The 72,089-nt window shown below is 38.4% G+C and overlaps 1 protein-coding gene and 1 long non-coding RNA gene across 3 annotated transcripts; both read right to left on the bottom strand.

Annotated features, from left to right (window-relative positions):
• Positions 1-38,544: 38,544 nt before the first annotated feature.
• LOC116787618 lies at positions 38,545-38,920 on the bottom strand. Its single transcript, XR_004357348.1, has 2 exons — positions 38,798-38,920; positions 38,545-38,697 (listed from the first exon to the last, which is right to left on the bottom strand). It is a non-coding gene; the product is annotated as an uncharacterized LOC116787618 (long non-coding RNA).
• Positions 38,921-44,296: 5,376 nt separating this feature from the next.
• Positions 44,297-67,851, bottom strand: SLC13A1 (solute carrier family 13 member 1). 2 transcript variants are annotated; one of them, XM_032689065.1, is made up of 15 exons: positions 67,725-67,851; positions 65,859-65,987; positions 64,964-65,100; positions 60,718-60,905; positions 60,077-60,128; positions 59,922-59,988; positions 59,254-59,414; positions 56,570-56,689; positions 55,302-55,400; positions 55,111-55,212; positions 52,370-52,473; positions 51,378-51,487; positions 50,553-50,714; positions 48,384-48,521; positions 44,297-48,286 (listed from the first exon to the last, which is right to left on the bottom strand). In XM_032689065.1, the coding sequence occupies exons 1-15, from the start codon at positions 67,821-67,823 to the stop codon at positions 48,143-48,145; spliced, it is 1,812 nt and encodes a 603-aa protein (XP_032544956.1). In that variant the 5' UTR covers positions 67,824-67,851; the 3' UTR covers positions 44,297-48,142. The 2 variants fall into 2 exon arrangements, with proteins under 2 accessions (XP_032544956.1, XP_032544955.1); XM_032689064.1 differs by having other exon boundaries at positions 59,254-59,417; positions 67,725-67,849.
• Positions 67,852-72,089: the final 4,238 nt, after the last annotated feature.

Below are 72,089 nucleotides of genomic sequence, written 5' to 3'. Positions count from 1 at the left end.
TTACATTAGGTCTTCTCCAACCCCTGGACAGACAAACTCTATAAAGGAATAAAGAAGTCAAGCACAGACATTAACTTTGCAAAAAGCTGCAATGATTTAAGAAATTCTTAACTCATAGGTGTTTCTTGGAGCCTCTCTTCTAGGGATACTCATTTCCCCAGCTCTTATGCTGAACAGATGGGATCACAGAAATATTCTCTTTGGAACATCTAAAGAGGTGATCTGAGTTAATTTGCCTGATTTTTCAGAAATTGGATGATGAGCAATTCACCTCTTATTTCACCAGAGCTGGAAACCCCATCAGCTCCAGCTGGTGCATCCATGCATGCCTGAAGCTCCAGCTGGCTCTGCAGGGGCAGGTCAGTTCTGGGCTTTAAAGTGCAGTCCAAAAATTCAACCTAAGTCATTAGCAAAACAGAATAAAATCCTGATCTTGTTAATCAGCGATTGTTATCTTGGTTCAAATACTGCAGTGGGAAAGGTCATCATTTAACTGTTGGGTTTGTCCTTTGGGTCTGTCCCTTGAGTTCCTCTGTTTCATACATACAATTGTTTTTCGCATATATAATTGGTTTTGAATCTCCTTCTTAAATGATAGGGAATATTGATTTCCTCTAAGACCATCAGTCATAATAAAATTAGCTCATCTTAAAACCATTAACGCATAAAAAATATATTTTTAATATAACTGTCATTACTTACTGCAGCTTGATTTTAACTCAGGCTCTATAACCACTAAAGCATTTAGCTATTGAGAGCTGGTCCAAAACTACCAGAATAATGTAATATGTAATGCAGTTTAATATGTAAATATGGTGTAGAATTACTTAAACCATTTAAAGATACACTTCGTTACAGATTATTATCCTGCTTGGATTTTACACCAGTCTTCACCGGAGTGTATTGACCTGTAGGCAGCACCTTTTCATACCTGAAGTCTATCTGCCTGATTAAATGTTTTTAATGCACAGTTTTCTTTAAGTACCCTTACAACAAATAAGACCTTCAAAATTATTGAAGAAAAGAATAAAACATATTTCATTCACATAAAAAGATACAAATCTTGGCTTTTCTTTCTTTTGTGTTCATATTGATGATGAAAGCGACTTCAGTCAGGTCTTGGAGTGCTTCAGTAGCCAAGCAAACACGTCTTTGTTTGCAGCTGTGCTAAACAGAACAGTGCCATCTAGTTGCCTGCGAGGCAGCGATTCCTGGTGCCGCTATGTGACCTGTCCAAGAGTGGGCTGTAGTTCCCCAACAGGTCAGTTCATTGCTGTTGTGACTTGGTTTTATGGAGGACTCTTTTTAAACTGCTGTTATATCAGCATCAATGAGGTTGTTTCAGACTAACTTTTCTTTCACTGTTTTTTGAATACCCTGACCACAAGGGAAATAGAGCTGAAAAACTGGTCACGGAGTTTTAAAACGGTGATTCCGCTTATAATCAAGCATCATCATGGATCTACCACTCTGATAACACAAACTAGATTTGCTCCTGTGAGCTTATATAAAAGCTGATTTATCTTTTTTCTCACCTTATTGGATAAATTACATTCCTTTAATTAGCATAGAGCAGTCCCCCATGAAACAATGTATTATCCCAGAACAGAAATTAGGACTACATTACTTAGGGAAGCCTTAAGTCTAAGCCAGTCCTCCTGCTCCATGGCAGAAGTGCTTTTCAGTTTCTTTTGCTTACTCTATCTTGTTTTTATCTTGTAGATTTAATTAAGTCATCCAATATTGAATTTGATGAATACTGTAATAGCTCTTTCCTGGCTAAGTTTTATGGAGTACTATGTGAACCTAACTCTGAAAGGCTGGAGTAGATGTATTTGTGAAAAAGCCCAAAAGTTTTAATCAATCATGTTAACAAGTGCAGATATTTACTTTTTTATTTGGAAGGTGCAATACATCATAACAAAAATTTATATGTAAATTGTAGTGAGGAAATGATCCTGTGATTAAGTTGCAACACTTAATTTTTCATTACCTAAAGATGGACATGGTAGGAAATAAATGGTCCTCGCATGCTGTAAAACCGTATTCAGACTGGAACTATGTATAGAGGTTAATACAAAATCTACAATGCACAAAGTGATTCCTGCTCTCCTTTGATCTGTTTTAAGTTCAGAGAGTCTACTGGGACCACCAAATTCAGCAACAATGGAGTTAGCATCATATCTTGAAGCATTTATATTGCTTCCATCACGATGGTGCCCAGGAGCCTGAAGCCCTGGTTCAGACTTGTTTATCCCAACAAACAGAGCCCATTAAAGGTGGTCTCTCAATTATGACATAAGAAACAGCAGATTTGACACAAGTAGGGCAGTGGCAGTAGCCGGTGCTGACTGCCATCACTGGACATGTCCAATGGGAGCTTTGTGCAAATCTTACGGGGAAACAACCCAAAGGCCTCCTTGAAAAATTAGAAAGTGCATGGTGGAACTTCATATTATGGAAATGGAAGCTTTTAGTTAACTCCTAGCACTGAATAAGAGGTTTAGGTGGAATAGATAGAACCTGTGAGGAATACAAGACATGCGGTGTGTAGGTGGAGAGCAGCAAAACAAGACTCTATGGAGAAATAGAGTGACACTGCCAGAGCCATGATCCAAGAAGGTGCTCTTTGAATAAGAGTTCAGCAAGAAGACACATGTCAAAAACAGCAAAAAATTTGACATAGCAATCAAATACTGGGATCATAAGGATCTGGCCAAATATTTGTCTGCAAGATAGTAAGAAATATAATAACTTAGAAATATTATTTAGAAAAACTGTTGGTGATCTGGAGTTCTTGCCAAAGGTGACAGCTGTGCTGTGGGCTTGACTGATGGGCTTAGGAGGCAGTTTCCATGGTCATGACCAAAGGTGGAGGAGACATAAACACAGATAGGACCAACTGCACACTAGCAAATTAAAGGGCAGATGGAGAGAATCAAGAGCTGATGGGAAGTCAGGCTCATAGATTCAAAGTCATAGAGAGATTGAGCAGAACAAGCTGATGAGCCCAGGATGGGCAGCAGCACCAAGGAGATGCAGGTGATGGAGGAGAATCCAGTCAGAGCAGAGCCCCACTTCCTGGAACAAAGGCAGCTGTGTGGCTGCCATGGCAGCTGGGAAAGTTGTGATCAAAGCCATGGGCTGACTGAGGAGCTGAGGGTAAAGCATTGAGCATGGAGGAGTCAAATTAGAAATAGAAAGCCCTGTCATCACCCAGGTGAATTTGTCAGATTTTTGAAGGGGTTGCAAAACAATATAAAGACTGTTGTAAGCTTGTGAAGTTCAGTGAAAGGTGTAGACTGGTTCTTAATTAAAACAAGGAGAATTTTAATGAACTAGCTGACAATCTATGGTATTCCTTCTAATGGATTGGAAGACACGGTGGGAAGGTCCCTGGGTATCAGGTTGGCAGGCAGGTAGGGCAGAGCACTTAACCGTGGGAAGCAGGTGGGTGAGACTGCACTGACATTTCTGCTCAAGTAGAGATGCTATGGCAGAAAGAATAGAAAAGATTTTAAAAGAATTTTCTACTTAGGCTCCAGAGAGACTGAAGACTCTCCATATGGACATGAAGCTCCTTTGTGAAGGCCTCAGATACAAAAGCAAACAGAATAGTAGCCCTGTTCAGGATTGGTGGGTGGCTAAATTTCATTGACTGCAATAGGGCTTTCTTGGCCAAAGAGCTTTATGGTATATGAAAATGCAAATTTCATAGTAGTAATTTTTCCCTACATGTCTCCAGAAGGTGAGAGCTTCTTAAAGATTAAATGGAAAGGGGAAAAAGAAATAAACTCTGCCTTAGTCCATATGATAACTAAAGAGCAGGGCAAGGAAACAGACAATAATAATAATATCAGTAGTAATGATAAAGTATGGGTATACTAATTGTATACATATATCTCTCCAGCTATCCAGCTATATATAATATACGAATCCTGAGATTATGTAGTCCTATGCTTATAAGGGACCAATTCATCAGTTAGTGCAATTATATTAATATCCATCAAGCAAAATGTAATTGTATGAAGAGTGTATGACTCTTAGATTTTTATTGCTCATCTCGAATTGAGGAATCTATAATCTATTGTTCTTAGCAGGAACTCTCCTTCCACTGGGGAAACCAAGTAAAGAATAGCACTGATAAGTCACTGATATTCATGGAAACTGCCTGTGTGGATTCCCCATTCATAAAACACCTCTTAGCACCAACTCTTTAACTCCTTAGTATTTGTTTCGTAATCCATTTTATTTTGTGGTCTCAAAGTATGTTTTGGTACCAACAGTAGTTCACAGGATCGTTCTAAGCCATAACAACACAGATATGTTACATTCATAATACTCATTTGCATTGAGACAGAAGTTCATTTATTTTACTTTGGGTGTCTTACACTGGGGGAAAAATATTAAAAAATGGTATTTTCAGGTATATAGTTACTTTTTTCTAGTATTTTTTTTCAAATGGTGAAAATATTTCTCACAAAGATTTAGTAACAGATAGAGGTTAAAAACATTCTTAGTTGTGAGATGGGCCAAGCATAATAAAAAGGAGATGTGGTGATATGAGGCTTAGCAGCCATGTATGTACTGTAAGGCTGTAGTGTGGTAGCCATGCCTAGTCTGCTCACCTGCAGACTTTACATCAGGGCAAACCTGATCCACATCACCCTTCTGTGCACCCTGGTTTTCTTGGAAAGGAACAAAAGTGACCAGGCAGGGCTCTCCAGTGGGTCCTTCAGTCTTAGTATCTAAGTACTTGTGCAACAGGGTATAACAGTTCACATGGTAGAGTTCACATGTCCAGCAAGAGAGTAAATTGGCCAATAACTTGTCAACATCCTTTCATCTTACATTGGCCTTAGGTCTAATTAGGTAATGCATCTTGTTCTGCTCTGTAAAAGCAAGTGGTTTCTTGGTCAGACTGTATCTGTGATATACTTTATTGCTTTGTTTTCTTGCTGCCATTTTATTCATGGACATGATCTTACTAGATATAGTGAGTTCAAATGGAAAAATTTAAGGACCACAGACTTGAATGAGGAAAAAGAACTAAAAATTGCATGAGTAGACATATTCTGTACTGAAACAGTTCCCTGACATGGACTTGCCTCTTGGAAATGCTGCCTCTTCAATCATAGATTAAGTTAAAAGTTTACTACTTGCAAAACAGCGCTGTACAAACCTTCTCTGATTTAGTCTGAAAGAGTGTGTATGCCTTTGATTTCAGATATGCAGACTTTAAGGTGAAGACTGATTTTGTGCTAAGATCTGGGGACAAAACAGGCAGTCCTGGTTTCATTTCCTGCCTGTGCCTCAGACTTTCTCAAGATAAGACACTAAGCTCTTTATTCATTATTTCATGCTCCTTTAAACTGGCATGCTAATACTTCCTTTTCCTTTGTATACTCTTTTTCTTACCTAATGAAATATTATACTTTCTTGCTCAGTGTAGCTGGTGTTGCAATTGTGTGCTAAATAAACAAGTACATGAATACAGAACTCTCTTTCTTCATTCTATGTATATTCAGCACTAGCTCATAAATGTAAATTGGTCTTGAGTCTGAGTACATTCACAATCTGCCTGTTCAGCTGGTTGCAGGTATGTTCAGGTCTGGGTGCTGATCCAGAGTTGTTTCCAATAGGACTTGATAAATAATATATCAACTTTTCAGGACTTAGTAGTTCAATCAGAATTAAGCTAGTTTTTCTTTATGTAGTGTTCATTATCAAGTAATAAGTAAGGTTCATTTCACCATATAACTCTATGACTTAGGTTATTTGGTTAGAATCCTTAGAATCTATTTCTTCCAGATTTCTGGTCCATTATACTAGAGGTCCAATAACTTTGGAAATCAAGAGGTTATTTCTACCTCTCTTCTTTCCTGAAAAATCTTAGTTAATAATTCTTTTATGTAACTAACAATCAACTTAACAGGTATTTTCATGACAAACTGTACCAGCTGTGAATGGCCAGACTGCACTTTATGATTTTTCTCAGACAATTCCCTTAGAGCCTTAGAATACTGAGTAAAACATTTATGGTCAATGTTGGTGAAAAGCTCATAAAAATGATCACTATCAATTAGGGTTGATAATGTGATTGAGTTGAGGAATTAAGTAGTGTTATTTACATCTCTTTGCCAAAGCCATCAGAAATGAAAATTTTTATCATGTGTCCTGACTAATCCAAACTTCAGTAAATATATTTATTCTCTGCCCAAAGTCTCCCTGCAGTCTCATTGCTATGACTTTATGTGCTTTAATCCCCAACAGCAATGTAGATATTCATTTGTGCATAAACCAATGCTGTATCCTGGCCTGGACTTAGCTGTAGATAGAGGTATTGATCTCTGATGCAAAGTGTTGCCATTAGGGTTAATGACATCTGTCATCTGTGTCAATGACAACCTCCCACCAAAGGGTGGGAGAGAAACAGGGCTGTGCAATCCCACTGCCTTAATACTGTAGTTTTATTTTGGAGCAAAAATGTGCTTGTTGGCTCTGATCATGAAAACAATGAAAATTTTTCCTGTGGTTAGGATTGGAGACATACTAGTCCATAAAAAAATGTAGTATTTTGTTCTTTTCTTAAGCATGGGCCTGATCTGTTGGTGGCATATTCTAAAAATAAAAATGTCCAAATTTCTCAGCACTCAAGCTTAAGAAATTAAATCGATAGCTGTTGATCTTCTGTATTTCTTGCCCTTAGGATTTATGTATTAGATTTTTATAATTTTATTTGCTTGCATGTTTTAAGGCTTTGTTAATACTTACCTGCTTTATTTGGCAGATACCAAGTAGCAATTAGTGTCATGGAGGCTACTAGTATAGCTTAATTCAAAATGCTTATTGTGTACTGTAAGTATGGTTAAATATTCCCTAGATTCAAAGTGCAGAATGCATCTTGTGGTTTGACATGCAGTAGAACTACAATTCCCTTTGCTTCAGGTGGATGTAGCTTTCTGTTGTATTTTGCTTCTGTCCTGTTCTTCATTGCATTTAGAAACTTAATCAGTCCATGAAAACTGCCAGTATAGGTTTAGATAGTGTTGTTTTCAGTTTCCTGCAGTGCAAGTAACCTCCCTGAACTCAGAGGCCTCCAACAGCAGAACTGTGTTGGGGAGGAGGTAAAGGGCACATCTCTAAGGCACTATAAGAAGAGTTGTCATCCCTCTTGATGCTAGAAAGCACTAGACCAAGGTAATAAGATTATGCCATAGCAGCAGCTTGTGGATCGATCTGACTCTATGCAACTGTTTATGGGGGGGAGCAGTTAAGACATCATATATGAAAAATGGTGATTATCAGATGCTTGATGAGAACCAGTTTTGGGAAGACACCTTCAGCCAAACAGCCAATAAATCAAAACCGCAAAGAAGTCCTTTTCCTCTCAAGTCACAGCTTTGTCTCTTGTAAAACCACATAAAATATAATAATTCTGATTCATTTTAATATTATAACTCAATATATACAAAACATAGCAATGAAATAATACAGGAAATCCCCAAGAGACCCTGTTACCAAAATTAAAAGCAGCTTTTTATATGACTTTCTGGAAAGTTCTTTGGGCTTTTTTTGTCAGGGTCTGGTAAGTGTTCCTTCTTGTATAAAGCAAAAGCATCTCTTTCTGTAGAAAGAGACTTCCTGGACTATACCTCATAACTCTGTATCTCCACTATTCACATAAGTCAACTTTGATATTTGGAGCCCGCCCATTTTGAAGTTACTTATGATAGATGTGTGCTGAATGAGGAATCAGAATTATATTGTCAGTTCTGTTTAGCTTTGTTTTGATGTCCTTTCTGGTAGCCTTACCATCTGCAGGTGTATAAAAGTAACACCTGTTCAATGAATTCAGAATAAGGACATTTTATGGAGGCAACCACACAGAACATTACAGAAACTATCTGGTAACCTGGAATAGTAAAAATAACATCAAGAGATAAAATACTGATCTTATTCAAAACTCCTACACAACTGAAACACAGACAATAGTACTCACGGTTTAGGAAAAAGATTGACCGTGTCCTGGGGTGCATCAGGCAAAGACCAGACAGTCAAGGGAGGTGATTTTCCTGTTCTGCTCTGCATTGGTGTGGCTTCACCTTGAATATTGTGTGCAATTTTGGTCACCACAATATAAGAAAGATATTAAGCTATTAGAGAGCGTCCAAAGGAGGGCAAAAAAGATGGTGAAGGGCCCTGAGGGGAAGCCGTATGAGGAGCAGCTGAGGTCACTTGGTCTGTTCAGCCTGGAGGAGACTGAGGGGAGACCTCATTGCAGTTACAACTTCCTTGTGAGGGGAAGAGGAGGGGCAGACACTGCTGTCTGTCCTGTGGTGACAAGTGACAGGACCTGAGGGAATGGCCTGAAGTTGTGTCAGGGGAGGTTTAGGTTAGATATTATGGTTCTTCACCCAGAGGGTGGTTGGACGGTGGAACAGGCTCCCCAGGGAAGTGGTCACAGCACCAAACCTGCCAAAGTTCAAGAAGTGTTTGGATGATAGTCTCAGGCATATGATGTGACTCCTGGGGATGGTCCTGTGCAGGTATAAGGGTTGGACTCGATGATCCTTGTGGGTCTTTTCCAGCTCAGCATATTTTGTGATTCTGTGATCTTTCCAACAAAGGACAGACATCATTAAAAATGGTAAAATTCTAGACCAGCTTCACTGAAATTGAGGAGTTTCTTTGATTTTGCAGATCAAAGTAAAGTTAGAAATGAGTCTTCAGTTTTTAAGTTTTTTAAATAGTCCAGAGAATGGATGCCTGTACCCTTCTTTACCAGAGGACTTTCTATGTGGTTCACATTTAATTTCTCAATGGATCAGGTTCTTCTTGGAGATACAGAGCTTTGTCTTCTGCTACCCTTTGATTCACTTTGCCGGAAATAAATGTTTGGCCTTTACTTGCCTATTAATCTGGTACTCTAGGACACATCTGTTTTGTGCACTTGAATTCCTTATACCTGTATGTGCTCCCATGTTGAAGCTTGATACTCTAGTATGTCGGTAAACAGTCCTCATACAGTCTTCTAAGACTTCTTTTCTTTAGTTTTTAACACTTTTTAATGCACTGACACACATTGTATGAAGGCCTTTGCCACAGATTCATTACATATGGACAGGCCTGGGTCTCCATTTGTCATGGTGAAGCAGGTCAAATGAATCAGTATGTAGATAAGTGTTTCCTAAGTAGAGTTTATGTTAACCAGGACAACCCTAATGCTGACTGAGTTTTGTCATGCTAAAGCATTATAAAAATTATACAGAAATACAGTCTTCTATCACTTAACTGGCTAATAGCATTATTATTTTGGTTTTGTGGAATAGTTCAATTAAATACAATAAACTAGAAAAATAAAAAAAGTCCAAGGAAGGCTATAGTTCCTCTGCCACTGGATTTTACCACTCCTTTCTGTAACAGGTAGTAGTTGGTTTTTTTTTAATTTTCTGTTGCGGGACTGGAAAAGGCACAGATGACATGCATCATTCAGGGAAAATCTGCCAGAGCCCTTATGATTCTCACTATTGCTTGTTATAGGTTAGAAATTCAGGAGAATTTTTCTTCCCCTGCTCCATTCTAAGAAAACGGAGTGAGTGGAGGGAAGGGAGACAATTAGCTTTACAAAAGATCTAGCCGAATTCCTGGCTAATGGACCATCAGAGAGGCTGGGGGGAGCTGGCCACCCAGACTGAGGACAGAGCAGACTGCGGGGTTGGCTCTCGGAGGGAGACGGGGGTCTGCGTGCAGGCATTTGGGGAGAGGGACTGGGGGATCTGGTTTTTGGCTTCTCATCCTGGTCAGCTTGGACTACTGGCTTCGACTTGCCTGGTTGTCCCGTTCCCCGGATCTGTTGTGTTTCATCAGAGATTTGCGTGCCTGCGGGAGAGAAGGGAGGGGTTTTGAGATGCCGTCACCTGGGACAGCGGTGAGTCCCATGGGAGTGGACTGCTTCCCTTCCATTTTTTTTCCTCCCACTGAGGGAAGGGTCCCCCATTTCCTTCTTGGCTTCTCCCGTGATCCGAGACCACCCCCCCGGACCCCTCTCCCCACGTGGTGACCGCCAGAGCCCAACAGCGCCCCCTGCTGACCACGGTTAGGACTGCGCTAAAGGACAGAGAAGTATTCAGTCAGACCTTTTTTTCGTGTTTTTTTTTTTTCCTAGGACTACTGTCTAGTTTTTTTGTGTTCTGTTACTGGTTTTACCAACATACGTATATCTTTTAATAAAGGGTTGTTATTTCTTCTGGTTTTTTTTCACACTTCCTCGATTAAAGCCCCTTAATTTTGAATTTACAATTGCTGAGAGAGAGGAGTTAGGTCTATCTTATAACTCACCCTCTTTAGCAAACATTCCAGTCTCTTCAGACTGAGACATTCCTGATGTTATTAATCTCAACCTTGAAATGTTCAGCTCCAGCTTAGGAACAGGGTATGGAAGTTAACAGTTTGCTTTTTAAGATGCTGTCCCCTTTGTGTTGGCTCATCTCCATCACTGGACTTTGGCTGTAGGCATGGCAATAAAAAGTAGAGGGTATGATTCCTTTCACACTCACGCCACTGTAAAAGGTAGCCAAAGTAAATGGAGGTAGAGTGATACAAGACTCAGTTGATTTCAAACTCCTGTTACAGTGCTGGGGTTTGACTGTGGTTCTTCATTTCCCCACAAAGAAGGATAGAAATGAAAAATATTGGCCTCTGCTAAAAAGTGTGTAACCACTGGGGAAATACTGGCAGGGCAGCTTACAGTTAGCCACAGCCTTGGTCTTGGGCAATGATCACAGAACTGCAGAGTAATTCAGTGTAGCAGGGACTTGGGAGGTCATCTGGTCCTATAGTCCACTTGCACAAAAACAAAGCACATTTCAGTTGTGCTGCTCTAGTACCTGCTGCCTAAGTTAATAACAGAAAAGAAAAAAAAAGTATTTAAAAGTTATTATCTAAAAGGAAGGATTGATTTTACTTGTGTCATTTTAGTCTAAAATATTAATAACTTGAAGTAAATTTTCTCTTTATGCTCTTTAGATGTGCTAAAATTACATATTAACAAATCTTGGTGACACAGTAGTAAAAGTTAAAAACAGGAGCAAATTCTGACTTTTAAGTCTTTAACTTTCTATATGACTGTAGATGATTGTGATAATACCACAGTCTACAAGAGGAAGATATTCCTAAAGATTTCTCCTTTTTGAAGTTATGCACATGTAATTACTGTATTATGAAACATAATTATGGTACCCTCAGGAATTTTCCATCATCTTTATAAACAACCTGACAAGGAATTGATATATTGCAGGAAATAATCCAATAAAACAATTTGCATCAGTTTTTTCTCACAATATAAATTTAAATACCAATCTATTAAAATATAATAGTAATGCTCTTATAACAAATTATTTTACAATGTGCTTGTTAAGACTACATGTAATAACAAAGACATTTGTTCCTCCCTAGGGAGGGGGTCCTCTAAAGACTCAGAGATCATAGAGCTATCTAGGACAACACTAAATTTTTTTGCTTGGAAATAGTTGTTTTAAAGCTCATCTTTTTTAGGTATATAAATTTATAAGTGCTTATTTTCATCACATCTCTTAAGTTACCTACACTGAATTTCCTCTACTGTTTTTTTAATCCTGGACTACAAGGTGTCTCTGCACCTCTTAATAGTGACAGTTGTCTATATTACCTCTCATACGTTCATTATGTCCAAGATTGTGTCATTATCACTGTCATATATGGATCCCATTACAAAAAGATGTGTATGGGATGATACATGTGGATATTTAAGAACCTATATAGGAGGAAAAAAGAACCATGGTCAAAATCTGCAAAAATGGAGTTCGTACTTAGTGGACCTGGGAAATAGAAAGCTCTTGTCTCTCTTGTGCCCTTCCCCTGTCGTAGTGTGAAGCTGCACTGGGTCACCTGGATTGAGCTGGCTTTGCACAAGTTCTATTGCAGTGTAGATTTGAAATCAAAGAGGTGAGAGGCACATGCATACAGGTGTAGTTCTTGGCTGCAACTGAACCAAACTGCCCATGCTATGCTGATCTGTGAGATCTTTGAGAGGAAGGCTGTGCTTGAGTCTCCTATGGTCCATGTGCTTCTGCAATAAGTGCTGAGTGTCCACAAGTAGATGCTGTAGCCTAAGAGCCAGATTTTCCTCTTTACTTCCTCAGCCACTAAGGCCACAGTGGGTGTAAGGAAGAGACTTTATTACCTGTAGCAACCCCAAGTACTGGTAAGCAAGTACACACCTCTGGTGTGTTGCAGGAGCAATGGTTCACAGAGTGTCTTTATGTGGCTAATGATACTGGAAATGGGGAAAGACAGGAAGTCTTGAGGGGTGCACCTCCTGTGCTAGAGGCATCAGTTGATGCAGTTGATGCCCTTGACAGCTAGAAGACAAACATTGATAAGGTGGGGAGAACCATCTTATTTCCTTCTGCCCCTCACAGTCCCCACAGATGTGTGTTATGTTTTATTCATGAGAGGCTGCTCACTGTGTTTCATTAGAAATCACTGCTGCTGAAAAGACTGCTGATGGCTGATCAGAGCATCAACACCTTACTTTGTGTTCCTTTGTCTATCCCAGCTCCACAAATACTGTTGTTAGTGGTACAAATGCTGTGTGAGCTCATTCAGAAAGCAACCTGGGACCCACAGTGACGAACAAGTGCTTCGTTATTAACAGAGAAAAACAGGCTCACTCCCAGAAACTTGTGCTCATTCTTGCCTTAATCCATCAAAGAGTGTAAGCATGTACTTATTTCAAAGAGCACAAATTACTCTTGAATTTTACTCAGACTACTCACATACTTTCCATTTAACATAGCTTTAAATGTTTTGCTGAATCAGGGCCAGAAGACACTTGTAGGGACTGAACCCATTCCTGCTTCCATTCCTAGTTCTTTGCTCCATATATAACAATATCAAATATTGCACACCTAAAGGAGAACATCTTCATGGTTCAATAATTCAAACTGAAGCATAAGGTGACCTGCAGGTGGATCACCCGTGTGAGAAGTGTGTCATTTTGGCAGGACAGTGCTACCTTCTAAGAGTGACATTTCTCACCTTCAAAATACAGCCAAATTACCAGCTGAGAAAAAATCGGGGCTGAGCCACCATCCTTGTCCTGCTGAAAAGATTACTTCATCCTCTAAGGATGTCATGCAAGCTGCTTTAACAATGAACTAATTTAAATTTATTATGCTTTAGCTAAGATTAGTTCATCTTGTGACATTTAAATTTCATTTGCTCACAGTAATTTTGTTGTGCAGAATGTTGCAGATAACAGAAATGGCAGATTATGTAAATAGCCATTTATAAGCAGCAGCTTTTTTCAATCTATTGTTCTGAACATCCTACCCAAATGGCCTCATTTTAAATATATGTGTCTGTGACTGGACACTTTGCTTCAACAAACTTTTTAAGTTTCACCCATCTCCCAAAAGGTACATCATTTAAAATAAAATTGCTGTTCAAAACCAGTTATTTCATCAAACAATACCAAAACCATTCCTGTGCAAAGGGCAGAAGATACAACCTAGCCATCTGCTACATGCAGCAGCAACAAAATTGAGAAGTGTAAGAGCTGATAATACTTGAAGTGAGATTGCCAAACAATTCACAGAAAACCATATACATACCTTTGTTTTTTTATTATGATATTCAGAAGCCTTTTCTAATTAGGGAAGTGAGGGCTTGAGACAGATAGTTAAGCTAAATATTCATAGAAATCCAGTGCTAAATTCTACATCTTTCCACATGTCTCTGATTCATGTAAAGACAGTGTTGTCATGCGAGCAAGCAGTGCTGTTCAGTAGGGGCTTTGCTGGGGTGGGGAAAGCACTTGCTGCCAAGCACAGGGCTTTGCTAATCCTCCTTGAAAGAAGATCCCAAGGAGGAATTGCTAAGTATACTTTCTGTTTCACTGCTAAGATTCAAAATTAAAAGGTTTAAAAAAAAAAAAAGAGAGAGAAAGAAAGAAGAGGATGGATTTGCTGAAAAGGCGTGATACAAGCTGAAGGCCAAACACAAATCCTTAGTGATAAATGTCAGAGGAAAAACATGAAGTAGTAGTTCCAGTTGTATTCACTGAGGGCAAATAAGGGATGGAATTAAGCCTGGCTTCTCCAGTGATGGTGAGGGTATCTTAAGCGGATGTGACTTGTGTGAATGCTTGATGGATGCCTCCCAGTACCAGCAGGTCATACCAGCCTTGGCAGACATGAAGACTGCTTTCCTCCAGGAGCTGCACCCATATGTTATGCCAGTGGGTTGGGCTTTTGCAAAATTCTGTATTCTCTGTATTGCTCTTCTCTGTGCTTTTCCTTTCTGGACTGGTGACTAGTTTTCAGAAATACCAAGGTTAAAACAAGAGCCAGAAGGAAATAATTTTTATGTGAATGGAATGTTGCTGGCCTCTTTTGGGTCAACTGGTTATATTCAACTTGACTTTGGTTTCTCTGAGTCAGGTCTTTCAATGTCTGACCTAAAGAGTATCAAATGAAAAAGATTTGTAAGGTGCAGAGAAGCAGCTGAAAAGTGTAGTGGAAAAGTTTGTCATAAATCATACATGGTATATATTGCATAAATAAATGGTAAGTAAAAGAAGACAAGGTTGCTTGAAGGGTGAACATGCAATTACAGTGAAGTGATTGAAACCCAGTGGTCACTGATGAATGTATATGTGCAGACAACAATATCTTTTAATTGTGTAATGATGAACTCTTATTGATGTATTCCTATGATATTTATATAATCAGATTTTTAAAATTTATAAATAACTACTATATTAAAAAATACTACAATGTATGTACTTGTTTATCCATTTTTTCAAGATAACATCTGCTACTGTACTCAAATATAAATAAATGGTTTCTAACATGTTTATTAAATTTTGCATAACTACTTTTAAATAAGTTCTTTTACATTTTTGTTTGAGGTAACAGAATTGTACAAACACTGTTTAATGGCAGATGCAGAACAACAATGTTCAATGCTATAAAACTGTAAAGCTCTATTGTACAGCTATATACATAGGATGGACCAGTTAGGGAGTCATCTTATTTTTTGGGAAAAAAAAAAAAAGAAAAAAACAGTAGGTTGTAATCTATAAAATGTGACTATCCTCTTCACATGGATCTGACAAGCATGAACAAACAAGAAAGCATGAACATGAAGAGAGAGGGATGGAAAGAGTTAGTTTGAGAGGCATTTAATTTTCTCTGAGTTCTATTGAGATAAGGATGTGGATGGAGTACACTTCATAGAAGAGAGCATTTGAACAGCGGCAGTAGAACCCTCCTCCATGTTGCATTTATTAGCATGAGAACCAGTTTTTTACTATCACAATTATGAGTTGTGCCTGTTTGAAAACTGTGGTAGTGTTGCAAAAGGTTTTGGTCAAATCCTGGGGCAGCACAGCTCTCAGCACAAATCTCATGAGCTGTTTGGATTCTGCAGTTATTGCAGACAAAGCACAGGGGAGGTTGCCAGCCCCACAGTCTGTCCCTCACACATGGGATAAACACACAGGGGGGAACCTGCCATACACAGTTTCTGGTTTCCATCTCTCCAGCCAGGAAAAAAAGATGATCTTCTTGCCTCAGAGAATACTGGACTGATACAAGGAAGAGTGGAAGTATTTTTTCATGGAAAATATAGTCAAAGTGGGCCAGCAAGGACTAGTAAAAAGGCACTGTACAGTGAGATCTTCTCCCTCTCTTATCTATCAGGAAGGCGGAGATACAAGGATGTTTCAGACACTGCCTAGCTCTCAATCGCACAAATGTGTCTTGAGGGACAGAAGAGAGGGATGAACTCCCAGATGAAGGAGCTTATCTAGTTGCAAAGAAAAAAAATAAAAATTTTGAAGACATTTTCTTAGAGAACGGCCACCCAATGCATTAATGATTACTGTGGAAAGCTTGCATTTATTTTCAGTTGATTGTGTATGCTTTATTTCCAAAGTTAATTTTACTTAAAACGCCCCACATATACAGTATATAAGTCCAACCAATTGCCAACCATTGCTGTTCTATTTAATTATAATATTGTTTAAGTGAACCTGTCACTCCTACACTGTATTATTGTAAGAGATCAGCAGTACAAGCCGGGCAGACATGTCAGTTCCCAAGACAGAGTGGTGTCATAAGTCTTAGGAAAAAAAAAATAAAGGAGAAGTTACTCAAGAGCTTGGGGACAACATTAATAAGCTGTATAGACATATAACAATTCTCTGAAAATTAAAAACTCTTTCAAAGTAGTAGATGTTGCCCACAGCTGCACAAGCATGGAGCCTGCACTAACACCAGAGACCATCCTACCACTACAGTAGGGATGAGGAAGGGTGGTGTGTGTCCCTGTACCTGGTGAGCTGGTGTTTTTCAGCACAGTATGAAAGTACAGCCTAAGTGGCAGCTCCTGATAAGGAACCATGGCTCTGGATTACCCTCTAAGCCTGTGGCCCAAGACCAGTTACTAGGCTGTGGATGTCACCTGCACATTCTTTCTATGCACAGGCTGCTAAGCTCCCTATTCTTTCAAATAACCACTGAAGCAATGACATGGGGGCAAGGTCTTGTCTCTGTGAAGCAAAACAGCACTTTTTTATGCACCTCTGCATAGAAGTAGACCTCTGGACCTTGAGGTCTACTGTTTCCGGCTTAGGTTTCACTAGAAATACATTTTCTGCTAGCTTAATCCAGTGATGAATTTTACTGATGCACAAGCCAACGTGAACTTACATCTATTCTAGTTTATCTGTATAGTCTATCCAAAGGTATTTGCTTGTATGTTCCCTGTCACACAGTGCTGTCAGTAGAAAAAAACAGAGAGCAGAATTTCTTTTACTCTTGGGAACTATACCATAGGATAGCAGAAATCACAATAAAACCTCCCTGATGTTTTCCAAAATGTGCTGGTGTTTCATTGCTGACTAAAGGAATGTTTTTCTCCTGTCCCCTGAGTAAGCAGATGAGACTGAATACTGAGAGAAGTGGATTACTTAGATTTAAAAGAGACTTTAGTGAATAAAAAGGTATTACAGCACAGCTTGATAGAGCTCCAAACTGAAAGGAAAGAGAGCATGTAGTTGTCCTAGGAGTATTTCTGAGTTATATGACCCCTTAGGCAGTGCTAGTAGGGAGGAAAATGGGTAGAGCTCTTTCTCATGTACCCCTTTCAGAATAAGAAATGCAAAGGCAGTGCAGCATATCCCTCATGGCAAAGCCTCGGTGCTGGTTACATGGTTGAGGACAGAAATGCTGTTTCCAGTACTGAGTTATCTAGTCTAAGCTCATGGTGTCTGGTGGTGTGAAGTTTTATTACAGCTGTTAAGACTACAATGACTTCCTTTCCCCTCAGCCTCATTATTGTTTGAAAGAGATGTGGCGGGAGGAAATGTGAACAGAAGCAATCTTGTTTTCATGCTTCTAACTTGACACAAATGCTGTAGCACAAGGTTGCTGGCTGGTGCAAAGATTGGCAACATCTTTAAAAGATGGTTATTTTCTCCAGTATCAGAGGGCAGTGTTTTTCTCTCTCTTGTTCTTTCTCATCACTCATTTTTGAATCGATTTGCCATAGAAGGTAGTAATCCAGGAAGCCTCCCTACTTTCTGATATTGTTTCCAACATCAGTCCTTAGATGTCTCTTTTGTTATGTCAATCTCCATATCAGGTCAGCTGGCTGCTTTTGCTGTGGTTTAATGACAGAAGGAAAAAGCAGCATCTCTTTTCTGCCAGGCATGTGCTGTGGTGATTCTTGACATGCATGTCCCATCAACCCCACAGGGCTGCTCAGCACATCCTCTCCAGCTAAACTGGGGAGCATTTAGTCTCTTTAGGGACTGCAGGCTCAGGCTTCCCTATTGGATGTTTTTCAGGCAGGAGCACAGCAAGGTTTCACTCCACTGAGCTGGAACATGGTTGGTGAGTGCCAGGAGCTCCTGAGCTCCCTGCTCTGCATGTAGTCAAGAAGCCTGTGATCAAATAAGAAGTATGTTTGTCCATTAGAAGACAAGAAAAACTGAGAGGGTTTGGAATTTGTATTTCTCTATCCTATTTTTCTTTGAAACTTTGTTTTTAAATAATTTGTATTGCATAACATGACTCAGTCTTTTCTTTAGTGCAAGATTGGACAATCTGATTATCAAGCTTACTGCTATGTGGGACCCTAGTTCCCCAAGGGTCTTCATCTGCCAATAATCTTAATTGCTATTCTCTGTACTTGACATCTTATCTATTTTCTCTACTTCTTCCCACTTAGAAAATTTAAAATTATGACAAGTTAGCTCTAGTATTTGGTGAATGTAATAATTAAGGAGGAATTGGCAGCCACTTCATTGTCAGAATTTTTAATTTTTAATTAAAACTACATTTAAGCTTTTAGTGAGGCATAAAAATAAAACTTAACCATGACCAGATATAAAGCTATGGCCTCCAATTTACAGCTGATGTAAACAGATGCCAACAGAAGGTAGCTCTTCTCTGCTGGATTACATCAATCAGCTGAAAATGGGATTCATTGATCTTTCCAAAAAATGTCTGGAAAATTATATCCTTCCTCAAAGACTCCAAAGGATTTAAAAAATGAGCCTCTAAATACACTTTGGCCCTGGTCCTGTAGTTTATTTAGATTCTATAGAAATATTTATATTTTGTCTCTTACAATCTCAAATGGATAGATGTCTTTAGTTTAGGTCTAACCTGCAGGCTGATTAAAAAAATGCATTTAGAGGGGAGAACAATGCAGAATAAAATAATTAATTATTAATTATAATTATTTTAATTATACCAATGAAGCTGAGTATTGATACAGTTTTGACAAATACTAATTTATCAAGTTTTGTGTAGTATTATAAAGTTTGTGTGACTGCATTTTTGGTGGAAAAAAAAAAAATAAAGTGGTTGATTGTCCCCTTTCACAAATGTGAAGAAGGGCATAGTGCAAATTCTAATAGCACTTTGAGGCATCGTGGCACACATCCCTCCCCATCTTGGAAAGCTTGTAGTGAAAGAGACCTTTTCCTTCCACCCAAAAGTCCCTATCCAGCGGGTTCTCTCCTGGCTTCTTTTTGAGTCAGGCTGAGCAGCTGTCTGCCCTGATAGAATTTCTCAGGATTTTGGGGCACAAGGTAAAGTAGTAGAACACCTAGGTTTAGTTATGTAGTGGTTTGGATTTTGTTTTCCCCCAGAGGCTAAGAAAAGTGGTAGACCCCAAGGGGTGGAAACCCCTGGAAGTTTTGAAATTCTGCCCAATGGGCACTCCTGCAAAAAAATGTAAACATATCACAAGCACCGGAAGAGACAAGTTGTAGTTTTGGTTGTTAGAAGAAGTAGCCATGTTGTAGAGCCACGAGGAAGGGGGCTCTGAGCCCCTCGGGGCCTCTGGGGCCTCCCAGCCCCTGGCTGGGGGGACTGCAGAGACTTGGAACAGTGTTAGACTGGACTAAGTGTCTGTGGTTATGCTGGGAGATGTTTTCTCTCCATCGTGGGCAGGAGTAGCGGCAGATGCAGCGTCCGGAGACTCTGGCTAAGAGCCAGGACAGGTAAGAACTGAACCGGAGAAGCAGCAGAAGCCAGCAGCAGAGCTACAGAGTTCTGGGGGTAAGAACTGTACCAGACCCTCCAAAACTCCTTTGAGACCTCCTGGAAGAAGGAAGATGATGGACTCTTACTTGAAAGAGCCTTGGAGTGCTACGTGCACTGCAGAGAGGAGCTGAGAAGCTCGGTCGTCCTGAGAGCTGAGCCAGGATGGAGTGTGGGAGGTTGGCCTTGGGGACCCTCCCTTGCTGCAAGCTACAAAGAAGCTCGCAGCCTGAGACAGGGCACAGAGGCCCTGCAAGGAGCTTGAATCTCCTGGAGATACCAGACCGTCACGAAGACCCCCCTGTGTCTCGTGATATGACCGTGATGGAACGACCTTTGTCTGGGGTGACGTAGTCCACGGAGGAAGACCCCTTTGCCTGCGTCAAGGGGCCGAGGGAGCTTGGATACCTCCCTCGTGAGTGCTGGCAGAATCCAGCTATCAGCTGCTGCTGCATGTGGAGAGGACAGATGACTGCTGCTGTAGAAGAGACTCCTACTTCGAGATTGGAAGGGATCTGTCCTTCTTTCCCTCCTGGGCTTTTATTTGGAGGGGAGAAGAGATCTGATCCATTGTAAATACTATATGTCATGGTAGAGATAGTTGTGATTGTGTGTATAATGTGTTATAGTATTTATTTGTACAGTCATTGTAATATATTCCCTTTCCCCCATTCTGAGTCTGGTTGTGTTTTGTCTGGAAAAACCCATCTCACATTGGGTTGAGATGTGGGAGGGGGAATGGAGCTAGGGAATTGGATTTTGGGGTATCTCAAACCATGACAAGTTACTATGCTGAATCAGCAACTTTTGAGATACAAGCCATGGCAGGTTTCTCTGAGGCACCCCTGCTCTCAACCTTTTACCCCTTTTGTTGGATATGTCACTCCAGTAAATCTTCTGTAAGATCCTGGATCCGAATCTCACTGAAATACTGATATGGGTTGGAACCAACTCCCTGTGTGTGTGGGGGGGTAAGGACTGGGCATAGACCTGCAGGTACATGGTAAGGCTGCCTTATCACTTAAGGCCTGCTGAAAGCACATGGCCTGCAGCCAGCACGGCCGGGCCCCTGAGAGCACACGGCAGAGCCAGAAGGCCTGTGGCCAACACGGCAGAGCCCGCGCAGAGCACATGGCAGAGCTGAAGGCCCTGCAGCTGGGCTGTCACTCAAGGCAGAGCTGCCTGGTAGCCCGCCCACACTACACCCCTGCAGCCTGTGACTGGCTACAGCACAACTCACTCTGGCCTGGAAGGCACTGATGGATATCCTGCCTGGGAGGGAAAACTGAACTCTATAAATACATGAGACTCCATGTGAGCTCTCTCTCTTCCTCTATTGCAGCCTGTACCATGTGAATCATCCAGTCTTGGTGGTAACTGTGATAGTTTCAGTCTAAGCCTAACTGGAGACCAACTTGTAACCGGGAAGGAACTAGGGAAGTGACCAAGGAAGTATTCCATGCTATTCCTTTACGTAAACTGATGTATAAATAAGCTGGTCAGAGAGACCTCGCTCTCTTCTGGCGAGATTTGGGAACAGTAAGTTCCTATGTTGGTCTTGCTTATCTGGAGCTGAGGCCTGCAGCGACTGCTGTTCTCTGCCACGCATGAGGTGAGAGTGCTGGGCTGGGTCTGGCTGTCCTGCTTTTCTCAAGGGAGGTGGTAGTGGTGAGATTTTGCTGGTTACTGGATTTTTCAGTTGTACATACCTGTTTTATTTTTGTCCCTTTTTGTCCCTTTTTTCCCTTTTCCTTTCCCCTTTCCCTTTTGAGAGCGATTTGGGGTTCCTGTGTTCATATGTACATAGTACCTTAATTGTGTATCTGTGATATATGTAATATATATATATATTATATAGCTTTTGCTATTCAATTTTTTTTTCTTTCTTTTGGGAGGTTTTCTGCTGTAGTCTGTGGGGTTTGGTGGGAAGCCAACTACAACCGGCTGCGCTGTTTTTCTTTCTTCTCTCTCCTTCTTTTTTCTTTCTTTCTTTACTCTTTTAATCTATTTTCTTCTTTTACTGTTTTTCTTCTCCTGTGGGTAACTTAAAACCAATGAATTGTGTTTTACTAAAGCCTGTATATTGGTTGTTTGTGGTGCATGTTTTCTGTGGAATGGGTCTCTGTGCTGGGCGTTTTAGTAAGACCCTTTTCTTCAGTTATATGTTACTTGATGTATGTTATATGTAAAACCTTTTGCCAAAATGTCTTATTTTTCTCACCAAATTAAAAGAATTTCTCTTAGAGAAAAATGTGTAGTTTATCTCCAGACGTGAATTTGAGGTTATGGCGAACCAAAAGGCATTTAAAAAGTCCTAAATAAAATGTAACCGCTCTGGGCAGCTTATGGCTTAAAATCTGGAGTGTAACACCTTCTTTCACAGATAAATATTTATGCTATTTCTAAACTCTGTAGTCTAGATAAAAAAAGTGTATAACACTTTATTCTTCTGTGAATTTTAGTTGATTTAGCTCTTAAATTAATGACACCTTAGTTGTGGCAGCCTCTGCTCAGTTGAACCTTTGTGCCAATCATTTGGAGCAGCATGCTGGCTATTGATTTATCACTCCTCTTTGCTTCACTGTGAATTCGCACACAGTAGCACTGAAGATATAGTCCAGAAAATACACTTTGAAATTGTGTGGTAGAGATATATACAAGGTCAAATGAAAGGAAGAGGTACTTCACCCTGTGCCTAGTTAGACCAGAACTCCTTGCTCTGGAATATTTGGAAGTTTGGTAAGTGTTCAAGGTGAGCCCGTGTTGGTTCATGGTAGAAAAGTACAGTAAGAGTTATTAGACATAGAGAAGTTGCCTTTAGTGATCTACAGAAAATCTCCATTTCCTCTAATGAAATTTGGCAAGATAATATATACTTTTTGCCAGACTTTTGCTTTCAGGTACTCTTGCAGGTTCCTCAAGCCCTGATCATTCCCTGTGGAGTTAGCGATAGTCCAGAAAAAAATAAAGATGATGACTGGGAATGATCAGGAAAATAGCATTCTGTTAGAGGGCTTTGTCAAGAAGTCCTGATAGATCACTGCACCAAACTAACTTTGAGGTTTTATGTGGTAATTTACACTTATGTTACAGCAAGAGATAAAATCCCACAGATGACTCAAGGAGAGGATTGCAAATAAGGAATACACTTATGGGGACAGGGGAATAAAGAGGAAGGTGATCCAGAAGCAGCCAAATTCTGATGTTATCCTGAGAAGGGATGGGCTTTGCTCCCTTCCTGAGAAGAAAGGGTTGCTTTTCTTCATAGGGGCAACTTGTGCTTAAGGGAAGCTTAAGTTTAATCCATAAGCATGCCTTTGTACCATAGAAAGGAATAACTGGGAATCAGAAAAGAGATCTGTACTGCCTCATGGTGGTTCATGCAGTAGAGGTGCTTGTGTGTGTGTTTGTGTATTTACATTTATTGCATATCTACTGTGACTGTATATGCATATATATAGATACATGTATGTTTGTGTATGCACTGTATTGCACTTGATATAGGAAATCAAATGACATGAGAAAATATCCAAGGTGGACTGGATCTGAGGTCATCTCTGATGTGAGCTATGCAACAGGCTTGAGAGAAAGGCCGAGGCACAGTGTGTTGGCAGGAAGAGGATCATATTCCTTCCATCATGTGAAGGCCTGTCAATCTGCTGAAAAACAGAGTGGCTAAGCCTTCAGCGATGAAGTTTAACATCCCTTCTTACAAATCTGTTTTTTGTGATGACATATCTGTGTATTACTGCAAATAATGCTTACTATGTATTTAAATGCTTTGTTCTGCAATCTGATTCAGAGATGCTTTCAAGTGTGCGGCTTGATGAGACTGGCAAAATGAGAAGGGAGGGTCAGAGAGATAGGGCACAACAGTCTTTTAAAATGGGAAAATTCTTGCTAGTTTCTACAGATGAAAAACAGTGGCTCTGTAACCATAGAAACATGATGGGCCAAGGATGATGTTGAACTTGTGATGAATTTCTTTTGTTTAGAACAAAATGCAGTTTGGAGGAAGAGATATAGTGTAGATAGGGTGAATTAATAACAGTGCTTTGTGTTCTGTACTTCCTTCCCTCTTAGATTTTGGAATACTTTATATACTTATTATTATTCCATTTTACAGGAAAGGAAAGAGAGACCCAGGGAAACAAAACTGAGTTCCCTGAAGTCACAATGCAGAAACAGGAATAAAGCCCAACTCTTCTCAAGTTGAGGATGAATTAACAGTAATAACTAAAGTGCTTGCAGACAGCTTTTTGAGGGATCCAGTAAAATTTACATGAGATATGACATGATTTCCTGCAAGAAAGACAGTATACTCAGCCTTGCTCTTTGGTTACATCTATACAATGGGAGATGTGTTATACACCTCTGAACTAGCAGCTCTGATATAGCCAAACTCTGGGCAACTGCTTTGATTTCTTGCCTAAGTATAGGCTTCACTTTCTGCCTCAATGACTTCTTTGCTTTTGATATCCCACATATATAGATATACCTGGGCTAATTTGGTGCCCTACCCTGCTTCAGTCACACCATTAACAGCATGGAGATGTAGCTTGAAACTTTTACTCTGTCCATGACAACAAAAGACAGGCTATAATCCAACTTTCCAATAGTGTTCGGGGTAGTAACTCCTAAATACTCACTGAGGATTTAGGATAATACTCCACTCTTCCATACAAATAATAAACTCTATTTACTTTTTTTTGTGTGTGAATGCGAACCAAATTTGTCAATAGAAAATTGACAAGATAACAGGAACACAGTGAGCTAGTCTGAGCAAGGAGATTTGTAGAAAGCTGCCCAGTTTTGCTGACTGTCAGTTGTCTTACAAGTTGATGTGAAGCAATATCTTATCAACATAAAAAAATAGATGGCAGTCTTAGTGAGCACTGGAGATCATACACTGCAGTTGCAGAAAATAAATGGAACACTGTGTTGCTTGGAATTATTTGCCAGGAATTTGATCTGTATCCAGTTTCTGAAAATACCAGCAATGCAAAGGCATTTGTTTTCTAAAACCGTAATAATTGCACTTAATCCGTGTAAGAAATTCCTTCTGTGAAAGAAAATGTTGATCAATGTAAGACTGTAAACAGCCCCTCTCCTGAGATGAAAGAATATGTACGTATGCATAAATATTAAGGGTACTCACCAAGCATCCACAGATATGACATATGATAAGATACAACAATTACAGAAATAAACAACAAGCTTAGATCCTACAGTAAGTAGCCTTTCAGTCAGTGAAGGAAATAATTTTTCATGCCTTCAGGTTAAAAAGGAGACTTTTTTTCTTTGGAACTGTGCCTACTTTAAAGAGTAGCAGTGGATGGTATTTTCTGTTCTTGTCAAGTTGTAGCACCCTCTCAGCACCCTCTTGGACATTAGTTCTTGCAAGGCAGCATACCTTTCCTGGCTGCCTGGCAGATGGGTGCCTCAATGTCCCTTAGCAGAGGGTCACACAGTGCAAACACTCCACATTAAGATAAGAGTCAGGTGACAAAGGCAAGACTTTCCGAGCCAAAATAGAAGCACCTGATGAATTTTAGATTCAGCTGCAGCTCACTTTGGATCATTTGATCTTAAGTACTGGATTGAGCCTTATGGCCACTTTAAACACTGTCCTAGAAGAGTGTGGAGTTTTTTATCTCATAGTTAACCTCTGTGGTTTTGTTACTGCTTTATGAGATTCTCTTGAAGTGTTATGGTTGCTAAAAGAATTAATAGCTAAATAATCAGATAGAATTTCAAGTATTTTTGTCATATCCAGACTTACGGTAGAGATCAGGGATATCAGCCCATTTGGATTAAATGCAGTACACTGCTTTCCTTTTGGGTCTTAATTTCAAACAACTGGATGCTGCATCTGGGAAGAAATAGATTTATCATTTTTTAAAAACTACACGTGCCTGTCACACTCTCTTTGAAATGCTAACGGCAATAGAATTGAGAACTCATTTTCTATTCTGACAGGCAAATGATTAAATTGGCCTGTCTATCCCTTTCCAGCCTCTCTTTGAGCTGTCCAGTAGCTACGATGCTCTGGCAATGAAATATGATTTTAGAGGAGACAACTGATCATGGGGGAGCTTCCCTTTGTGCAGACACACATGTGAATCATTATATAGCAAAGAGAATTGGCTCTGGGATACTGCATGTAGCAAGCTAAGAGGCTGATAAGGTCTTTTATGATCAAAGAGTTAAAATTCTGTAAATAAAATGTTATTTATTTTCTGTCAGGCATGAAAATATCACTCTGTCTTTTCTTTATCAGGTCTGTGAACATGTATTTCCCAGTGTACATCAGATGTCCACTCTGACCCAGCATTTTGACTCAAAGGTTATATTTCCTCAGGATAGTGAAACTTTTCTACTGTTTTCTAAGAGGCTTTCCTTGCTTTTGTATAATGTCCAGAGTTTTGGCAGCAGTTCTTGAAAACAAATTCATCTTTTAATGAGGAACATAGGTAGCTGATGCCAAATTTCAGACGGAGTATTGAAAAATAAACTGTTTTAATAACTGTTTCACCTATGGAGTGCCACATGAGACCATTTAAATTCTGAGCATAACTGCAGAACTGGACCTTGAATTGTGCAGAGCAGGAAATTCCCTTTGCTCTGAAGATGCTGTAAGGGTAAAAAATGAGCTTGTTTGAAAAACTGTCTCAGTAATAAGAGTAACTAACGCCCTTTGAAAATGTAAATTAATTTAAGGTAGTTGCTATGAGTTTAGAAAAGATCAGCAACAAGATGTGTGTGTCAGTACATATGTGTAGGAGGCAGGCAGAAAGAGGGCAACAAGGTGTAATTCATACTCAGAAATGTAGGTCTGGAGGGGGCCCGTTAGACTAATGACTCTCACTCATCTTTACCTCATCTTACTCAGTGCAAGCACACAAAAATAGATTTAAGACTTCTGATATAAAAGATAAAAAATCTGAAAAATGTTAACTGTGCCAGGGAAAGAGTGCAAGGGAGCTCAAGTAAGTTTCCACTGTCATGGCGTAGCATCCTTTCATCTCTGTTTACTTGGCATATATCTGTCGGAAATACAAGTAGCTGTAGTTTAAATATGTTTGATTTTGGGTTTCGTTTTTTAAATTCTGTTTTAAAGTATAGACCAGTAAGCATTTCTGTACATTTCCTGCAGATTAACATCGTGCAGATTAACATCCTGCAAATTAACATCTACAAAAAGCCATGTTTTATTTATAAGTTTATAGGATTAATCTTGGCCGTGGCACTGATAATTTTCTATGGAAAATTTTTGCAGGAGGTCTTTTGGCCGACTGACTTATTTTTCATGAATTTTTAAATGCTTGAAATTTCTGTTCAGTTGTCTCCTTACAGCTTGCAAACATACAAAGTGTTATGTCTGGACTATTCACCAACTGATGCATAGTGTTTTCTCCAGCCCATCAGTGCTTTCATATTCCAGTGCATTGGCTAGTTTCACGTAACTTTTCCCAGTAAAAGGGAAACCCATTACAAATGTTTTTATTTTTTGTAGCAGACTCTGCCACATGGTTTCATCAGCCTTGATAATTTTGTCCACCTTATTAATCCAATCAGGATGTGGCCATTTTTTTCTCCTGTTTTCTCCCTTAACTGTGAATATCAGTAAGGAGAGTGTATTTAGTTAGTTCAGTTTTGCTCTGAAATTCTTAAACTCAAAAAAATATTTATGTAAAGTTGATCTGTTGTAACTCTACTTTTGATTTCAGATCTTGGCATTTAGAATCAATTTGATGTGTAATGCTTTTAAAAAGAGCAAATGTTTTCAATGTTTTCAAAGAGAACAGTATTATGAAGCAAGGCAATGGCTTCAAAGCTATTATGACAGCATCCATAATCCAGGGGCAATTTCAGTTTGCTTGTATTGGAAGCATTTTAGCACATTGGAAATTCTAAAAAACTCTTGCATTTGTTATTAATCATATCTAGACCCACATGAAGATCTAATAATTTCTGCAGAGAAGAGTAAGTAGCATACACAGCTGTGTTTAACCAGTACCATGGGTAAAGCATGTACATAAGACAGGGACACTTTGAACCATCATAACAATCTGAGAAAGACATCATCATCTTGGTCATATCTGTTCTCAGAATAAAACAAACACACTTGAGAAATCATCTGTTTTTACTTAGGTGACAAAACCTTAGACTTCCAAGTGTAAGCTAGTTATCCTATGCTGCCTTAACGATCTACACAGCAAACATGCAACCAGAGCAATTCAGCTTATTCTGAGATACATCTTTAGTATCAACCTCATAAATCATCAACAGGAGGTGCATCTTTTTATCCCTCAATTAGAAACAAAGCACAACATCAGTAAAGGCTGAGGCATCTAACATAGAGATGTCACAAATAAATGAAATAAACCTTACCCCTAGTGAACAGATTTATGAAAACTGCTTTTTACTTCTAGGTCTCTGATATACAGTGCATCCTTCAAATCTAGATCTTCAAAGGGTCTTCTGAAGATCACCAAGGGAATTCATCTTTAGTGTCTTAGTCTATGAGTGGTTTAAATCACTGTCTATCAGAATATGTGTCTAAATGTAGAACTGATAAAGTCTTAAATTGTAGAGGTATTAGTGATCTATCTGACATTCCTATTCTTAGTCTGTTTGTCCTTTGTCTTATTTTTGAGAAAAAAATGTGGCCAGGCTTTTCTTTCAACTTTTCCAGGAAGTAAGCTTTTTCATGCCAAGAAAGTTGTTATGCTATTAAAAGAATTTCTTTTCCAAGTTCAGGGTAGACTTTTGACATCTTGACTGTTTCTGGCACAATAATGATTGTATTTGTGTTTGTTTGTTTGCATCAATCAAGATACACTGTTGCAATTGACTTTGAATGGTTTTACATATTAGTTCATTTTTAATATCTGTCTTGTTATCTGTCTTAAATTATGAAGCTAAATGTAATTTCAAACTGGGAAACTGGAATTTGTATTTTTGTAAAAGAAATTGGATCAAAAAGTGTCAATACTGCTCATTTTCTATGTTTCGATTTCAATAAATTGTTATTTTTCTGACAACAAAGCACATCATTCCCAAAATACCCAACCAGTTTCACTGAATATCTTGTTTTCCAGCATGCAGGTGTGTGATGTCCTCTTCTGAGCAACAGATAATAAGAAAGCTCTGTCCTACTGCCCTGTCTTTGACAATCCAAACAATGACTATGTGACAGGAACAGACACCATCTCTTTATATGACGTCAGTGTACCCTGAGAGGATGTACTGCCTGCTAATGAAGGGCAGAAAGGAAAAATAGACAAGAAAACAACTATAAAAGTTCTCACTGGATGCGGAAATGGAATCACACAGCAGATATGTGCAGAGATCAAGGATCTTACAATCAGATAGAAAATCTTACTTTCATAACTGCTGGTTATTACTTCTGCCATTATCAAACAGGCAGATATGCAAAAGAAACTTAGAGGAGCCATACATAAAGGATAAATCTAAACAAATCTAGCTGGCCTTCATTAGATAAGCAAGGAGACAGATTATTTTATAGTCTCTGATTTCCTGAGGTTTTTATAGGCAAAAACTATTCAGGCAGTAACATGCACTCATGGCATTGGTAGCTGTGGACTGAACTGTGGTCTCATGGATATCTGGAATGCATTTTCATGGCCTGACACTTGTACCTGACTGTACAACCTTAGGTTATCTAATAGCCTGACCCTCAGAGAGAAATGGATTTGATCCCTTATATCCCTTATATCCCACTCTGTGGGAAGTTTGCAAGAAATTTAGCAAAACACAGTGATAAAGGCCTTATAAATGAAGTTAGAGATATGTAGATGAGATAGACTGGGTTTAACTGTAACCGATGCCATAAGAGATTTTCAAGGGCCAAAATAATATTTTTTTAAGCAATATCTGTGATCATCTATGCTGAGAGAAAAAGTATCAAGACTTGATGGGGAATATAGTCTGTGAAGACACATCATAATTGACTCTCAACAGTCAAAGCAAAAGGTATGCTCAGTGTCTTTACAGTGAGTCTACAGATGAGTAGGTGACATGGGCCCCTACCCCAAAGCTAGCTTGGTACGTTCAGGTTCAGGTCTCATTTCAGGGTGAGTATCATTCAGGGGAAAACAAAAGTCTTCAGAACACAAGCATCACTTGGTAGTATTTCACAGGGGAACAGCACCTTCTTTAATTCAGTGATCTGGGTAATTCCTCACTCTTATCTCTTTACAAAATTTTAGAAGAGCAAAACGTGTAAAAAACCTGGAAAACTCCCAAAACAAAAAAACGTCTACAAAACTCCTTTGCTACTTGTTTCCTGGCTTGTGTAATTTTTGTGGTTTGTTAATCATTAGCAAAGGTTAAGTATGTTTTTGTTACTTAGCAACCATGATTGGTTTTTAAAAGTTTTATTTCAAAATTTATATTGTATTTATCCATGTTTTTATCTGCTCCTTTTCTCCTCATAGTAATTCAAACTCAATAAAATTTGAATACAGCCACACATCTGGACTCATGATGTTTATTTTGCAATAAACATGCAAAATAAGAACTAAAAAACAAACTGGAGCAAGAGAGCCATTGCTATCCATTCTACGTGAGGATCTATTCTTAGCTGGTTTTCAATTTGCTCTGTGATGGCTTAGGCAAATAACCTAGAGCAAATGACAAGGGTATTTTTGGTCTTTCTCCTATTTATTTTCCTTTTCAGTGTTTTTGTTGTGGTGGAACTTTGTGGTTTATCAACTTCAACCTAAAAATTGTAGCCTAAAATTAATTCTGAAAAGTGTTAATAATTTGGGAATTAGTTGAAATATTAGCCCTACTATGTTTAGATTCTGTTCATGCATATTTTAACTTCAGAAGAATATTTAACCTCGTGCAATATCATTATAAAGCTTATGAGCCCAAAGACTTACGAGTTTTTTTCCAAGTATGTCAGTTACTGCAACAAAAGATGTTACTTGTCTCTAAAACGTTTGCTTTGCTTCCACATTTTGTAATATTAAGTTGATCTCCTAGCTTAGCTAAAATCAATGGAAACTTTTCTATTGAGTTTCCTGGGGTCAAAATTTCACTCTGTGAGTGAAAAACTAAGGACAATTGAGAAAAAAAAAATCACACCCTGAGGATATGAAATACTAAAGTAGCCAGCTATCACAGCTGCTAAGCTCTTGTTTCTCCCTAGGAGCTGTGAAGCACAGCAGGCAAGTGAACTGCACGCTGCCAAACTCTCCAGCTGCTCAGGAGGTCCATTCTTGGGAGCAGGTAGGGTAGAAGCTACCTGGATATCTCAGGCAGCCAACATAGAGGTGGATTCCACTTATCATGGCAAACAGCCTGCACATATGTGGAAAGCTTTGGAACAGTGAGTTTGTTATATTCACAAGATAAGGAATGTAAAAAGGGTAGAACTAGAAGGATCAGAGGAACTGTTTCCAAACTCTTTCTATTTCTCGCTCTCTGGGAGAAGGTTTCTGTTCTTCGTCAATCTCCTATAAGCAAGAAGGGCAACTGCCTGAGGCTGATGTAATTGGAAGCAATGGTGGAAGTCAACAAATGTTGGTGTGGGCAGAAAGGATGTCTGAGCCTTTACCTAAGGCTTGAAAGAGCCTAATTTGGGCCCAATGATTGTGTCTTCAATCCTCCCACCCTAGAAAGGGCTTTGAACTCTCCACTCCGACTTGGTTGAGAGCAAAGGTTGTGTGATTGCTCTTCAAAGGGAAAGATTCTAGGTGAAACTCAGTGCATAGCAGTGTACAGAGAAGCAGCAGCAGCAGCCTCCAGGGCAGTAGCCGGCAGCGTCATGGCTAACATGGAAGCCTTTCTGCTTCACAGAGATGCTTACTCCTCACTGCGTGCTCTTGAAGACCGGCTGCTGCCTTCCATCTCTTCTCAAAACCTGGGAAGCTTCAGGCAGGTGTCCACTCTTCTCATTCCTCCATAAATAGGACTTCACCTCCAGGAAAACAGAGAAATGTCTGAGAGAGGTTCTTTCTTAATTCCAGGAGTGTTCTACTATGTTCCCTTGTCGGAACAAACCTGCAGCATAAGGCACCCTGATTTGTCCATCAGTGTTTTTATCCTGGTATTAATTGCATAGTCTTTGGGTTATTCAGACCCAGAAAACTGACTTCATACTTTTAATGTGCTCATGTTTTTCTTCTACACAAAAAATAATGACATTTTTTAGATTTAAACACCAGATTAAGTGCATTTTCCAGAGTTTCCCAAATTTACTTTCAGAAACAGCAACTGATATTTTCTTAAAAAAATAATAAGGGGGGAGGAGAAAGAAAACCATCCCTGAACTGACAGAATGCAACAGTAGGAGGGAAGCATTCAGCTGGCAGTTACTTACTTCCTGGCATGCAATTTTAATTAAGAAGTCAGCATGTCTGCTACACAAGCCCACAGGAGGCAGTAACTAAAAATGACTAGGAAAATGTCCATGGATAAAAAGGTAGGAGAATTAAATAATGACACTGTATTTCAGGAAGCTAATTGAATATGTTCATTCTTACTTTTCTCTAGATAAGACCTATTACTAAAGGAAAAGCAACCACAAATTGCTGTATCACGGTATACACAGATGTACCTATTTTGCAATGTTTCGCAATGTCAGAGATTCACTATTGATCTAAGATAAATCAAAGACTGCATCTTTTTTTTTCTTCTCCGAAGTCATATTCTGAGAGATCAATTCATATTTTTAAACTGGGCCAGAAATCCTTCATTCCCTAGACCATAGCTGTAGTGATTACCTAGATATGTCAGCCAGCAAGTAGATTGCTTTAAATCACTTCCAGTAATTTATCATAAATACATTTTTATCTCCTGGTATGATCATTTTTTCTTTTTCTCACAGACCCCATCATTAGGACATAGAGGCTGATTCATATCCTGTGCTTTCAACAATCATTATTAATTATCTTTCCAAAGAAGTACTGTGAAATCCTGCACTGAAATTTTGTTGTTGGCTCTTACTTTCTCCACTGGTAAATATTCAAATGAAATGCTAAGGCATAAAAAGCTCATGCATCTGCCTTGTTTTATATATGTACTGATCAATCTGAATGGTCTGGGACTAAAAATGAATTCGGAAGGAAAAGCAAAGTAATATGGCATGACTTAAAATTAGAATTACAGGTTCTGTTGAGAAAAAAACTGGTCAGCTAGTCTCAGTCTTTCTACCATTCTGTCACATTCACTTATTAAGAGCTCCTCGGTGGGCTGGTACATAATTTGTGCTCATGGCTAAATAAATTGCTGTATAAGTATTACAGAATACAATTAGGTCAGATAACAGAATCAAAGAAGCTTTCAAACTTTTTTAAAATTTTTATAAATGCCATTTAATGGGCTCATTATCATAGAGTCAGAGAATGGCTGGAGTTGGAAAGGGCATTAAAGATTATGTAGTTCCAATCCCCCTGCCATGGGCCGGGGATGCCACCCGCTAGATCAGAGTGCCCAGGGCTGCATCTAACCTGGATTAGAATGCTTCCAGGAATGGGACATCCTCAACTTCTTTGGGCAGCCTGGTCCAGTGTGTCATCACCCTCACAGTGAAGTATTTCTTCCTTATGTTCAATCTAAATTTACCCTTCTTCATGATAACTGTTACCCCTGTTGTCCTGTCAACTACAGACCTCGACAAATAGTTTCTCTCCATCTTTCTTAGAAACCTCCTTTACATATTGAAATGCCGCAGTTTCTCAAATATGACGGATATTTGCTTAGCCACTTCCTCCGCCAGTTCCCTCAGGACTCATAGATGCATCTCATCAGGTCCCATGGACTTGGGTACCTTCAGGTTCCTTAGATGGTCTCAAATCTGATCTTGTCCTACAGTGGAAGCTTCTTTGTTTTCCCAGTCTCTGCCTTTACTTTCTGTGATGTGGGCTGGAGCATTTGCCAGTGAAGAGAGAGGCAAAAGTCTTCCCTTTATCACCAATGTGCCTATAGAAGCTTTTCTTGTTGCCCATATCATCCATAGTCAGTTTTAATTATGTCAGGGCTTTAACTTTTCGAACCTGATCCCTGGCTGCTCAGACAATCCCTTTGTAGTCCTCCCAGGCTATCTGACATTGCTTCAACCCCCTGTGGGCTTCCTTTTTGTGTTTGTGTTTGACCAGGAACTCATTGTTCATCTATGCAGGCCACTTGGTGTTTTTACCCAACTTCCTCTTTGCTGGGATGCATCATTCCTGAGTTTAGAGGAGGTGATCCTTGAATATCAGCCAGTTTTCTTGGGCTCTTCATCCCTCCAGGGCTTTATCACGTGTTATTCTACCAAGAAGATCCCTGAAGAGGTGCAAGTCTGCTCTCCTGAAGTCCAGGGTAGTGAGCTTGCTGTGCTCACTCCCAGCTGCCCTAAGGATCTTAGGATAAATCTCCACCATTTCGTGGCCACTGCAGCCCAGACTGCCCTTAAGCTTCACATTCCCCATCAGCCTCTCCTTGTTGGTGAGAACAAGGTCCAGCATAGCACCTCTCCTCATAGGGTCCTGTATCACTTGGAAAAGGAAGTTATCATTAATGCATTCCAGGAAGCTCCTGGATTGCTTATGTCCTGCTTTGTGGTCTCTCCAACAGATATGGGGTGATTGAAGTCCCCCATGAGGACCAGGGCTTATGGCTGCAGGGCCACACCTGTCTGTCTATAGAGGGCCTCATCCACTTGGTTTTCCTGATCGGGCAGCCTGTAGCCTGCAGCAGACTCCCACCATAATGTCACCTGTCCCTTTTAATCCTCACCCAAAACTTGTCAATCATCTCTTCTATCCCCATAGCCCCAGGCACTCCAGCTGCTCACTGACATAAAGGGCAACACCACCCACTCATTTCCCCTGCCTGTCCTTCCTAAAGAGTCTCTATCCTTCCATTCAACACTACAGTTATAGGAGTCATCGCACCACATCTCCATGGTGCCAATAATGTCATAACCCTGCTGTGGGTTAAAAAATTACTTCTGAGAGAATGCATTTTGAGATGAAACACTGAAGAATCGGTAATGACTTTTAGCCTTCTTCTGTTGGGCTGCCTTTGTGAATCAGGATTGATGGGATAGTGTTTGGAGCAAGCTGAGTGTGAGTTGTTTGAGGCTGTATACATCTCTGTCTGTTCTGTTTCTTAATGATTCTAACATCATTACTTAAATTTTTGATGTTTTGCTCATATGAACAAGATTAGTAACAAAGTCTTTTTGCCTTTATTCCTTTTCTTTTTTGTCTTAAGCTAATCTACAGGGAGAAATTTTCCTTTGCTTTTGCTGAGCAGAGGAGAAAATATCCTCTTTTTTTTTCTCATAACCCCAAGAAATCCAGACGCTGACAGAATAGCCTGAAGATTTCTGTAATTTGAATCTACTGACAATGATCACTTCAGGAGTCACAGGCTCCCTGAAAATTGCCAGAGTTTACTGACTGTCAGTTGCTTCTCCTACCTGTCTTAAGGTACAAAATGCCCTAAAGAAATTGTAGAAAGGGATGAATAAAGACCCAGTAATAAGTTGTGTATCACTTTGACATTCTCAGGAGAGTACTTAGAGCCAAAAAATTGAGAAGACAAGAACCAGCAGGTCTAGAGTTACTCAGTTTTGCTCCAAAAAGACAGCTGTATCTGTTAGTATTGAGGGGTTGGGGTCTGCACAGCCCAGCCATCCTCTGCACCTGCCAGCACCTGTGGGGAACTTTGGGTTGATGACATCGGCCTGGTTAAACCTGCCAGGTTTAACCAATTGATGTTTTTTGGATGCTTGTGATAAATAGCTTGAGGCACTAGTTTGAATGAGGTTAAACTTTTAGTTATTTTGCTGTTAAACATCTTGTCTGAAGCATTCTCTGGAGGGTCTCTCTCCCTTGCCTCTAGAAGCAGTCATTTAAGAGAGCAGAAGCTGTGCTCTGTAAGATATCTGCTAAGTAAAATGAATCTTCTAGAGGCATCTCTCTCTCTTTCCCTCACAACTGTAAGGGAACTCCACGCAAGAGGATTAATTGAAAAACCTCTACTGTAGATGGCTAAAATGTAGGGCTAAAGATTTGATGCAGAGAAAATATCACTCCATTTCAATAGCAGACTTTTAAATGTCTCTGCTCCTATTTCAGTTTGTACATTGGCTTGGTGAATCAGATTTTAATTTCCTTTGAGCAGCAACTTTAAAGGTGAATTACTTACCTTGTACCTGTAAAGAAGGGGCCAATGTCCAAATGACGCTGCAAAACTGCTTTTAATAAACTCAGTTAAAACCAATAGCATGCCTGTAATCTCCTTCTATCATTTTATATGAAGACATTAAATAGTTCTTTAGATGAAATAAAGCTGCCTTCAGGCAGTTTTAATTTGCAACAGAACTGATTCAACTAATCACTATATTGCTGACAGCATGGTTCCTGGCTGCATGGTAGGGATAATATTTTTATATGGATAAACTGTTCTTGATTAATTTATTTGTGATAGAAAGCTCAGGTAGGCCTTTATAACATCAGAGAGTGGTTACACTGTGATGGTCTAAACAAGTACTCACATACCCGTTCATTTATTATATTTAATTGGTAGCAGATCACAGACAATGCTTCCTCCTGCCAACACAAAAGCTGAGTGCTCTCTCCAAGGCCACATTAGGAGACTGGGAAAGCCTGGGAGCAGGAGGGCTGTCCCATTAAATGCATCACTGCTAATAGACATCCAGCGGGGCTTGGAGATGACTTATCAGTAGTCTGTATACATTGTTTTTTTTCTTTAAGGCAAATCAGCAGTAATAATGAACTTGTACTCCTTGGTAAACATTAGTGGTCTTTTGAACTTTTCTAATGGAAAACAATTTGGATTTTTAAATTTATAAAATTTAAATTAAACGTGCAAGAGCTATTTGTTTCTATTCCAATTCTGGTATCGCCCTTATCTACAATTTGACTCTGCCAGAACATCCTTTTCAAGAATATTCCATGATATTACAAAAACTCCCCTTCTTATTTCAAATTTCTCTCTCAAACTCCCTACCAGGAAATGTATTATTTTGGGGGGCATATAGCAGGAACTCATATGTGCCTCTGGACCCCGGTCATTAAATATTTAAATATTAATTCAGGTTATTTTTGTTTTCGTGCATTGTCTACATGAAGTGTGTAAGCAGTCCAGAGGCTGGCCAAGAGCCTAAAAAATCAAAAGACACACGAGGGACGGAGAGTCAAAGAAAAGGGAAAACAGGAGAATAATTGCCTTTGGCATAATTTTATCTATAGTTTTTTAGATAAGTTTTGAAAAAAATATTGCCTCATTTTCCCTGTCGCTTATGTAACTGTACTCTCTGTGATTGTGAAGAAATTAAAAAAAAAAACCAAGAAAAAAACCCCCTTGAGTTAGATGGTCTTGGAGCTTAAAAATGTCAACAGTACTACTAAAAGAGAATATCTTTTTTTACAGGTATTTAGGCTTGTCATTTTTGAAACACTCATCCTATCAGGCAGCTGGATCCCCTACAGGACAGGTGGAATATGAAGAAATGAATATTCAGGTCTTCAGAGGAAATCTATTCATAATAGATAGAAAAAAACCCACTTTGAGCAAGTTCCTAAATATGATGAACAAATTAAGATAATCTTGGGTATATCCAATCTGTATTATCTGTAAATTTTATCTGTACAAATGCAACATAAAAAGCTCAATGGACTCTATCTTGTCTGGTATCATTGGCCACTATCCAGTAAAGCACTTACACATTGCTAATTTTAGGGATACAGTGCCCTGATTTGAAGACAGAATACCCAGCAGCATATTGGAACAAGATAGGGGGAAGGAGTTTGACAAGCCTTGCAACAAATACTATCCTGCTGCTTCTTAAAGATACCTGTATGTAGTTGATTCAAATGTATTGTTTTACCAATATGTATTGAAGATACAGGTAGATTATGCTTTTCTCCCCATTTTTTTCAGTGCTAAACAAAGACAGCAAAATTGTTGCTCTCCCTGTAGTCTAACATCCAGATAAATAATAATTCACTTCTGAATATATATTTGATAAAGAGAACAGAACAGAAGGGAATGCTAATGTGCATTTCTGTTATGTTAATTTTTTCATTGATACTGTTGCTGAAATGTAGACATGGTTTGCCAGAATAGGATTTCTGGAGATGCTGTCTATGAATATATGTTTAGTTCTTCCACCTTGTTAGGAACATGTTAATAGATTTTCACATCTGTCATTTGCTTATCATAAATGCCAGCAGTTGCTTCCCTCCCCCCCCAGTTATTTTTGAAGTAAAAAGATACTTTTCTCATTCATCTTCAACCCAAATGACTAGAATAACAAGAAGAATACACCCTACCAGAGGATTTTCATTTATTCCCAGTAAAACTCACAATTTAGAGTATCTTTCCTTTGGTGAACAGAGAACAATGAAAGAGCCATGTTCTTTCCACCCACCATCTAACCTATGGATGATAAGGGTTGTTGGTATTAAGTGTATTAAAGGGCAAAACCATATGTCTAGAATCTTTAAGGGCAGACAAGACAGACTGATCAGAAGTCACCTTTAGGCTTTAAGTTCTGTAAGTCACATTAATAGTACTTCCATTCAGTGGCTGAAAAATAGCACAGTCTTAAACTCCCAGAGAGCAGTGATTCTTAATATGGTAAAAAGAGACTGATTTGTCACAAAATGGGACTATTACATTAAACTATGTTCTTTGAATAAACTGTACTTTTTCACAGAAATCTGGCAGTTGGCCATGCATGAGACCCTTTCAGATGTTTTTCATTACAATGGCCTGGTTCTCTTGGTGCTGTATCTTCAAGGGATGTTTCAAGAAGACAGTGTCTTAAATAGTCATAGCTCTCTCTTTTGATCTCCACATGCTAGCACATGTGTGAGGGATTTGCCCTGATGCCATCTGGCAAAAGAGAAGTAATGGTAACTGAATAAACAGTCATTAGGACTCCTAGAAATTTGGGATTTGTTTGCTATGTAGCACTTTTATTCAACAAAACATTCCTATTGTTTTGTGGGCATCTGTACAAGATCAGGTGAAACCTAATCCAGTCTCTTGAGGGCTCTCTAGGCAATTGCCTCCTCTTCGTGCATGTGCTTGAACATTTTCTCTGGATAAAAGGAGAGTGACAAAACAGAGGAGAAGATAGTTTTTATAAAAAGTAGCTGAAAACTGAACTCCTAGGAAAGACAGCCAGCTACTAGGGAAACTTGCAAAATTCCTTGGTTTAGACACTGAAAGGGATTTGAGGTTTTCTTTCTTTAAACTGTGAGGTCTAGGGATCATGTCTGGTTTCACTGGCCTCTACTGTCTCAGAAAGAGGCTCTCTCACCTGTGGGTAGATCTCAGTCTGGGGGACAGTTAACCTTAGCTGACTTTGATATTGGTACACTGGGTAATACATGGTATTATGACATCAGCCTCAACGTAAGTATGCGTAGATTTAACAAAAGAATATGGTGACAATTTCAACACACATTTTCTCTGGTTTTCACCTTGATGCGATGAAAATATTAATTCTAACTTGAATATTACATAATACTGAGCAACTTCTTTTGAATGTCAGCAATCTCCTAGAAGAATGTGAGAGTTTTTTTATTCCATAATCTTCAATAGTGGTAGTACTGCCAGAAAAAATAAAAAAAAACACATGAAGGTTGAGCCCCCATCTCCTACCTTATGATCCTCTCTTAGCATTACACTGGAAGTCTGTACACAAACTCTTTCCTAGTGAAAGCTGAGTGATGATTTTTATATTGCTGCATGAATATAATTTATTATTTTGTCATAGATCCATTGAACAGCTTCCGATGCAAATATATTTATAGCTGAATATGTAATGTTGCATATTAGCTTCACTTCATTGTAATTAGCTGAGGCAATTAAAATTAACAAAAGTGTGTGTATGATTATTTAGTATTATCTTCCTTGTGTTCATCTAACTGCTAGCTATAGTCTAAATAGCGACATAAGCCATTAATAAATTCAAGGTCAAATTATATTACCTTTCTTAAAAATAAGAAGGAAATGAGCTAGAGGAATTGGAAATAACAGCAAGGCAAAGTTCACGGACCCTAACAGATTTAGTGACCTTTATTCTTGAAATGGATTAGTATTCATCATAGTGCTGTGAATGTTTCCGTAAATAATTTCAATACCATTGCTTGTTTCTTAGAAGCACTTCATCAAGGTTCTGTGAAGTCAGCAAAGTATGGATAAATACAGACACTTATTAGAAATAAAATAAACAAAATTGCTGCTCCATTACACCCTAGGTAGATACCTTTAAGTTTCTGCTCAGTTGTTGAAAGAAATTCCAACATGCTCCTGAATATTTAGTTCAATAATTTTGTGCATCCTGAAGCAGAAAAACATGAAATGACAAAAAGCCCATTTAGATGTCTCTTCACACTGAGAATATTTATTCTATTTCCATTTTAGCAAGATTCCTTTATCATAGGTGGCCCAATAAGAAAGAAAGCAGATAAAGAAAAGCCATAGCCTGTACCACATGGTTGTCATATGTGAAGCAAAAACAAAACCACAGAACTTAATGTAAAATATTAAACGTTAATAAATTCAGGGATTCGTTTCTTTTTTTTCACAGGTGAATTGAATGTAAGTACCTCATCTGAATGAAGTTCTCTTTTCTAACTAGCTATTTCTTTCTAGCTGGAGTAGTATCTCCTGAAGTTAATAAAAGTATTATCACCTGCAAATGCTAATATGTTAACCAAATTCAAATCATTGAATTATTTTACCATGCTTTTTGCATTTACAAGTATGGTTAATACAAGTTCCTTACTTTCTTGGCTATAATCAAAATTACAAAAAGTATTTCCCCTTTGAATGTGTAGTAATAAGTAACTACAGAAATATTTTGCTATTGCTAGTCTTAGAGGTATTGGTAGCCACAGGAAAATATGAAAAAGCCCAAACCAGTTCCTCATTGCAATCAGTCTTTAGCTATTTTCATAATTAAGATAGAATTCAATATAATGTTGGCAATTTATTGCTTGGTCTTGCTGGGAGGCATCCTTTTACCCTGGGGGAGCACATATCTTGGGAAACAGTTCTATTAATTTGCAACCATAATCAAGTGATGTGATTTTATTTATGTATGAATTTTATTTACAAATGGATTTCAGCAGGATGTGGCTCACAGCCTTGGATAATCACGCTGCAAGGGCTTACAACTATTCTTATGAGTAAAATGACTGGGATTTTCTATGGCACTCATCCACTGCTAAATAGCTCAAAACTTCCGTTATTGTTGCCGGTCACTAGTTTCTGAAAAGGTTTTTTACTTTCACTTGCTTTGCTAACCTGAAAGAGACTCACAATTTTACTACACAATACAGTAGCTAGCAGTAATTAGTACTATTGTTTTCTTTTGGCATTTTTTGCTTTTCTGTTAATACTGTTTACTTGTCAGGAAAACACCCCAGTGGTTTTGAATCAGAAGTAGCTTGACATCTCCCACATGTGGACAAAGAAGAAGACCCAAGATGTGCTGAGAGGATAGTCATTCTGGAGGTTGTAGTAGAAGCTGAACCAAGTTGAGGATGCCTCCTTGGACTGCAAGCTGCTTGTACTTGTGTGTGCTGTCAGAAGACAACCTCCAGAGCAATCCCAAGAGCTGTGCTCCCACGTGTCAGTGCAAGACAAAAGACTTGTTTGGCTGGACCAAGATTAGCTGTCCACTGCTGTGCTTTACTGCCTTTGAAGGAGAATCAGAACAGATGGAAGTTTCCATCTTTGATTAGCTAGGAGGGGATTTAGATTTCCTGTGATTTAATCCAATCACATATGCCTAGCAGAAGCAGAAAAGGTTTTTCCATGTAGTCTGTGAAATCATTCTGGAAGTGCAATGCAACTGAAGAATAAAGGGATAAGTGACTGCAAGAGGGCACTGGAAGTTCAGCTTTAATTATAAAGCCTTAGTCATATTCCACTATTACATAAAGGCTCCTCCACACCTAAGAATTTCAAAAGTGGTGTTCAAAATTATCACCCGTGAGATACTAAGACATGTATTCAATAATTGCTACACTGAAAATATGCAGTGTAATCAGGAAAGGGTTAAAGGCTCATTCAAATTGAAGAATTGTTCTTAATGGGTGCAAAACTCCATCTGCTTTCAGTGTGAATGGGGAAAATTATGGTACTATCTATGCCATCCATTTCCTTCTCCTCTGATGCATTATAATAGCATCTAAAGAAAGAACTAGGCACCACATGATTTTCTGTATTATGCAAACTGAACTTTTCAAATCCTTGAAGAATGTCATTAGAAGTTGTCAGGTTTGTACGTGGATCTTTACCAGTTTTGAAAGGTGAGACTTAGAACTGCAGATTGCGGGTTAGCTTGTCTCTCTCTCTCTCTCTTTCCCTTCCTCTATCCCTTCCTTTCCTTCTTCCCTGCTCCCTTGCCCTTATCATTTATTTTCTTATTCCTTTTATTTCTTTGCAATAAGAGGCAGAACTTTTCAAGACAACATAAAGGGACAATTATTCAGAGAAATCATCTAGAAGAGCAGAAAATGCTTTTCCCATTTGTTATGCATTTGAGCAAGTGCTACAAGAAACAAGAGACTTTAACACTGTTTACTTCTGCTGAGCCAAATAGTCAAAACTATCAAATGCTTGTGGCTTAGTTATTCCAGGCTTACTTAACCTGGAATGCTTATGTCGTGTAGCTTTAGTACATATGTTTGCTTTGCTATCTACGCTCATGATACGCACACGTGAAGATGGACATCATATAGCATGAATTACAATGTCCGGGGTGAAGAACAACTTAGTGATGCTCTGTGTACTGTAAAGGTTAAGCCTCTTAGCCTGTTGAATCACAGTGAACATTGTTTTAAATCCCACTTTTAATAGAAGGATTTTGTTTTCCTTTTAAAGAAAACAACCTGGCCTGAAGGTCCAGCATCTGAATTTTAACATAGGCTTTTGAACTCTTTTTCATGATTATTTACCTAAAGAGCTAAATTCAAAGAAAAATCTGACTGCCTGCTTAGTTCTGGAAATATTAAATTACTCTCCCAGATTGTTCAGATTGATTCCCATTTTAGGGATCTCTGAATGTCACTGTGCTTATATGTCTCTATGGGGTATGAGACCACAATCCAGCTACAGCAAGAGATTCTCACCCTCAGATTCCCAGGGTGACAGTCTCTCCCCATACCTTGGAGGGGGTCCCACTGTGAGAGGGCAAATGTGTGACTGTGGTCTCAGCTGCCAGCCCCAGAGCTTCCCCTCACAGCTAACTGCCCATTCTATGTGCTTAAAACTGTCTTTTTGGGGCTCAGGGATTTTTATCTGTTGGCTATACAGTCTGTCAGGAAGAGAAGGCATCTTAGAGCCTGATACCATTGGTCTCTTTTATGATGTAAAAGCTGTGGGTTCAAATTATTCAGCATTTGAGGAAGGATGGTTTGGGTGCATCAGCTTGCTGGTTCTTCAGCCCTCTCATGGTACCTAGTTTTATCCCACTCTGGGAATTTTTAGAATTTAGGACAGCAATCTGAAATTTGCACCCAAGTTTCCACATTTGCCACAACTGAAGATGACAGAATCTGAGGCCTTCCACCAAAAGACTAAATTAAATGCCTGGAAGTGACTCTTCCAGCCATCCATGTGGGTCTGCTCCAGTATCCTTGACCTAAAATGATTACTTCTGAATAAGAAACCAGGAACCGAGGAACTATTTTGCATAGGTATATACATTGCTTTCTGATTTTCTAATTTCTAATGAAGCACCAAACAGTTTGAGACTGCAATGTATTTATTCTGTGTTTGTAGAGGAACCTACCAGACAGCAGAATTTTTACTATAACTGCCTTTTTAAAGCTAAAAGATCTTCTCCTTTTTAAATTATTTTAAAAGTGGGGTTTTTTAATATCCAGCCTGTTTAAAATATCCTCAGCGGATACTCTTCACTGCCATGTGTATCAGGTGTTGAGATATAAAAATAAACAAGGTTTAAGAAATCTTGGGCACTTTTATTGACAAATAAGTTTGCTTCGCAGACCACAATTTTTAATTTACCACTAATATATGTCGGACTGTACAGCATCTGGAAAATGTTTGTTTTAAAATTAGTAGATTGGTATTGTAAAGGAAAGTTGGACAGAAACTGAACATTGTGCAAGTAAAATAACATACATCAGCTTCCAAAAACAAAAGGCAAAAATATTAAGGAATGACACTGACAAAAGTTCAGTGATTGTTAAAACCACAAATCATCAAATCAACTTTGCAGAGATAAAGAGGTAAGATGATAAGCAAAATTATTATTTATGACTAATAGCTGCAAAACAATCTAATATATATGCAGACCTGACCACTGGGGAATATCCTCAGCCCCAGGTGCTCTTGCCCCATCAAGGCAAGCAACATCCTGCTGTGGGCTATCAAGGGTAGAGCAAGAAAGGGGGCATGATTAGACTTTTGGACATCTAAGGGATCACCAGAAGCCTTCCAGTCCTGCCAGCAGCTGCACGTAACATGCAACTTCTTTTGACTGTTCCTATTATTATGCAAAGTGGATTGGTATCTAGACATAACTAAAAAGTTGCAAGATCCAGGGTATAAAGTGGGGTTTTTTTGCTTCACTCTTCCTGAGCTGCTGTGCTGTGTTGCTCCTCAGCCAGCCCTCAAGCTATTGGCTAGTTGATTTTAAACAAGCAAGACCCTTGCAGTAAACAAACACAGTCATTTCATTTTAAATGTTCATAGGGGGATTTACACTGCAGGACTGATCTGACCATCTGATAGCAACAATAGGAAATTCAAGAAGCTTTTTCCAGGGTTCACGTGGTTTGTGGTTTCTGGTAAGCTAAATGTACATCTTCCAAAAGTGAAGTGAAAATATATTAAATATAGCATGGCCATAGAAAAGGAGAACAAAGACCTGGCACACCTCTCTAATGAAGTGCATGGCAAAGGCTCCTTTTAATTCAACAGGAATGGACCACAAATAAATAGTAAGTCATAAATATTACTCATGTATTAATACAGTAGACTAATTAGACTCATCTGAGACAAAGAAAAACCACATCATTTTATATGGAAATTACGCACAAAGCAATTTACAAATAGTTTATGTCATTATATATTAATCAACTCTTAAAATAATTGTAGGTGCATTTCCACCATTTGTCATAATACAAATTCTGGTCAGAGCAAGGAATACAATAGCAACATATGTAGAGTGTATTTCTGCTGGCAGTCAGCATAGTGCTCTGTGCCTGCAGTCAGAGCCAAATCCACCTGTTGCATACCCAGAGAGCCACACTCTGAAATTCTCTTTTTCCTCCATTTCAATGTTCTCGGGTGAGAAAGTTTTAGCAATATTAATCCCTACACTGCAGCATTGTTAATTTTTACTTAAAAGGTTCCCAAAAGTTTTAAAAATAAGTTAGCAATAATAACAAAATATTTCAAAGATTGTATCTGACCCATTCCTTAAACTTCTGGCTAAACAAGTTAAAAATCCTGGTGAGACCCTACACTCTCACTACTACAAACTTGTTTATTTACAGCTGGCTTACTTACAGGATGCAATCTCCAAAGACCTCATGCTTGATCATTTAATTTTTGTCACTAATTTGGTACATTATGACACAATGAAATACTGGTCACTGAAAGTCAGTTTATATATAATTCTGCATTTCATTTAGACAAATTATAAACACATGGCCCAACAGATGACTGACTTTCTTTACAAATCTCTCCCTTCTCTCTTTGCATATTTTTCACTGTATACACCAACGGTAGTGAAAACAGTTTTTAAAAAAGCATCCTTCATTAAAAATATTGACTCTCTTCTTGTTTACTACGATACTTAACCATGCTTTCTGTCCTGAAAAAAAGTAATTTAGGGAAATTCTATGGTCTGAATTATGTGAGGCTTCAGACATGATGGGCTTTTTTGTCATATTATTTATGATTCTATGAATAAACCAAAAAGTAAATAAAATGAACATCTGAAAATCATCTGGCACAAACTGAGCTTCAGCTCATACTGAAAACTGTATCACTTAGTACAGCTGACAACTTCTGAAGAGTTCTCTTAAACAGTGCAAAATGTTTATTTTCTTCCATGAAGATGTGTAACTTGAAGAAGGAATACCAGTGTCAAAGCCTGATTTCATGGTGTAGTGCACTCATGGACCTCTGTAGACCTTGCCATATTCAAGGCTAAGGTTACAACAGCCAATTCTGTATTGGGAACATTAATAAAACTCGGGAACAGTTCAGGAACAGTTAATAAATTTCCTTTGGCTGAAAAACAATTGCCACATGATTATAATACTGCAGAGCAGATCTGTGGAGACCGAAAGTATCACATCCATTGGGACTGGTGAACATAAGGCCACAAAGAGGACTGTCTTCTCTTTTTCATATTTCATTAAAAAAGAAAAAGACAGTTTTACAAACAGAAAAGAATCCATCTCAAATAAAAGGGACAATAATGAATCTATTAGCCTAAAATGAATATGTTTGTTTAAAAACAAAATATTTCACCGCAAGGACAGTAAAACACTGGAGAACATTAGCCAGGGAAGTTGTGCAGTTTACATCTTGGAGAGTTTCGAGATGTGACTAGAAAAATCCCTAAACAACCTGGTCTGAATTCAGTGTTAATCTTCTTCGAGAGAGTCTTCTGAGATCCCCTCCACTTGAAATACTCTGTGATTCACTGTTTCTGCTGCTCTTGAATAATCTGGAAATTACTGACAGAATTAGAAGGTCATACCTGGGAACCTTAAAGTAAGAGCATTCTCTTAGCTGTTTGTCCTCTCTGTGCCTGCAGGCCTGTACAAGCCAGGAGCTCCTGCACTGCACATTCTTCTGGGAGAACACCATGTAGTATAATCCAAGGTTTGTATCTTGGATTAGTTACTTGCATAAGCATTTCCCACTGGTACCTGACTTCATTTAGCCAAATGTTGCATATCTGTAATCATAATCATTGCTGCAGGGGATCAGTTATCGCTATTTGTATAGTGGCAGCTCCTGATAGGGCTAGTGATGGCCATAGCCTTATTTTGCCACTGCATTAAAAAAAGTGGGGTTGCCATCCTAAAGAGATAGAAGCCTCAGTCAGGCTTAAAAGAGTGGTGGCATGCACAGACAGCAACTACTTACACAAAACCATCATCGTTAAGAAAAAGTGCTTCTTTAATAATTCACTGCAGCTGAATCTGCAACTAGTAGCTAAAGGAAGCATACTACATATACAACAACACGCTGTATTCTGGCATTATAGAAGTCATGACTGACATCTCTAAATGTGCACTATCAAAAATAAATGTAAACTATGTAATCAAAAAATGAGCATTTTTTGGTTGTTGTTGTTTTTAGGAAAAATGGATAATTTACACTATCTATAAAAGACAGATTAAGGTTTACAACTATCATGCAGGTGTCCCAAGGCATGATCCAAGCTAAATACATGCAGCTTTCATTCAGACTACTAGCTACACGCTCTTTACAAATTATCACCGGTTTTCCCAACAGGTAAGGTGATAGTCCTTTTGGTGAAAAACACGTAACAACCAAATAGAACATCATTATTTGAAGATATCTTTGAACTCCAACTTCCATTCTGACTACATTGCACTTTTTTGTGTTTAGAACATTACGACATTAACACCGTTTAGTAACCTTAAACTGCCACCTGTCCTGTAGAGATCATGAGCCTGCAGGCGAAGATGAACTTGATTGACAGTTTGAGTGTCAAATCTTCAGCACTCTGTCTTATGGTTTCATTCATCAAGGGGATTTATCTCTACTTTTGGCAGAGAGATATGATGATCATTTAGTCTCCATTTATATAGATCAACTCAGATCTATCAATACATGTCGATCCAGAGAAATATTAATTTTTTTTACTCTTGTTTTCACAGCAGTAACGATATGTTTCAGTGAGGTCTTGGGAGCAGTTAGACTAAACATATGCTTAAATATGTATTCTCCTTCCAGGTTACAAGGTGTTTAATAGATAAAGTGCTGTTTAAGTGGTCATGCTGCTATTCTCCATTTTTCTGTGCATTTCTGACAGGTCTGTAAACTATGTGTTCAAGAGAGTCCCCTGCCTGATCTTTTGTTTATGATCAACACTGTTTCAAACAGAGTTTGAATCTAGAAAACAGAAAACTAATATGTTCTCTGACAACCCGCAAATAAAAAATAGCAAGAACACATATTTGAAATAATAAAATATACATTTCATTATTCTGCTACCCTGAGAATGGGGGCAAACTGCCAGTGATAATGGCTGTGCACATTTATTTTTTTTCCTTCACAACATGAAGATATTAAAATTCAGACTAGCTGAACTAGATTAGAAACCTGATCTAACTGTGATATTTAGAAAGTCTAGCACTCTTCCTGATTAGACTCTCAGACTGGATCATCAGTCTCTGGGACTGTGAAATATGGCATTTATAGTAATGTAAGTCCTTATCATTGTGGTGACAAAAAGCATTTTAAGTGACTCACCACATGTGAGAAAAGAAACAAGACTTTTTTTTTTTTTTTTACAGCCCAGTGTCATTTGTAGATGGAATGTTTGGTATCCAGCTTGGGTAAGTATAGAGATCGAATATAGGCACTATCCATGTCATAATTGCAAGCATAACTACAGCAACTCCGATGATGTTAATGCCCAAACCAGCTTTCACCTGAAAAAGAGGGAAAAGAAAGCAGAAACATCAAGATACTGAAGAAAATTTTTTAAATGTTTAAAATCCCCGTTAGGGACTTTTGTTTAAAACTCACCATGTCCATAACAGTTAAATGACCATATGAAAATACGATGGCATTGGATGGGTTTGATACAGGAAGCAGGAATGCGAAGGAAGTACACAAGGTAGCAGGTATCAAAATGAAAAGTGGATTCACATGAATGGCTTCAGCCTATTGAAAAATAAGAGAGTACAGCTGTCAAGGGATGCATTGCCAAATTAAATACATAAATACAAACTTCTTATATTACCACAGGTGAACTGTAGATAGAACTGCTAGTCTAAATAGTGAGAAATATCTTTTTTGGTAACTCATTTTTTGAGATTATATCTGAGAATGCTTCAGAGGAGAAAAGATAGTTCTTTAAATTCATGCCTGATGTTTTCTGATTGTAGTTGAGTCCATAAAATAAGGCTATTGCAAAGGCTGCTCACATTTCACAGGCACGAGAAGCAAAAACACTGCAAGAAAGATGATGAAGTTGTGTTTGTATGCAATTCGTAAGAGGAATTCAATGAGGGGTTCAGTTCTGTTTGATATCTTTATTGGTGATCTGAATAAGGGGATCAAGTGTACCCTCAGTGAAGCTGCAGATGACACTAAGTTGGGTGGGAGTGTTAATCTGCTGGAGGGTAGGAAGGCTCTGCAGAGGGATATGGACAGGCTGGATCAATGGACTGAGGCCAATTGTAGGAGGTTCAACAAGGCAAAGTGCTGAGTCCTCTACTTGGGTCACAACAACCCCATCCAGCACTACAGGCTTGAAGCAGAGTGGTTGGAAAGTGGCCCAGCTGAAAAGGACCTTGGGGCTGACAGTCAGCTGAACATGAGCCAGCAGTGTGCCCAGGTGGCCAAGAAGACCAAAGGGATCCTGGGCTGTATCAGAAATAGTGTGGCCAGCAGGACCAGGGCAGTGATCATCTGCCTGTACTCAGCACTGGTGAGGTCCCACCTCGAGTACTGTGTCCAGTTCTGGGTCCCTCACAACAAGAAAGACATTGAGGTGCTGGAGTGAGTCCAGAGAAGGGCAAGCAAGCTGGTGAAAGGTCTAACGGGTAAGTCCTATGAAGAGAGGCTGAGGGAGCTAGGGTTGTTTAGTCTGAAGAGAAGGAGGCTCAGAGGAAAATCGACAGACTAGAAGACAATCAGTAAGTTTTGAAGAAGAAAAAATCAGATGTTTTGATAAAAATGATGAGAAGAAAGGACAGAATTGAGCTAAGGACAGAAGAAATGAGAATTATGTGTAAAGCACATCTATTAGCCCTCTCTTTGCTGACAACCTGCAGTGTTAACCATTTTTGCTAAAGATGCGGTCCTAAAGAAACTGTAAGAGAGCTGTCTTTTTTAAGAGCTTCAGATCTTCACAGATACTAATAACAACATTAATTTTCATGTGTTGAACTGTGCTGAATTTTGCTGGGGTAGAGTTAATTTTCTTCACAGTTGCTCGTATGTTTTAGATTTGTGCTGAACACAGTGTTGATAATATAGAGATGTTTTTTCCTCCTGCTGAGCAGTGCTTACACAGAGCAAAGGCCTTTTCTACTTTTCTTACTGCCACACTGGCAGGGAAGTTGGGGGTGAGTGGGAAATTGCTAGGAGACACAGCTGGGACAGGTGACCCAAACTGACTCAAGGGATATTCCTTATTATATGACCACATGCTCAGTATATAGAGTGGGGGGAAGAAGGAGGAAGCAGGAGGATGTTTGGATGGTTGGCATTTGTTTTCCCAAGTAACTGCTATGTGCGATGGGGCCCTGCTCTGCTGGAGATGGTTGAACACCCACCTGCCCATGGGAAGCAGTGAATTAATTCCTTGTTTTGCTTTGCTCGCCTGTTCGTTCAGTTTTTGCTTTCTGAGTTAAACTGTTTTATCTCAACACATAACTTTCTAGCTTTTACCCTTTCAATTCTCTCCCCAGTCATGCTGGTCAGGGAGTGAGCAAGCAGCTGTGTGGTACTTGGTTGCTGACTGGATTTAGACCACGACATGAACTTTTATCTAATTTTACTAAATTTTCCACATCCCTTGTAAGAAATACTTTAAACCACCAAGTATCCAATGCACAATACAGAACAGGAAAATAAACTGCATGAAGTATTTTATGGAGACTTTTAAAAACTGCTTCTTTAAGCAGCTGTATTATTATATGGATGATAGAGCATATTCTGATTAAAAATAACATTTGTTATACTCACCAAAGGAGATAGTATGGGCAAAAATATTGTAATGGTAGCTGCATTGCTGGCTACTTCTGTTACTGAAGTGACAATAAGACAGGATATCAGGATAACCAACCACAGTGGTAATGATCCTATAGGGGTCAATTTACTTGCTACCCAGTCAGAAAGTTTTGAAACCTGCATAAGGAATATGGTAATATGATTATGTTTAGCAAGTCATTGTAAGAAAAATTTTAAAAATGGTGTAGAAGAGACTTTACTCATCTGCTACTTGCAAAATATTTATGTAAAAGAGAAAAACACTGGAAATATTTTCCATATTCCTCCCACATATTTTTAAGCCCATTTTTCTAATTCAATTGTGCCCTATAGAAGCCCATGCAAACTATATTCCATTTATTTATATTTGTACCTCTGAGATGGTTAGTGGAGTCTTATCAGAAAATGGTAATATGCATATATCAGGCTCCATCATCAAAGTCTGGGTCCAAACCTGCTTGATTTACTTGAGTAACCACCATTGTTCACATAAGAGGTACTTCAGTGACATTTGACATTAACCCTAAGGCTTTGGAAACAGTGTGTCTTCACAACTCCTACCACCATCAGGTTTAAATTACATAAGAAACAGTAGTCATCAGTTTTCTTGGAAGACAAAGGAAGCTTCTTTTTTTGTAAACCTGCTTTGTGAATATCTTGAATATTCATCACATTTATCATGTTCAATATTGCTACAGAATAACTTGCTAAAACAAGATAATAACTGAATTCACTGCATGTCTGAGTTGCTCCTGATGTGGGTCATGCTATTTGTTCAGTAGCTTCTATAAATTGCATTACCTCACAGCCGTCTGCCAGTGCAAACCCACCACCAACGAGAATAGCTATTTCCCAGGGCATGCATGACTGAAATTCCTTCCAAGTAATGAGTGGAGTGTAACCAAAAACAGCTAGAGAAAAAAAAACAAAACAAAAAAAAAACCAAAAAAACAAATCCCCAAACAACATTTAAAAACATATTGACAAGCTCTTGAAATAATCTCTCTGAGGAAGTACTTGGGAAAAATTCAAAGGCAGTCATTATAACATGAAGAAAGCCTCTGATGGAATCAACCTTCACTTCCGGGGACAGATCTTTACTGGGGAAAACTGTCACAGCTTGGAGACATAAGAGCTGTAATGGTTTCCACCAGTGGAATATTGGCCCCTTTCCCCTCCTTCCCTATGTGGAAGATGGCTGTGGGATATCAGTGAGTTTAATTTACTCAATAAGGCTGCACTATTCACAGATTGCTGTGCAAAGGCTATTTCACTTAAGCTCATTTAGGTTATGGTCTTGCATTCTCTATGAACCCCCAGATCTCATTGATTTCAGCAGCACAATTGAATGCATAAGGAGGACAAGGTAGAAGTACACTTTAGGGAACATTTCATTTTGAAGAGGAAAAATTGCATGATAATGAACTCATGTACTATTTTGAATTTTATAGGATACCTTAATTAAGCAGTAAAATTTTCCAAAAATAAGCCCAGCCCTGCCCATTCAGTCCCATTTCAAAGCCCATTGCAGTCAATGGAAAGGTTTCCACCTGCAGTGATGAGCTGCAGGCAGCAGGTTCCTGCACAGCACTAGCTCCTGCTGTTAACATTGCATAATTGTTGGCACTGACTTCCAGGCCATGGATGCTTTATATCCCAGTAAGATTTTATCCTGTATTAAGATTTTAGCATTATTACTTAACAACATTCCTCTAACCAGTGCAATAAGTTCTATTTATAGTAGCATCTTAGGTACCTTATTGTAGTGAAATCTATATCAAAATATACTCAACTGTTTTCGCCATTTGAAGTCCTAGACAATGTTTTTACTGGAATAATAAAGAACAGGACGCCTATCGCTAAGGCAGCTGTTGAATCCATAATATAGCTTTTATACCTGAGGAGAAGTTAAAAAGAAAAAAACCACATAAATATACATATTCAGGAGGAGAAGAGGAAAAAGATTGAGGAGGAGAATAGAGTAGCAGAGAAGAGCTACTGTAGACCTGACTAGAACCCTCTATTCCCCATCCTTTACACCACTTGATGTGGTGGAAATAGGCAGAGGTGAGCCTGGAAAAAAAGAGGGTGGGTGAAAGGTGTTTAAGTTTTTGGTTTTGTTTCTCACCTTCCAACTCTATTTTTATTTGGTAATTAAATTAATTTCTCCCATATCAAGTCTGTTTTGCCCAATGATTGAAACTGATAAGCAGTATCCCTGTCTTTATCTTGACCCACAAGCTTTTTGACCTTATTTTCTCCCCTGTCCTGATGAGAAGCAGCAGTGAGAGGGCAACTGGGTGGGCACCTGGCAGACAGTCACAGTCAACTCATCACCTCTGTAGAAATATTTTGTGCAGTCCCTCTAAATTCATAAATAAACATCTTGAGTAAGTATGTGTTGTTTTGCCACACAGAAAGGGTGATGTTTTTGTAGCTAAGAAAAGGCAGCATAGCTTAATCTTCATCCTGCTATGGCTGTCATTACTAGGATCATAGTCACAAGGGTCATATTTGTTTTGGTCACTTCCAGGCTACCTCATGCAAGTTATGACATGATTCAGCCTAATATGACATGACATGTGATTGCATTCCCTTCCAAGGAAAACTTTAGAGGGCATCGACAAAGTAATGTCCCTGTGAAGAACCTGTAACCATGCTTATTCTGAGAATGTTCTGTATTTCCCTGCCAGTGAAAAAAAATCCTCAGACAATGGTAGCTAGGTTCAAATATGAATATGTGGCTCTCTGGATTGAAAAAAATAATTTGAGCTGTAAGTCCCATATTTGAAAGGTTGTTTACAATGCTTGTTTTTCAGTATCAGATGTAGCTCTTTAAACAGTGCTCAATGAGCACTGAATTTTAATATGAAGCAGAAAGAGAAGCCAAGCCAGCCTGATTGCTTAGCTAGCTGATTGATTGCTTGATTAGGTCAACACTCCAAAACCCCTTCAAGAATACAGTGTTTCATACAAGACAATGATCATTAGCTCTGCTGTTGTTATGGGAGGGGTAGTAAATGTTCTTTTGCAATTTTTTTTGATAATTAAAAGTAAATAATTTTTAAACAATCTTAGTTTTTAATATGCTTTATAATGACAATTTTTGCAGAAAATAATTTTGCTTCACGCTTTAAATCTTCGAAGTGCTACAATTATTCCTGGTAACATCCACTCCCAGACTTTCTGGAAGAGCCCTGGGGAAGGTGTATAAATGCATGAATGATGAAAATATATTTAAAGAGAGAAAGCATGATGGATACAGGTTCAATTTCATTTCTGACAAATGCCCAGGAAAACAAAATTGGAAATTACATCCTAGTCCAGCACTGGCCTTTGGGCCATCCAATAATAAGTGTTAAATCCATAAGGACCTAAACAGCACTAAGTCCTGCTCATCCCAATCCTGCAACTACTTCCCACCACTCCAGAGCAAAGCTCAGACCTTTATCGCAGAAAAAGAGAACTGAAATTACAGGAAGTACAGCAAGAGTAAAGGAGATATCACAGTAAAGTTCCTGTAAGACTGACTGATTACTCAGGAAAAAAAATCCAGGTGATCCTGTGGGACCTGAAACAAAAAGCAAAACAATGCAATAGTTCTTCGCTTTTTTGTCATTAGTTGAACTGTGATGTTGAGGGAGTTATGTATGAACAGAAAGTAATTTATAGCATTAATTTGAGCTGCCAAAGCAGGGTATGTGGGCCTGTATGCATACTAGTGTGGCTGTCACTAAGTGCAGGAGATCAAAAAATTCTAATCAAAGATTCATTATTGAAATTTCATGTTTGATGAGGAAGTGGGATACTGTGACATTAATCATTATGTGTTCTTCCTCACCGGATCAAGTCTAAAACCTAGGCATAATCCTTCTTAGGAGGCATTTACCATAGAATCATAGAATCAGCGGGGTTGGAAGGGACCTGAGATCCTCAAGTCCAACCTTTGATCCAACACTGCCGTGGTTACCAGACCATGGCACCAAGTGCCACATCCAGTCTCATCTTAAAAACCTCCAGGGATGGAGAATCCACCACTTCCCTGGGCAGCCCATTCCAATACCTGACCACCGTCTCCATAAGGAATTTCCTCCTAATATCCAATCAAAACCTCCCCTGGCAGAGCTTAAAACCATGCCCTCTTGTCTTACTGGTAGCTGCCTGGGAGAAGAGACTGACGCCCACCTGGCTACAGCCTCCTTTCAGGGAGTTGTAGAGAGTGATGAGGTCTCCTCCGAGCCTCCTCCCCTCCAGGATAAACAACCCCAGCTCCCTCAGCCTCTCCTCATAGGACTTGTGCTCTAGTCCCTTGATTTTATCCTGTAATGGGTTTAACACATTTCAGTTATTGCACACATGCATATGTGAAATCTCTAGAGTTTATCTATACTGTATACACTACAAAGATTTGCATCAACCTGGAATATTTCTGAAATATTGAAAATATTTTCATTTTTTAAAACTGAAAAGAAAGGAAGGTATGTAGTTAAGACACAGTACAGTTCTTGCTGCTGTATCAAAAGGGACAACTTACTCTGGGAAAAGTGAAGACCACCCTGGGATGAAGCCAGGATCTCTGGTGAACCACAGAATGGTCATTAGAATGAATAGGACAAGTGTAACAGTTTCTGGGTAGCTACAACAGAAACAGAATGAGTTATCAATTTTCTTAAATTCACACTTGTATTTAATTGCTCTTGTTTGCAGATTTATAGTTTGGGATACCTCATTGGTCCAAGTTTCTTATACTCTTCCTGAATCACCCGTGATGAGGCCTCTTCTCTAGCTGTTTTCTTCTTGCTGCACTTGAACATGTTTTTAAAACTGGAATGTAAAGCAGTAGTATTGCTGAGTGTGTATTAGTGTATACAGAAGAAAAACAAAAAGTCTAACTTTTCTCATATCAGTTACCAATAGCACTTTACAAAAGGAAAAATGTCACTTTACAGTGCAGTATCTCCGATTTAATTATCACAAACTGAGCATATTGGAATTAACTGAAAAAGTCCAGTGGGAGATTGACAGAGGCTGCAACAAAATGTGTCCTGTTCTTGACTAGTTCATTTGCCCAGGAAACATGAAACTTTTATCATGGAAACTAATTGAAACAATCAAATATATAACCTAGCTATTTAATGTAAGTCATCTATGACTTTGCTTTACTTTGTTTTAGAGTGAAAAAGTTTGTATCACATGAGTAGCCTGCAGAGTATTTGCTACAAGCTAGGTTTTCATTCTTGGCTAAGACTCTTACACAGTGTTAAAAAGAACACTACAAATCAAGAAAAATGACCATCAAGAAAAAGAAAACAATATATGTTCACATATAAAGTGGTAAGCATGCGATGACTCTATCTGCTTAAAAATAGTCTCACTTTTCATCTCTTGCACTGTAAGTAGCCATGTAATTGTGGAAAATTGCTGTCCCACTTATCTCTCCAGATGTTAGTGAACTTATGGAGAGCAAGGCTTTGAAGAATCAGCCCAAAAGAAGTATGTCCTCTCCAAAACCATAAAAGCCCAAGCTCTGTGGAAAGACAAAACCCCTACCATACCACCACACATGAACTTAGAAGAAGCAGAAGTTTTTTACTTCAGATTTACAAATATAGTCAGTTTATACATCAGATATTGTTAAAGTATTAAAAACAATCCCTGACTCCACAAAAGGGCATACTCCTGACTGTGAATCTTCCAGTCAGACCAAAATGTATAAGATTTCAGTATTCGTCTGTCTTGTAAGCATGCATTATTTAATGATGACTCATTTTTGTTATGGACTTTTTACGCTGAGCTAAATAGTCAAGGATCCCTATTTTAGAAAATTCTTGTTCCATCCAGAGATTAAGTCATACTAATCAAGGACAGAAAATCACTGTTGCTGCATTTTCTTCCTATTGAACCTGTTAAACCTAGATGCGGTATTTACTCCTGGTGCAAATTATCTTTTATACCAGTTACCTTTAGTTTTATTTATTATACCATTTACTTACTCAAACCCAAGGAAAAGCCACTGGAGCCAGACCCAGGACAGCAGCAGAATAATAACTCCAATGGGGAAGGCAAGCATAAACCAGGATCCAAAATTGATGCACTGGCAACCTGGGTAACGTCTGGATGAAAGTAAAAAACATGTTCAGTTGAGCTTTGCAAAGGAATGAAGACTTGTGAGAAGTGCCAGAATGTACTGCTGCAAGACAGTGCTTCTGGCTGGCAGCATGAGGTGTCCTCTGGTATCCTCTTCCCTCACCCTCCCATCCTTATCTTCATGATCACTACAGGAACAAGCTGTGCCAGTTATTCGATCACTGGATCAGCAACAGATCTGACGATCTGACATGGACTGAGATGTGTCTAACCTTAGTTCAGTAGGCAAGGGGGGGTCCACTCATTAATTAGCATTAAGGGCCATTAGGACTACAAGGAAACAGAAGTTGAAAGAAAACAGTTATATGAGATGAGACTTTAGCACAAGAAAATATATGAAAAAGCTTCCAATGAACATAGAAGACAACAGTGGAGATTTGTATTTTTAAAACTTCCGTAAGCAATTCAAAACTGATTAAAATCAAAATTATTATTACTAATTTCCATGAATGTTCATTTGCTAGGTGGATTTTCTCTCCAGTCACCTTGTCTCTTTGAGTCTGTCTTAACCTACTGTTACAGATGTAGGCCATCCAGCCAGAGCTCTCCCTGCCATGTGATTTTACAAAAAAAGGAGAAAGGGGCTCTGGTTTTCTGAAAGAAATTATTTTGTTCTTGAATGTGAAAGATGCTAGAGAATCAAAAGAGCAGTGTAATGAAAGCCTGTTTTACAATTTAAATTATTTTGCTCTTGAATGTGAAAGATACCAGAGAGTCAAAAGGGCAGCGTAATGAAAGCCTGTTTTACAATTTACTTTGTGAATAGAAATTACTCTTCTTCCTTTGAGCTCCTTCAACTCTACTGAGTGAGCTTTTAATTCTAAAGTGAGAAAATTCTAGTCTCCTTAAACAGCTTCCTCCTTGATGCAAAAAAATCAGGTAGAATGGAAATAAAATGTCCAGAGAGAGTCTCTAATGACTGTTTCTGATTATTAGCCAATCTTTTGTATGTCATGTCTTGCTAGAAGGAAAATAATTCTGATGGTTACATAGGTTTTTGAAGCTGTAAATGCTTATCATAAATGCTCTCTCAAGCGCCTTTTAGGTTTGATCTGTACTTACTATGATGCTTAGATATATTGCAAGTAAAGTGCTAACAGGGACAAAACCAAAAGTCCTATCGTCTTCTTGAGGTGATGCTCTAAGTTGCAACTGTACATAATGATGAGACAATGAAACTAGAACAATTAAAAGCATTGTGCTGTTACATTATTTATTGATTACAGGGCTATGTACTTTTTATTACATGATTAGCCATATCAATTTTTGAATTTAAAAATTGCAAGATAGGAAAAATGTGACATAACTGTAACAATTTAGCATTCCATCATTTGCTAAAGTGTTTATGGTCTTTCCTGAAGCAAGTCTGATAATTTCTTATTGAGCAATAAAACAAGCTCTTAAAAACTTTATGCTAAAAATTCAATTCCATCATAATATGTAAATTTATTGTGTTTAGATTCCACAGTAGGTTTGTACAGGGCTGAATATTTGTGTATTTCTGCTAATCTGAATGTTGCAGTTAGGTATTCTTCAACTCCCGACCAAATATTCCTCAGGTAAACAGAACAATCAGTTTAAATGATTTTTCAAAATGATCTATTACATAATACTGGTTGGATTACCTGCTGTTGGATTATCTACTACAGGTCTTGCCTGAGGCAAGGATGGACAGGACACACTGAACTATTTATTTTCTAGACCTATTCCCTCTGGAAAATGAAAACACTACAAATGCAATCAATAACTGGTCTTTACCATTTTGCTATGTGCAATACAAAATAGTGGGCAGAGGGTAACCAAAGGATAGTACTTTATTCTACTCTATTTCAAAATTAGAGTATGCATACTTCTGAAAGTAAATAGTTTGCAGAAAAAAAAAGTTCAGCAAGAACTATTGGTTTATCGAGAGCTTTGGAATTAAATCTTCCATTTTCTTTTCAAAGCAGTTCTACTTAAATATGAGAAGGAATATTAAAAAATGCTTTGGAAAACCTCAAAACAAGGTGTTCCACTGAATGCAGGTTTCAGACTTGCTTGAAATTATTTTCTTTTTCATTTATTAATGGACCTAAATTCCTCATTTCAACAATGCTTAGCCTCTTGTAAGTCTCTTCTGATGGTCTTTGCTAAGCAGACCCAGACTTAACCCCTTCTTCACTTAGAAATGAATAACAGCTCTTTACAACCTAATAGTGCCTATCTTATTCATACTAAGTAGCGCCTTCCTTCTCAGACAAGCCCATCTTTTTCCATGCAGTTACTCAAATAGTAAAGTACTACTTAACCAAAGAATGATCATCTTCTTGCATATGTTGGCAGATCATTTATAGCTTTTCTCTGTGTAAAGCAAATACAACCATGCAATTTCATTTTCTGTCTTTAAAAAATAATTTAAAAAAGCAATAGAATCAAGTAATATCAAATCAAAGGGTAAAGTTTCTAATGCATTTTAGGGAAACCATGTGAGAGCTCAAGAATAATGTTAGAAGTCTGGATTAAAATGAATATAAATAATATAGTCTCTTACGAATTGAAGTGCTCAGTAAAAATCAGATTAGTCGATGTTCCTGCGATTGTGGTCAGCCCTCCAATGGTAGCAGAATAAGCAATACATAAGCACATCACTTTGAGAATCCCACTGTATTTGTCCTTTCTGCCTTTTCTCTCTGCTTCAGCAGGTGGTAGGTTCTGCTTAGAAAGTATATACACCAATTAATATATATGAAGGGCTCATCATGAGGCACAAAAATAGGATTCAAGGATGCCTTAGAAGAGCAAGACAATTTGCTGGTAATACAGCTGTAAGCAGTGTGGTTTGGTTTGTTGTTATAGTGGTACTGCAATTATTCATGCAAAGGAAAAATAGGAATAGTCAAATTCTGAAGTCCTTTTCCTGATCTGTCTTTACTGAGACAAGAACTTCCTTTATATATACTGATATATATATACACACTGTAGATATCAACTTTGTACTCTGGTGAGGTTGGTTTAACTTGTGTAAAATACACTGGGAGCACAAAACCACTAATGACATGATTATGTAAGCAAACTGTGTGTATATGTGTGACTACACATATATCTCTTATTCACGTGAAACTAGAATAATTGCTACTTGTGCCGTGTTAGGTGTTGCATAGAAGTGAGATTTAGGTTAAAACTAAGTTACACTATGTAATAAAAAGACACCTTAAGTACCTGTTCATTTCCTTTTTCGTTTTCATTTTCAACTGTGCACACAGTACTTGCCACACTGTTGTTATATCTGGAAAACAAAGGCATGTATTGTAATAAACAGATATTCTATTTAGAAGAATTCTTAGAGCAGAATTTAGTAAATTAATAACAATTACCCATTAATTTGCTTTTCTTTCCACTCAGCATTTTCACATTCTCCTATGTGTTCTGTAAGACAGTGATGCAAAGACAAATAAGCATTTAAAGGAGCAAAACTGGAAAGGCTTCATCAGCATGTCCCATTCCATGCAACCACTTCACATAGTCCCATGAATACATTTGTGAGTGCCGGTCTGAGAAACAGTTGAGTTGTTCCCTATTCCTTCATGACTCCTATTCCCAGAATCTGAATCCTTTAATGAGGAGAAATCTTTCTAACTTATAATCGAACTGTGTAGGAAACCAGTTTAGATTCATTTGTTCTCCTAGCATTACCCTAGACCTTAAAGAGCTCTTTTCTTGTGCTAACATTTAATACTCAGTGTATCTATAGCCTGCAGTCATATTTCAGACATTCCACTGGACTGATAAGCCAGCCTCTCCCCTTCTCTCCTCCTCTCATGAAACTACCATCTTCTGCACCTGTACAGTTTTAATCTATCTTTGTGAACATGAGAGAGCTCACATATGGTATTCCAAGAGAAGTGTCACAATGAAGCGTGTAATGACAATAGTACTTCTCCAACCATTTAATTGTATTTCATGTGTTTTTTACTGCCGAGGGCGGGCAAGGACCGAAGCTGCAGCGTGTGCCTACCGTCCAGCTCCAGTGCTGGGTTGACGGAGCCATTAGAGCAAGACATCTCCAGTGCATCAGCTTCTGCTTCAGCTCTGATGATCTGCTGAGCTACAGCCTCTACAATTGGCATCACCATGGCAGCAGCAGAGGTGTTGCTGAGCCACATCGACAAGAAAGCACAGCTAACCATGAAACCCAGCATAAGCCTGGAATAGGAGAGATGAGTCTGTGACTGCTACAGTAACATCTCCTATCACCAGTCTATTTAATATAAATGGAAAATGTTTTCAACAGAAAGCTTGAAACACTAAAAATTTAAAGTCTGTAATTGATTTTTGAGGAAGTTTATGAATTAAAATTGATCAAAGACACTGAAATTACCATATTTTAGTGTTAAAGGTTCAAATATGTTGTCAATTGAAGTAGAAGCAATAATGTTTATTTACAGAATTATACTATATTTGAGCCATCTTTGAAGAAAGAACACCGTACACGTCATGAATTCAAATGAGAGTTAAAATGGCTATACTGCTAATGCTATTAATCTTGCATTATACAATCCAGGTCAAACCCCTGGAGTTATCTCATAGGCTGTAAGTCCTCTAGATACCAGTCCAGTTGTTATGGGAAGAAATATTAACAATTTGGTAAATGGTATTTAGTTCTTAATCAGAACACCAAGCCAGGCACAGGGATTATTGGGGCTTCAATAAACATCTTCTTTGATATTAAAAAGGAAAGGGAAGGTCATTAGAATGCCTTAGTCTGGTCTTGGCACAACTTTTTCAAGTTTACTACAAATAGGAATTGCATCTGTGCAATTCCTGATTGCACTGATGCAATACACTGAATTGTATCAATGACTGAAAAATCAAATATTCCATATTGTATCTGGTGAAGTTGGACTGTAAATTTAGAATACAGGCCACAACGTCATTTTACTGCATTTCTTGGAGTTGTGAATGCGAACAGTCCTCTTGACTTCCTGTTCCAAGGTGCTGTCATTGCCATTAAACACCTGCCATGCATCACCACAGTGAGAGACCAACTGAGTAGAGGGATGGTGGTGGTTCAGCATTTTCTCAGAAGTCATCTGTGCAATTTGTAAAGCTTGATCAAGAGCTCCACAAAGAAATGGAAGGTCTACTTAGAACATGAAGCCAATATAAAAATTTTATAAAAATCGCGTGAACATTATTTTATTATGTAAAAATACTGTTCAAAATGTCTCTCATAGCCTTTCGTTTCAGCCGTTACAGCAACATTTCAAACTAGATTTTTTCTCAGCAGGGGTACCTTGTTTTTTCTCTGTGCGCTTTTAATTGCATAATGATAAAATGATCTGTAGACTTGCAAGATGTGGACCAGATTTAACAGAAATTGTTGTCAATAAACCCCAGTAATTCAGGTAGTTTTCGGTTAGGTTGTCAGACAGAGGCTGTAGAAGAATTGTGTTTTTGGGACAAATTCTTATGTAGAAATTACTGGTCAGGATAAGCACACTGAATATGAATTTTCAAGCTGTAGAAAAATGCCATTTTAGTAGAACTTGCAGGGGACGTTAAAAATCAAAGCAAATTAAGGAATTCACTACCATGTTTCAAAACTGTTCATCATAAATTTCCAGCATTTGATGGATTGATGATCATGCGACCATTTTGTACAACGTAGTTGACTTTAATGAGGAACTCTGAAAGTGATGACAAAATAGTAAAATATATGCTATCCTGTTCAGCCTCTGCATTCAGTTTTTCTGCATTATTTTCCCGGTGGTATTGTTAAAAAAATATTTTGCATGGAACCTTGGATGATAATTTCATTTACATTTAACTATAAAGTCACTCTTGGCTATGTAGTACACAATCAATGTTTTATTACCCATTCTAGTCCTTGCAGGCTGCATAGACATATTCACCTTTCTCTGTTAGTTGCAGACCAGACTGTGTGGTGCAAATGACAGGAGGTCTTTACAGACTCATAGAATCATTTAGGTTGTAATAGACCCTTAAGACCATAAAGTCCAGCCCTAAACCTAACATTGCCAAGTCCATCACTAAACTATATTCTTAAATGCCACATCTACACATATTTTAATTGTCCCCAGGGATGGTGACTCAATCACTTCCCTGGTCATCCTGTTCCAATGCCTGACCAACTCTTCACAGAAGAAATTTTTCCTACTATCAAATCTAAACCTCCCATGGTCCAACTTGAGGCCATGTCTTCTTGTCCTATCACTTTTTACCTGGGAGAAGAAATTGACCCCCACCTGGTTACAACCTCCTTTCAGGTACTTGTAGAGAGTCTCTCCTGAGCCACCTTTTCTCCAGGCTAAACAACCCATCTCCCTCAGCCGCTCCTCATAAGACTTGTGCTTCAGCCCCTTCACCAGCTTTGTTGTCCTTCTCTGGACATGCTCCAGCATCCCAATGTCTGTCTTGCAGTGAGGGGCTCGAAACTGAACATGGGATTTGAGGTTTGGCCTCACCAGTGCCGAGTACAGGGGGACAATCACTGCCCTGGTCCTGCTGGCCACATTATGTCTGATATATATTTGTTTCTCCAGAAGAATGCATAATGAAAAATCCAGAAGTCTCCTGCTATTCTACTTTCACTGCTGCACCCCCTCATGACCTCTAATGCAGAAATCTCCTCCAGTGATATCTCTGCCTTGGGCAGGATGAGTCTCCAATGTACACAGGCTGGCTGGAGACTGCTGCGAGCAGCAGAGGACAGCTGGTGCAGAGAACAGCACCATCACTGCTGTGGGCACCGCTAATGAGCAGCAGATGCTGAGAGATGGGTAGATCCTCTCCTTCACCAATTGTCTTATCATAATCTTATTATCCCTTTGTCATGATCAGGAAATGTGATGAGCTAGTTATGAAGGATACTGCTTCCTCAGGGTTACAACGCTGTCTGTGGAGTTTCACAGCATATTCTGAGTTGGAAGGGACCCACAAGGATCATCAAGTCCAACTCAAGTGAATGGCCCATACAGGGATCAAACCCAGGGCCGTGGCATTATTAGCACCATGCTCTAACCAACTGAGCTAATCTCAGGAGTTACTCTAGGTCTCCTCAGCAGCTGGCTGCAGGTTGAATTGCCCACAGCAAGTTCCCCAGCAATGTTCAGCTTAGCATGGTACACCATCCACTTGTGTTCTCCCTTTAAAGATTTTGGCCAAAAGGTGAGAAGTGAGCTTTAGGAGTGACCAACCAAATAGAAGTTGAAACAATTAAATCTACATAGCTCAAGAATACAGCCAAAGATAATGGAAGGCAGTAGAAGAAGATTGTAAGGAGTATTTTGTCAAAACAGAAAGCTACCAGCTATCAAAACATGCAGAACCTAAGCAAAATACCTGTGATATTTATAATTAGGTCAGACAAATCACTGAGGAATAGAAATAATCCAGCATTTCCATGAGGTGCTATTAGTTAGACCATCTCGTTTTTTAGACCTGGGGTTTCTGATTTTCTGACCTTTTGCTTCCTGTCAGTCTGTTTCCTGGCAAGGAGTCATGAATATGATATATTCTGGGAAGCCAAACTTGCTCTACAAATCTTATCTGCAGCCTTACTGGTGTGCTGACAGGTGCATCTCTGGGCCTAAACCTTTTCTGCAAGTTTGTAAAGCAAGCAAAGAGTTTTCACTTCATAAGATATATGATGATAGTGAGTAAGCAGAGAGTGTGATTTCATTTCCCTCATCACCTCATCCATCTGGGGAAGTTCTTCTCTTTTGATAGTTTTTTCATATGTAGACAAAGGAAAAAAATGTAAGTAAAGACATTGTGCTTAATGTATTTTTCCTTCCCCACATGTTTAGTTTTATGATTTTTTTTTTCCTCACTGTGCATTTGAGGTCTTCTTGTATTTTTGGGAATGTCCAGAATTTTGAAAACACTATTGAAATAAAAATTAATAATCAGCATAAAACAGATTTTATATTGAAGGCATTGGGTATGAATGTTCCAAACACCATCAGGAAACAGGACCCCTATATTATTCACAAATTAACCATTCTTTTTGTCCAGAAGGATCCTTATTATGAACAGAATCACTGAAAGGGAGCTTTCAATTAGGACCTCAGCAAAATAATAAAGTGTCACCTGGAAATCAATCATATCAAGTCAAATATCTACTTTGAGTAGAAAAGAAAGGCTGGATTTCTACTATTGAAAAAGCACTAGGCAATTATTTCTGGAATACGTAGATTTCCACAAGTATTATTTCCTTCAAGACATTGTTTAGCACATACCATGCAGGCTTGACACCCACCAGCATCACCATTCTTAAAGCCACTCTTTTGTGCAAATTCCATTTTTCTATTGACGTTGCCAAGCAAATTACTCCAGTCAGCAGCAGATGAAAGTCTTTAAAATAAGAAGATGCCACCTGAAATAAGAAAAAAAAAACAAACCAAAAAATCCAACCAACCAAAAAAAAAACCAAAACCAACCTTTTTTTTAACTAAATGATGAATTTCTGTTAGTATTTGGTATTATCAATTTAATGGAAAAAAATACGGTAATATTATATACTGAAATAAATATCAGGAAAATTTTTTGGCTTAAAATTAAACTCTTAAGTTCATTGGAACTGTTAATTTCATTTAACCAAATGTTGCAAGAGTAAATGCATGAAAGTGCATATTGTTAAAACAAAATAAAAAATAGGGTTTATGACAGAACAACCTAAAATTATCAGTCACATCTCACATATGGACTAAATCACCAATGAAATGTTGCTTTTATTACTTTTGTCATCTGTTCAACACATACAATAACAACTTTAAACATAGAGTATGGGGTCATCACTTTGACATGAAGATGTATTTTGCTAATGGGGTTACACTCAGCATTTTGCATGGGGTCATTAGTATGACACCTCACGTCTGTAACATTAAGATATTTTATATCTAACTAGCATTTTCCTGTTGACTGGCATCTAAACACTGAACCATAATATAGAAAAAAGTGTTAAAGAAATACGAACAAGTCCTGAGGACAAAGCATGTAAGCAAATTTTGAGGCAGAACTACTGTGGTTGGCACTCCATGGATTAGCCTGACAGGTTTCAACATTATGCATTTCTTTCTTTGAAGTTTTGATCCTTCATATCCACAATATAAAAGAGAGAAAAAAAAGATTTACCTGCTTGGATTCCATTATACCAAACAATGGGAACATAAAGGCAGGGAGCAAAGCTGAAACAGCCAGTGGCAAAGCTTCTGTGAGCCAAAAGATGGCAACCACAAACAACGTGTATGCACATTCTGCTTCCTAGAATACAAAAGGCACCAACAAAAATATGAGTCGATCATCCAGTGGAAAAAATCACAGCTATGTCAATAGAGAGATCTCCCACACCTGGAAAAAGTCTGAGTCGAGGGACCTGATTTTTCTAAGAGATAGTAAAATTACTTAAATTCTACGACTTAGGAAAGGTAGGAAAAAAGTCAGCTGCCTAATCCTTCAAAGACAATTAATCACATAGGTCATTCTGGAGCATTCTCAGGCCATGAATTACCATAAATCACAAACATTCTCTATATGCAAGCAAGCCTTTAAGCCTCTAGGAGAACTCACACTCAAATTTTGTCTCTCCTGTAATCAATGAAGTTTTTTAATCAATATCAATAAGGTAAGGATATGATCTAATGTAAAAAAGCTTTGTGCAAGACTGACAAGAAACACAGCTGTTGTTTTTAAGACTTGTAATTTTATTGACTGTCTTTTATTTAAACTCCTGAAAAACAAGAGTTTTTTCTTTTTCTTTTTTTTTTTTTTTTTTTTTGCCAGGAGAATCTTTTTCAATGCTACCTGTAAAATGCAGCTACAGCCAAATATAATGAGGTGAAGTGAGTCTAGTTTCTTCTAAAATCCTAGAAACTTCTTTTGTGTGTTTTTTATTTATATTCATGCTTTTTAAGGAAAATGGCTCGGAACTTTTAGTGCCCCTGTTTAGGGTATGAAATTGCCCAACAGCAGCACAGATGATTTGTACTGGGAAAGGGAAAGCTGAATGATGTGGCTCTTGGAACCTTTGACTGGTAAAACAACAATGTTAAATCTAAGTCAGTCAGCTATGGCTATCATTTATTTTTGGAAAGAAGTTTTTGTTATGTATTAAACAATTTGAAAATGTCAAAATTCATTTAGCAAATGTTCATCTCACTTAAGTCCTACCACATTAAGAATTTCCTGGGAGTTTCCTCCTGAAAAGGAAACTGAAATACTGAAACTGTGATGTGTGTGAAGCATGTTGCTCTGTAACCACTATCTGTGATGCAAGCATTTCTGAAATTAACTTTCACATATTGTCACACGTGATATGTATAATGCACGTGATAACACATCACAGGAGAATTCCATTTCATTCTACTGACATCAGAGCTATACCAAATAGAATCATTAACAACATCTTTAGATAGTTGTTTCATCAGCTTGGATTTGTCACAAGAATTAGTGAACACCTGAAGAATTTATTCCAAGTAAAATAAAACTAATCCTGCCACAGACTTATCTTTATTTAGGAACCAGAGGAAATTTATCAGGTCATTGACTTCAGTCATTTACTATCAGACAGCACAATATGTGTTGAACTTAAAATCCTTTATGAAACAAAAAAGTAAATGCAGCTCTCTTCCTGACAGTTCATCTTCACTGTCAATCATACAGAGCTGTTTAAAAGTGTCCAAAGATAATAGCAAGGACAAGATTTTCAATGTAATCTAGATGATATTAAATGGGAAAAGCATTTCTGAACAAGAAAACAAATACGTGACTCAGAGCTTCATGAATCCAGTACAGAATTTTACATTGAAGCTATCTTCTCTACAATTCTATGTCAATACACTTTGACCAAAAAAAAAAAAAATCAAAATGAAAACATAATGAATTTATTCAAGATCCCTTCCAACAGAAACTATCTATGATTCTATGAATCTTAAAAGATCTGAGAATCTCAGTCTTTACATACAGGTGCAAAATAATTACGTCTCAAAGCACGTCACTTACTTTGGTTTTGATGATAAGTGGGAGTGGAAGTAAAAGTAGTGGAGTGAGGACAATGAGCAGTAACCTTCGGTAAACCAGGAGGTAGCTAAGAATCTTCATGGTTGATGGTTGGTAGATGGATTTTCCTGCAGAAACTGCCAAAAAACTAGTCTGACTTTAAATAGCTGACTCTGATTAATATTTTTCCAAGCTATCACCTTTAGCCATTGCTAAAGCAGGCCAGTAAAGCAAGTTAAAATTAAATCTTGATCTTTATTGTTTTAGTGAGTTTATTAACAGTAGGTTGATAAGATAAGTGTTCATCATAAACCAAGGCTAGATGTCAGCTCTGTCAGGACTTTCTCTCCCTGCCCTTCCTCATAACAAGTTTATATAATTAGAGCAGATTTTAGACAGCTAGAAAACTAAAAGCTTCAGGTGCTCTCCCAGTCACTGTGGACTTCAGTAGGAAGTCAAAACATATAACATACATAGAATATATATTCAAACCCAATTGTGACATTGCGTGAAATCAAGAAACCATATGCAAGATAATTATTGAAAAGAATTAAAAATTCTTCCTTGTCGTCTCCATCTGTGGAGGTATTCAAGACTTGATTGGACAAGACCCTGAGCAATCTGACCTGAACTTTGCTCTGCTTTGAGCAAAAGGTTGGACTAGAGAATTTACAGAAGGCCCTTTTAGCCTCAATTTCTCTGTTGTTTCTGTCTGTCTAGAATTTAAACTATATGAAAAAAATTGAGGGGAGGAGGGGGTTTCTGTCTTGCCAGGCAGGGAGTGTATGATAGCTCATTTTCTCTTCTCTTGCAGAAAGAGGATGAGGTTTTTTATATACATCGTATAAAGCTTTGAGGAAGGCTAGGAGTAGAAGAGTTTTTGAGGCAAAAGTAAAAAATAAAAAAACCCTTGCTTGAATTTTCCTGTTTTTCAATAAAAGAAAACTTGGTACAGTCTTTGTAATACAACAAACTAGCATCAAACAGAGAACAGGAAAAGATAGGAAAGAAGCTTGTACACTGTCTATGGATGAAGATCAAAAGGGGAAAGAACACACTGTTTTGTGCTCAGGATCTTACATGAAGCAGAAAATCGGAAGAGGAGACAGATGAAGAAGTCTTTGAGCTATATCCAGGACTATCCAAAGGCCAGGTAATAAAGGTGGATTTTTACTATCCATATAACTTTTTGATTATAAGAATCCATGTGTCAGGGTACAGACAAACCAAGTGATCAAATTGCCAGTGTTGGGTACAAATGTCTGGTTTCTGGAAGGTAGGACTTTGGTTATGGGAAAGCAATATTTCATATCTTACTGTCAGGAAGGAAATGACTGAAAAACCAAAGGTGGGAAACAAATTGGGGATGAAAGTAATAATGAAATAACAGCCTTTGCTATTGGGCAATTGGGAAAACAGCTTTGACACAACCTAGGGAGCTGAGACTGAGACCTTCTGAGAAGACAATGTAAGGAATTAAAGATGTTAAGTGAACTGGAAACTTTTGAAATGGACTGTTCTAAATATATAATGATGAAACTTGTTTAAAGAGTTCAGGAACAGAGAGCAAAGAGAGACATTGTGTGCCTGTATCAGGAAATCTCCAAATATCCAAAAATAAAAAAGAAATTGTATGATATCTGGAAAAAATTGCATGTGCTTGAGGACTGCTATAAAGGAATAACAAAAATTTAGACTAATAAATTCAGGAGGATTTTGATGTGAAATATATTTCAGATGGAGATGTCAAAGAAAAGTTCTGTTAAAATGTCAGAACTAAGAAGAAAACAAAGGAGAGTAAAGGGATTTAGTAAGCAAAAGAGAAGACAAGCTGCAGACAGTGCTGGAATATTCAACACTTTCTTTGCTTGAGTCTTCACAAAGGTAAATGACAGTCAATTAAATTAATTTTGACATGAAAAAGGGAGTGCACTGTGGGCACAGTGCTGGTGGGAGTAGTGAATATTTAGATTTAATATATGTATTCAAGTCAACAGTTCCAGATGAAATTCACCCATAATTCATGGGTGATAATTCATACAGTAATCTGAGAAATATTTTAGAATACATTTGAATACATTTTGTTATGCCATATATTTGGAAAACTGTGTAGTACTACAAGTTCCTAGAAAACTGGTCACATAAATGGAAATGAAATATGGCTAATATGTCACACGAACTCAAACTACTTTTCTCTTTCTATGAGACAACTAACTTAGTGACCAAAGATGTAAATTGCATGTATTTTATTTTACTTTAATAAACTTTTTAGGTGAATTAAGGGTAATTCATAAGGACAGAAGTAATACTCTAGGGGAAATTGTGTCTGTGTGCACAGACGATTTTAAAAAAGTTGTTCTTGAAGAGCAGTTGCAAATGTTTTATATTCATACTTAGAAGACATTTCAAATCTGGTCCTTAAGGGGTCTATTCTGCTTAATTTTCTAGCCCATATTTTTATTAGTGGTTTGAATCATAAACTAGCAATCAGCAGGACAAAGAATAAAATAATACTTTCTAACCAATACTAGATAAAAGCTGCTTTTTCAGCATTCTTTATAGCAAAAGGCTGTGTGGAGATAGGGGTGCACATTTCAGAAAAAAAGAGAAAAGAGGAAAAACTTCCAGTACTAATTCAAGTAAAATATTGCTGATGGAATAGTAGAAATAGTCCTGCAGAATTACCATTGGTAATGGTCTGAGACCTGCAGTCAGCCACCACCAGAGATGGCCAGGGCAGAACTAGGAGTTAAACCAAAGAGGTTTACTTCCAAACTTATGCTGAGATGTTTCTGGAGCAATCAGGCTTTTACAGGTAACCTGAGAATGGATCAATACTCAGGTTGTTGATTGATACTTAGGTAGATAATGAATTTGCAGTGGAGTAAGTTTAGTGAAGGGAGGCTGAAGTCTTTCTGAAAGACCATGGAACTTGGCAGAAAACTTTCCTAACAGGCAGGAAGAAGGAACAAGTGAGGGTATGCAAAGCTATTACAAGAACCCTAAACATACAGCTCTGCATGTGAAGAGGAAAGGGGTTCTAATGTAATTTGAGGTATTACTGAATGATTATGAAAAAAATTATAAATTCAGTTTGAAAAATAAGGATTTGCAACAATGAAAAAAAAATAAAAAAAGAGGGGAAGTTTGTAGGGAGAACGAATGTTTCTTGTTATACTACCCACTGTTAACTGGTCTGGGTCAGTATTGATCCCTTAATCCCTAGCCTTCTTGGAATGCTTAATTTACTTTTGTGATGTCTTGAGTTAACTGCGGACAACTCCTGTGTATTTTCTCAGTAGCTGAATTTTGAGGTTCATCTTTTCACATGAATGATTCTTTTATGCTGAAGCTTTGTCTAGATAGCTGTATTAGCAGCTTGATTGAGGACTATTGTTTCATACTTGAAGAAGGGATTGTGTGCTCAAAACCTCATCATTGTCTGGAAGCAGAAGTGTTTGAGAAAGAGGAAAGAAAAATTCCAAAAGCTGATTTTCCCATAAAACAGATAAAGATCAAAGGCTTGTATAAAAGATCCAGTTATGGGAAATGAAATGGCAAGATGGGCATCATCACACCCCAATACATATGATCAATAAGACACTAGTCATGTCACCATTGGTTAGAAAAAAAAAGAGAATCTCAAGCTTTCATAGGCATTATGAGATTCTGTAGAATGCATACTCCATGTTACAGTCAGCTTATGAGTCTTCTCTATTGAGTGATCTATAAGAACTCTTTTGACTGAGACTCTGAGCAACAACAAGCCATTGCATGGATCAAACAGCATATAGTTCATGCAGTAGCCCTTGGGCCAGTACAGACAGGACCAGATGAGAGAAATACGCTACTGCCAGGAAGCATGACTCAGCTGGAGTCTCTGGCAGAAAACACCTGCAGAAACCCAAGGTCAGCGTCAAGGGTGTTGGAGCTATGAATATAGGGCAACTTTCTGAAAGACCTGACAGTTGATGAGTAATGTGGAAAATAACATATGATTTGATTTGCATATAATCAAGAATCATGTGAACCAACAGAGAAGGAACCTTGCAAGAAGACAGGTAAATACGGCAATGACACAGCCCGAACCAATAATTAAATAAAATATGTCATCTTTCCTGTCCTGAGCAACCACCATAACACATGAAGCCCAAGTCATACATAAAAGAACTCAATGGACATTTTATGAACATTTTACAGGGATGATCCATAGACTAAGGGAATGATATCTGTGTATATATATCATGTGACAGGAAGGAGAGGGGTGCTTAGTAAGGTTGTATTGTAAGACTTGATCATGACATACATTATATGGACTGAAAGGTGGAGATTGCACTGGGTGGATGGATTTTGTTCATAGTAACCTGT

The sequence above is a fragment of the Chiroxiphia lanceolata genome, chromosome 5 (assembly GCF_009829145.1).
Source record: "Chiroxiphia lanceolata isolate bChiLan1 chromosome 5, bChiLan1.pri, whole genome shotgun sequence".
Lineage (NCBI taxonomy): Eukaryota > Metazoa > Chordata > Aves > Passeriformes > Pipridae > Chiroxiphia > Chiroxiphia lanceolata.
Note: the sequence above shows the minus strand (reverse complement) of the source record. Positions and strands in the feature narration are given on the sequence as shown.

Bases quoted from the DNA above. Each gene is read 5' to 3' on its own strand.
- SLC13A1 (XM_032689064.1), bottom strand. From the start codon at position 67,823: ATGAAGATTCTTAGCTACCTCCTGGTTTACCGAAGGTTACTGCTCATT. The intron at 55,213-55,301 runs GTATCCCAAACT...TTTCTGTTGTAG, and splicing joins AAGAAACTTGGACCAATGAG to CTACCCAGAAACTGTTACAC. The intron at 48,287-48,383 runs GTGAGTTTTAAA...CCTCTTTTTCAG, and splicing joins ATTTAACTGTTATGGACATG to GTGAAAGCTGGTTTGGGCAT.